Source organism: Fringilla coelebs, assembly GCF_963513975.1.
Source record: "Fringilla coelebs genome assembly, chromosome: 2".
NCBI lineage: Eukaryota > Metazoa > Chordata > Aves > Passeriformes > Fringillidae > Fringilla > Fringilla coelebs.
Genome location: NC_140029.1, coordinates 47,916,661 through 47,988,749, shown reverse-complemented (window position 1 = coordinate 47,988,749; position 72,089 = coordinate 47,916,661).

Genomic DNA, 72,089 nt, shown 5'->3' with positions numbered 1-72,089 from the left:
AGTTCTGCAAAGCACTGTGGTAGTTGGCGAAGTGGGGAACAAAGCTTGGGTGGAGGAGATAGCCCAGCAGCCTTCCAGCTGATCCGAAGGAACCAGTTTTGGTCTGACTGCGTCACTCAGACAGCCGTTCTGCTGTGGTCTGCCTTGCGTTGCAGGTATCCATCCAGAAATCTTTGCTGCTTCCCAAAGCTGCTGCTGCGAAGCTAAATACATTGGTTTCTGGCTTGGCAATGAAGACTCAAAGCAAAAAACACTGCATATCCCCAGTGGGTCACGCAGGTCATAAGGAGCATCTCTGCAGCCCAGCAGCGGGATCTCCCGTGGGAGGCACAGCTCTTTAGCACACCTGGGCTCAGTCCCTGAAATCTTGACCCACTGAGGTGCCCAGCAAATGCTCAAGTTACACAGTGTGGGACATGACGACAGTATTTGTGCTGTAGCTTTCTGCATTGCACTTAGATACTTTTCCAAATAGTATTTAGGACTTAGAGGAATCTTTATACTGAAGAAAACCTGATAACCAGTGGGACGCTTAAGCTTCTCCCCAGGGTACCAAGCATCAAACAGCCAAGAGATCCACGTGGAATTTTTTTTTTTTTTTGTGCTTAACCTTTAATAGTGCCCGGTAAGTTCTGGGCAGAAAGCAGACACCTAGCTTAGCTGGAATTCATGGTCTGGAAAGCACTAAGAAAAGCCTTGTTGCCATGTTCTACATCCCAAGCCCAGCATCACGTGGTCACGCTGTCGTGCAGTGGCACTGACAGCAGCGCAGGAAATAGCTTGGAGAAACGCCCTCATTCTGTTTCACTTGGAGCCCATTTGTTCTGAAACTTCCAGTGGCAAAATTATGGTGCAGTTTTAATAGGAGTATGTGTCTAAACTCATACTCATGTTTTTTCTGCAAATATGGGTTAGAAGATCTCATTTTTCTCCTCCCACACATGCACTCACTGCCAACTTCACAAACAATGACCTGTATTCATCTACACTGTAACTCTGTTGACATCACCAGGCTACAACAGAGATAAATTTGGTCCAGTAAGGCAAAGTGCTGTGAAATGGTTGTATTTTTCTCTTTTACCCAAGGAAAATGCATCTGGAAACATATCATACTTTCATGCTGACACACAGGAATGTCCTCACCATTATCAAGTGATTGATTTTCCTGTAGATTCATGAGAGGTTCTTTTTTTAACAGATGCTTAAATTGCAAATGATATGACGATATTTTATTGATATTTTTGCATTATATTTTATTTTCTATTGAAATACAAACAACATATAAGTTTGTTATTATTCTAATTATAAACAACTTTTTAGAATTAGCAGCTTGAATTCTTTTTCTTTTTCTTTTTTTTCCTTTTTTTATTTTTTCTTTTTCTTTTTCTTTTTCTTTTTCTTTTTCTTTTTCTTTTTCTTTTTCTTTTTCTTTTTCTTTTTCTTTTTCTTTTTCTTTTTCTTTTTCTTTTTCTTTTTCTTTTTCTTTTTCTTTTTCTTCCTTTTTCTTTCCAAATTGTTAGGTGTTTCTGGCCTTTTTTTTTTTGCTTTTCAGAACATTTGATTTCACTTCCAAAGAATCCATGACATAAAGATGAAGTATGCAAGGGCACCTAAGTGTTTCTGGAGACTGGTTGGCATTTGAAAAAGGGGCTTGGATCATTATATCAACAGGGTCTAGGAACCAGGAGGAACTCAAAAATGGTGTCACTCAGTGCAATATTGACATTGGTTAAATGAGAGGGGTGCACACAACCCTAAGTTAGGACCCTAAGTTTTGTGGTCCATGAAGAGGAAGCAGTAATGCCAAAGACCAGGATTTGCAGAACATAGCACACTGGACAGAGGTACAGCTAAACAACACAAAAGAAAAAGCTGTGAGAAAGATATATCTGAGATTGTGACTGTAACCCAGGGGAAAAAAAAAAAAGAAAAACCAAAAATTACAACACCCTGGAGACAGGGGCCTCTGCAATGAAGATCTAGAGCCAGAAGTTGCCTTTGGATTCAAATGACTGGATTACTGCTTAGATTACTGCTGCTTTCCCTTAAATGCAGTTGCTTAATAATAAAATGTCCTTTATTTAAAGGAATATGTACATCCTTTTCTATACAGTACAGTTAAAATGAAGAAAGAGACACTTCATTAGTACGGATTTAATTTTTTAATTTCAGATTTATAGCAGAATAATCAAAGGTGCTGTTCAAGAATAAAAAGCTTTGTGGCATAGTCTACCTAACACAAACAAAAAATCACGTGGCTAATAAAATCAGTTATCTGGATGATCCCAATGAAATCTGATCACCAGTGCCAGAGCTCCTGAAAATGTGAAATTCTGGTTTAAAATGTGTTGTATTTTCAAATTCAAATTTCAAATTCACCTGTAAAGTACTAATTACAAGTGGTATTTTAAAATGACCATATCTCAGGGGTTTGAGTTTTCTTTGTCTTCGGTATAACCAAAGCCAGATTATCTTCCAGAAAAATTGTGATAACAATATTTAAACACTTAAAAGGGATTTAATTAGTTAATACAGTCATCAGAGATTCTTGCCTGTAAGTTATCATGCTAATTTTACTACAAGGAATTTAATAGAAAATTTAATTTAAAATATAGCACAAGAATTCAAATTCCTGACCATATTTGAATTTAATGTATTTAATCTTTTTAATATTCTTTATACAAAGTTTGATATCAAATTACCTGTATCTCCTTCCAAAAATATCAGGGAGTCAAAGGCATGAAGAGTGTGGGAGCAGCAGGATTTTGTAGTAAATAAAGAATCATCCAATGAGTTTGGAAGTGAACCAGACCTTTCAACTATGTCCTGTGATGCTGAGTTCCATCTTCCTGCCCATTTAAAAAATACCACAAATAAATCCCATGCAGAGGACAGTTCTGCATGATGGGAATTCAGACCCTGGTACCAATCCTTCAAAACAGCACCTAGAATGCTGGAGAGAAGGGAAACCAACTGCCTCAAAGTGAAGCTATAATCTCTTTTGGGAGGACTTGTTCCCTGCCCAGATAACTTTTTGCAGCTCTTTGCTTTCTCACATGTGCAGCTGGCTGTGAGGTTCATTTTGTGGCAGGACTGCCCACATTAGTGGCTTGCTAGTTTGGGGAGCAAATGAAGCATAGATAGAGCCCATGCCCTCTAGACAAACTCAACTTCATGAAACTAAGCATGTCAAAAGGTTCAATTAAAAATGGAAATGGGGGTGATTGCCTGGTAGGATACACTTCCTCTGCCCATTTTCAAGTTTCATTTGTAGTGAGAAAAAAACATACCAGAAAAAGAACTCAAACTTTAGATTAGGGAGACTAGCAAATGCCTTTTGTCCATATGTACTGGAGATAATGTTGAAAAGAAGCCCACTGAAAAGAAGCCCAGGCAAGTAGAAAATGGAATCACCTAGAAACAAAGAGGCTGTTTTGAGACACTTCATAGGTGTCTCTCCAGTGCAAAATAGAGGGGAAGAATCACCTCCCTTGAACTTCTGGCAATGCTCAAATGCAGCCCATTTGTATTTGCAGACTTCTTTCTTTTCTTTTTTTTTTTTTTCTTTTTTTTTTTTTTTTTTTTTACAGGGGCAGCAGATTCCTAACAGGTGAAGATGATAGGTTTATCACCATATTGGATATCCCAAAAGGAGCCAGTAGATTCATACTAGTAATTGTATGACAGCGAACATTCTCTGTTTGGATGGTAGGATAGATTTTGTTTGAATTGTGTGGTATAAGCAATCAATGGGCTGAGCTGCCTATCACAGATTTATTTCCTGTCTAGGAAGCCAGTCTCAAGTAAGTTGTTGGTACTGGTCTATGAAAAATCAAATTTGCACATGACATTCAAGTCTATGCATGTGTAGAACATTCTTGGAAACACTAAATTGTATTCCTTGGAGACAAATTCAGCCTTTAGATGTACCTAATTCCAGCATGAAACCTGTTTAGTGACAAAGGAATCCTGGCTAACTCCCCAAAGTCTGTGTCATTTTTCTCGACAAAACAGATAACTCTCAATCTTTCATACCTTGTAAGACCAACACAAAAAGCCCTGAGTTGGATGATTTGAAACCTCAATAAACCTTTCAGATGCATAAAAGGCCACTTAGCTCCCCAGTGCTTCATCTTTGGATTGGCTCTTCAGGAGCTGGCATGGCAATGAGACTGCCAAAAGAAATCAGTGGGGAAGAAGACCTTGTCCGCATCATGGCTAGAAGCCTTCTCTGCCAGACAGGAATTTCAGCTTTCAAGAGAGAACCATGCTCTGAAAAAAGAGTAAGTGATGTCTTTTAAACTGGACAAAGACTATGGAAAACATAAACCTCTTTTTTGGGTAATAATCAGCATCTTCAGTAATCTTTCTGTTGCACTTTTTGGCTGGAAGTAAATGAAGGTGTTTCCACTTCCAGTGCTTTGCATGCCATCTCAAAGGGACGCTGAGTGATGCAATATACAAATCCCACTGTTACAGAGACAATAAATACTTGAAAGATAAATCTGCCACCTATCAATACCTTCGAGAAATGTCAGACTTGGAAGGAAAGCTCCAAAAGGAAAAAAAAAATACCCACATGCTGACAGATCGGGCTTTTATTGCCCATCTGCTGATGAGAAATGAGATGAAGGTGATAACTGCTTGAGAGATGGCTGCATATTGATCCCCTTCCTAAGGAAAGGAAGATGTAATGCATGATAGTTCCTTACCTTAATTTGCACTTTTTAGGTACTGGGAGTGTTAAGCAAGGTTTCCATATGAACTGAACTGCAGTTCTAGAACCTTGTGGCTCAATGACAAACACCTCTGTGTATACACTCAAGGATGGATTTAGACCACCTTGTTCAGTGCTGCAAACCTATCCAAGCCCATGGTGCCAGCTTCTGTACCACAATTTCTTGTATTCACAGTGCAGCTCAACAGCTTCCTGCTTGAGGGACAGCTCAGTCTGATGCTTTCTGAAACCCATGAAAAAGCTTTGGTGCTACCCTAGACTTTTCTGGAAGGTGCATTTCTTTGATAGTAAACTGATGTCAATCTTCTCCAACACTCCTCTTGATTTATTATTCAATCCATTCCAAGGACCTCAGCTGCATGACTTGGACATTGTCAAATGGCTGCCCTGTCAATAAGCCAGGAAGTTTGTCAAGCGTATCAGTAAACTACATTTTTGCCAGTCTTGGTTCTGTAAAAGTATTTTAATCTTCTGCTCAAAATCTGCTCATAAAATTTCTTCATGAAAACTATATTATCATGATTCAGAAAGGAAGTATTTATTTAAAAGATATTTCTTATCATGGTCTTAAGCTAGAATAGGTCAAAATTAGAATGAAATTGTTAATCAGACTCTATTTTACTAATACATATGGTCCCATTGATTTTAATGGAATTACACAACTTAGTGAAATAAGCTAATTCTCCCTGAGGTAAACCTTTTAATTTAAAGTAGATGGAAATCTTGATATGGGGAACTGTTGATTGAATTTGGAAGATGTATCTCTGATTCTGGACTAATTATTTTTCTCTAAGACTTTATATGTTTGTCTATATATATTTTACCCAACAGAGGAGAAAGAGTATCTCATTAGAAAAATGAAATGTCAGTATATTTTTATGTTTCTTCTCTTTCCTCTTTATTTGAAATAAATGATTGTTTTAATGTGTTGGTTTGGTTTTTTTAAACTGAAGTTAGAAAAAAAAATTAAATTAGTAGAAAGCTAAATCTTTGCTTGTCAAAATGTTTGCCTTGTTGTTTTGAATTCAGTTAAAGTTATATTCTTATCTGCTTTGTGTTATTTATTGTTTTATATATTTAATTTATAGGATCTGAAAACCTGGATGAAAATGGCAATCCCAGTGTGCTGCTTGCTAAATCCTGCTTTCAGTGGAGCAGGGAATATGTTTCATGGCCCCTCCCAACATCTATTATATGCAGAACTGTAAAGAGGGACATTCCAGAAGCGCAGGGTTATTCCTATGCCCGTGGATGTGAGTGTGTATGTGCACACTTGGCCTTTCACATGTGCACTTTGCCCTCACTTTGAGTCTGATGCGCAGTGAGGGAATTTTGATCCCATTTATTGACCTTTCTGAGGACTGAAGGGAAAGAGGGGAGTGGGAAGCATACACACCTGCAGTTTATTTCCTTTAAAGAGATGACTTGAAGTCGACAGAGATGAGATAGAAGAAGAATACTGCCCCTTGGCAGGAGCTCTGCTCACAATGCACACAATGCATGGCCTGGGAAGCTGGCTGGGAGCTGCTGCCATTGGAATGAAGAACAGTATTGCCAGGGGTCATGGAGCAGGGAGTGCAATCGATTAGAGGTATAACTCTTAAGATGGCAGCAGGGAAAATGTTCAGTGACCAAATCAATCTGCTAAATGACCTTTCCTCCAGATGTGTATAAAGTCATTCTTTTAAAGCTGAATTTGCATTCAGGTGCTTTAGCTTCTCTGGTTTTGAAGGCACTGGGAGAAGAGTGACTGTCTGTGGGAAGATAATTTAGAACAAAGGATTCACAAGAACGCTTCTTTTGCTTATTTTGCATGAAAAGTACCTGCCTGATATTTGAAAATATAACTACAAGGTAATCCAGAAACAAGGTGCAAGAAGCAGAACTTAGCTAATGTTTATTGGTGATAGGTAACTGATTATTATTTAAAGAGCATTCCAAGTCCACTGATGTCAGTGTTAGTTTTCAGGAGAAATGTAGCTGGGTCTTTGGTTAACATCATCCCCACTGTGTGGGGACCATTTAGACAATTGGATGCTACTTAAGGCAGGGGACTCCTAAGTAATTACACTGTTTATGACAGCTCCCATTTATGCCCACTATATAATGACATATTCTGAATTTCTCTGATGAGCTTCATGACAGTTTTAGTATGTAACAATTAAGACTAGGCTATTCTATCCATGTTAAAACAAGATGCCTCTTTGGCCTTAATTCCTTCTGTCTTTTCTTTGCTCTGTAGGGAGAAGAAAGTACACATTGCAGTGTGCTTAAATTTAATCCGTTCACTTATTCTTGTCACACATTTCTGTATACTGTCATTCAATCCTGAAAACAAAAATCAAGCAAAAAACAACTCTCTTTTGGCAATGAAATATTTTTCAACAACAGAAATCCTTTCTTCTTTAAATTCTGCTTATGCCATACTGAGACCTGATTTCTCCTAGTGTGGAGAAATTCACAGCTCTTTTATGATCTAAAGCAGGTCTGAACATAACATTCCAAAGATGAAAGCTGCATGAGCAGCAGCGTGGAGTTCCTGGCAGAAATCTCTGTCCTCAATACCCTCTGTCAGGAGAAATGTTTTCAGCTACAAGACCAATTTATGCTCATCCTAAGTGAGGAGTGAAAGTGCCTGTTCCCATATGAACTGCAGGATTCACTGCAGAAAGATTCACTGGTCATGTTGGTATTGTATATTTACTCTATAAAAGTTTCAAGCACAAAGACAAGTTACAGTGTTGAGTTCCAAATGTTCTTTGATGGATTAGTGCATATAAATGTCTTAATTCTGCCATGATTTTTTGATAGAATTCACTCTGCTAAAAGCTAGTAAATCAGACTCAGTGGAAAGTAGTATAAAACATATAATACAATGTTACATCACGGTTTTTGACATATTGCATGATTTCAAGATCACTTTGCAAGACAGATTTCAATTTCTTTTAAGACTGACTGCTGAATATATTCTTTGTTATGACAAGAGCACTAATGCTTGTGTCAAAGAAAGATACAAATGTGATGGAAAATGTCAGAAAAGATTTCCGTTCTTGTCCTGGGAAGTATAAAGATTACGCTACAGGATCTGCTGTGCTCAAATATAAAAATAGTATTTATTGAAATGCCTTGAACTTCCACATTTGTTTCTTTTTTTAATGATAAGAATTCTTTCACTAGAATAACAGCTAAATTAATCTTTGAATAGTATTTGTTGAAAATTTGATAGTTCTGATAATGATGGATTTCCCTCAGCATGAGTACCCAAATGCAGGAGAAATTTTGCTGCTCTCACATCCTGTTTTGTGGTATCCTACAGCTGACATCTCAGCAGCACAGTAAGTAGCTGATATAAGAAATTGTCAACATTTTGCTGTCTGTAGCAGCTATTTGCAGGCGCTACTCTCATATAACCTCTGAAATCAGCTATGATATACAGCATTAAATCTCCCTGTTGCTGTAGCCAGGAAAGAAAAATGTGCTCAAAGCTTTTTTTTTTTTGAAAGAGTAACACACTTCAACAATCAAAGGGTGAAACCAGCTAAAAAGTCACATAGAACTGTATTTAAAATCATTGGTTTGGGTGTATAGGGTGTGTGTGAGCGGGTTATGTATGGAAGAAATCCCCTTAACTAAAAGCATTAGAAAAATGGAATGAATGTAAAATTCAACAGTTTAATTGGATCCTGAGGAATTATCTTGGAACCTGCAAACTGGCTTCCAAGCCCTGCTAACTAACTTACCTTCATCAAATGCTTAAAGGCTTTCCTCACATTGTCAAAAGCATTTTAAGCAAGCACAGCACTCAGCTACATACCATGACAAATTTTGCCTGTAGGCTATTAAAATGGCTTTAAACTAGTGAGGCGTGCTCTGAAAAATATATATGTATACTTTGTACATATTTCATCCTGTGCTGGCTGCCTCCTACCAATCTGCTTTCTTTGTGGGTTTGGAGTTTTTGTTATTTTGTTTTGTTTTGTTAGGTGGGGTTTTTTTTTCTTTTAGCCTTTATATCTTTGGAGTCTAGCAGGGTTATTAATTAATGAACTTGTGTATTTTCTGTCTTTAGTTGCTGAAGAGTGAGGAACTGTCAATCAGCAGGGACCCTCCTGAATTAGGTGAATGCTAACATTTGGCAAGTGTCATCACAGTTGCTTGCCCATGCCCTTGTAATGCTCTAAGCCAGTGACCCTTCCCTCTTTGTCACACATTTCAGGTAGCACTCAGAGCTCATTGTGTGCAGCTGAGGTCAACTGCCAACCAACCAAGTGCTCTGTCCTGCTCACACAAAGCTTTCCCTGAAGGCAAGAGAAAAGAATAATAAAAGGGGGAAATGGCCTGCTGAGCAAAGACTCTGAGTCTTTTATAACAGGAGGTCGTTTTTGATTATAGGAAGGAACCTTCAGTGGCCATGGAAACCAAAATGCCACACAAAAGCCAGAGGGTGCTTGGGAGGTAAACAAGATAGATGAAAGGTGATGGTGCTTTTAATCTCCACAATCAATGTGTTTAGGTGGGTGACTTTAATTTAATCCATGTCTGATTAACCCACTCCCTTTGTTTACACCATTATAGAAGTTTTTCTCCTATAAAATTTTTAAACAAATGTTAAAAGATTCCAGGAGAGGGCTGGTCGCCACAGTGTTTTCATCCTATTCACCCCACTGATGTAATCATGGATGTTCTCATTATCCACATAAATGCCTAATCCTTCTTATTCCTGCTAAGCTTATCCTCAGTGCTATATTTTTGAATGAGAGAGTGAAAGTTCTTATACAAATACAAATTCTTGTGACTTTCTCTTTTAGACACCTAGCAGGATGAAACAACTGGAAACAATGGCTCTCAGTAAGGAAACCTTTTCCATCAAGAAGCCTTGGAGCAGTTTTGTGAAAACTGGTTTTGATTTGGGTGAGTTATGAGTCCTTGAAAGCTGCCCATCGCAGGAGCTTAGACGTTTTTAAATAGCAGCAGAGGTTTTAATGACAGCTGAATGTTCGGAAGGAAGTTGTGCCGTGCATGCGTGCGCGGCTAATTTACCTACTTACTGAAAAATATACTCAGGGGCAGTGCTCCCAATGAACCCTGCCACAGTCAGTTTGGCTTGGCTTACACGGCTGAAAACTCTCTCCGACGGCTGTGCAAAGTTTTCCACAATAATGAGCATTTTATGGATGAGATTTTCAAAAAGCCGGTCCCCCTATAGGAGAACGGATCCCATTCAGACAGAAAAGGGAAGGCAATTTAAAAAAAAGGCCCAGAGGAATTTGTGTTCCTACATCCCTTGGGGTTAAGGGGTACATTCAATAAAGACAGGTATTTGAGGAATTATCTGAGTCTCAGTGTCATTAGAGAATGAGCTTTGAAACCTCTCTGAATATTGCCCCGGTTTCTGAAATGAAAATAAAATGTTCACTCATTGAATTAGGCTTCCTAAACAATCTGGAGTAAGGGACAGATTCTTCAAAATAGCATTTGCAGGAGGAAATGTCTAAGCTTACTGACTTCAAGTTATCATAGCCCTTTCTAAAACTAAGATGTCTTTGCCATGGTATTCAACATCTGCCTATATCCAGCCAAACAAAGTCTTTTCTTGAGGGCAGCTATCTCAAGTCTTTAAAAAAGTAAAGCCAAGCTTAATGTGTTCTCTACAGCACAGGCAGAGGAGGCTCTGCAAGTGATGCTGCCCACTCTCTGTCTAATAACCCAGCAGCAGGAGTGCTTGGGAGTGAGAGACCTGGCACCATGCCTTCCCCAATGCTGGGGTGATTGAACCCCTTCTTCTTCTGCCCAGACAAGAAGATCAAGCCTGGGGAGAAGGACATTTCTGGAGCTGGAATGCTCCTCAAAAACAAGCAGGATGATTGAGACCCAGAAAGAAAAAAATGACTGTGAGCTCCTAACTCTGGAATCCTGTCAAAAAGAGATGGTCTGTCTGAGGAGATACTGCTTAGGTGAAGCAGGGAACAGTGTGTCCGGATGTCACAGCTGTAGAGTTTGACACTGAGGAAAAACACTGATGCTGTTAGTTGCCTTCTGCTAACAGTGAGCATTCACACACCCATTGAAGTATTTAAATTCTGATCTTCTGTTCAGTCTGGAGCTCGCTTCTTCCTCCACAGCTCCCTGGTGGGGTCTCCATCCACTAAACCGTGAGATATTCTGAGACAGCCATGAGAGACAGCCTAAGACAAAGACTTCTAAGCAAAGTGAGAAACATTTTACTTTTCATTGAATCCATGGCTATTTCTTATTGAAAAGACTGTATCCCAGAATCTTACACATGCTAAATTAGTGTAACTATCTCTCTTGCTCAACTGACATTTAAATCCTTTCCCTAGAATGGAGCAGCATAAACAAGCATGAAGTGAAATTTGCCTACACAAGCATCTTTCAGTAACTTTCACCCTGATAATAGAAATTCTAGTTTCTGTATCTGTGTGATATGAACTTAATAATGGATCAGGGATACAACCAATTCCTCTTTATTCTCTTCTACTTTGATTAACCACACTGAGAGATTATCTTCTGGCCTCCTTGTATAGCAAATCTCCACCATACAGCTGCGCAGTGCCAGGAGTTTGAATACTATGTATAAAATCAAAATTATAAATGGGGCCTTCAAGGGGACAAATCAGCAATTATGCACTGGAGCTGCTTTTAGGATTAGCTATCAAATGATCAATTGTTTTTCAGGGTCTTTGTTTGGAATAAGTTTTACAACTCATGTTCATGAATCTTTCCATGACTGAAGCTTTTCAGCACTTTCAAAATGCCGAATAATAAATTATTCTGTATCTAATATTTTGAAAGGCTCAAGGCCACTCTGTTGGCACAAGAATTGGTCTTGTGTGTGTAACACATGTATAAATGCAGTAGGAAGCAAAGAACTTTCCTTCCTCCTTTCTTTTATCAGCATAAAGGTTGCCTAGAGCTGCAATGATCCATGCTGTGAGGATTCGAATTTGAATCAAACTTGCTTTGACTTCATACAAGTTAGTAGGCATGTTTCAAGGAATAATAACCTCTGGTAAATATATTTTTTTGGCTTAACTATACCCAGGAAAAGTTTTTTGAGATTCTCTTCAGTGAGCAAAACTTGAGTTGGTCACCTAACCAACCCAAGAATTATTGTTGACCATGTATCGTGTCACACTGAAGCACTCACAGCACCATTCTCACAATGGAACACAGAAAAACTTGCTCATGCTATAATCCTTCCCTAATTTTGCTCCAGCAAAACTCGAGTTTAGTATGCCAGTCTATTTAATGAGGACCTTGTGATCACTAATACCGGTTGCATTTGTAGAATTCAGGCTTTTGACAAAGTACACTGAATCCAAGAGCCTGTGAAATATTTCTCAGATATTCCTACATGGCAGAAGAATAGAAAAGGAAAGAAAAAGGTTTTTTCAGGATTTTGGCAGATTTTAGAGGGTCTTCCACTCATCAGTCAGATTATTACATTCTCATTTTCACTCTTAAAATTTCTTTGGTCTCTTTAAGAAGGTAAAGAATGAACAGGAAAATCAAAGAAAGTAAGGGATGGAGATACACCATATAATGGGAGGTGCATCTCACTCTGTAAAGACAAAGTAATGTAATATGTCCTTTAGACAGCAGGTTATAGAACTACTCAAGAAATAGAAGATGACTGAATGGAAGGGAAAAGACTTTTTACTGACTTGAAGGGAGTGTCAACAATACCGAGTCTGCAGACTGAGAACATTGCTATGAGAGTGAGGAACTGAAGAGAAAGGTGATTAGGCGATATTAAAGATTTTGCTTGTGAACCTGGACTTTTGGGCTATTTGTGACTGTTTGCAGCTGTTTCCACTTGTCTCCTTTCACTGCTTTAGCAACAACATTCCACCTCTCCACATTCGATAATTTGAACACCTTAGAATGAATTCATTACTTATTACACGCTCCACTCTGCTGAATGAGTCCCTAAGTTGCAGTGGGATAAACCTAGAATTGTGAAAAAGACCATTTCTCTCTTCACTATATGATTGGGTTGTGGCAGGCACAGCATCTGAGTCCAGACAAATTGCTAGGGTCCTAGAAATAACAATCATGCTGCTTTCTGCTCAATAAAAGAAACATTATATGGCCAAATTAGGCAACCCAGTGACCACCATGAAATCTGTTGAAGCTTTTCCTTAGAGTTGATGAGGCTACTTAGTCAAACCTCTTTGGCTGTGCAATTGAGCTTTATCATACTCTTCTTCCAGCTAAAATTATAAATACCCTTATATTTATGGTAGTGCAACACCACCTACTAGGAGGCAAGGGTAAGAAAGCTGGCTCTTTTAAAAATTAATGAGCCTTGGAAGGAAATGAAGCTGAGAGAGTATGAAAGCATATGAATTTCTCCTATACAGAAGAACTAACATTCATTAAGCTGTAACTCTACACTGTTCAAAGCTCCGGTCCACTTCAGCAGTAGACTGGTATGAGTAAGGACTGTAGAGTTCAGGGAATGTATTTTTCTATTGCCTGGAAAAATATATTACTGCATCTGTGGATAACAAGATTGCAAAGACATTTGCTTGGTCACAGAGACATGTGCCTATCTGTACATTAGATGTAATAAAATTGATTTTGCAATAGTCTGAGAAGATAAGACGTCTATAACCAATGTTAAATTTGGGGGCTTTTGCAATGGTAGTAACTGTAAACCTAATCCTATTTTTACTCTGTCAGATGATGGGAGTTGCATAACTGAGTATGTTAAAAATGGCAGTCTGAAGGTTTTGATATAGTTAATATTAGAAGAGGTGAAGAATGTTCTTACGAATAAGTCTATTAAGCAAGGTTCCTTTTAATTGTTCTTTTGTTTCTCTTTTTACCTAAAAGTATTAAAAAATGTAATCCTTTAAAGATCTCTTTTGTGTGCAAGGACATGGAAATTACTGGAAACATATAGACTGGATTATTCACAGGTTTTTTTTCCCAGCTATGACCATATAATTTCGAACTTATATGTGAAGGGGGTGTGTTACTTATTCTTTCTCATCTACCAAGAAACAGTCTCAAAGAGCTCATGCTCCAGGTGAGAAAGCTAAAGAAGGGCATATTGACCTGGATTCTTCTTATTCTCTACATTTCAGACTTTTTCTCATATTCAGTCTTCTACTGAGGGTCATTTCTATACAAAACATTTCTATCAATATGCCTGTATCAAACAAAAGTCCGCAGTTATTGAACATACTGTAATCATAGTTACACAGCTGTGAATGTCATTCCTTAATACCATCTTGGAATAAGCTATACAAAGGCAACACAGATCGTACAGAAATGGCTGTGCCTAGGCTAATGAACCATTATACCTTCATCACCAAGTGTAAATAAAGAAATACAGCCTTACAACTCTGAAAGGAAATTGCTGTCAGATATGATGGATTGTATTTCCTGGCTCTATGGTTGGTGAATTTATATTTAGTCTTCATTTGATTACTGGTCACTATATTGTGTTTGTTGCATACTAAGTCACTGAGGAGTGATCAAATAATTTTCATGAAGACACAGATTCAGCATTAACAATGAAGACTTTTGAGAAGACATCCTTTCTTATGCTTTGAAAAAGTAGCTATGCAAAGGGTGAGCTACAAAAAATGGGGAAGATTAAGTCTGTATTGTTTCCAGATAGCCACTGTTGCCATTTTTAAAGAACACTATAAGATGCAAGTAGGGTTGATCAGATGGAATCCAGTACCTGAACAGTTCTTCTTCTCTCAAGAGTATGTGCAGGAGGTGTAGTCTCAAAATCAGAATAATGTTCAGGTGCTAGTCACAAGAGGGAGCTCAGTGCTTCAGTGCTTCAGAGCTATAATAGAAATAGATCCAGACTGAAAAGCAAAATTTGAATTGTTTGTAAAAGGATATAGAGTTGGGAAATTAATAGCAATTTTCACTGCTTGGACTATCTTACTTCAACTTAGATTTATCCTAGAACATCATTCTTTGGCATTAAAAAAGAATATTCTCACTCAGTTAATATTTAGCTCACTTTCTTTGCTTCTCATCTCTCTACTTTCTCATATTTCTATTTCCTTATGAAAAGTAAGATTAAAATGGAATGGAACCTGACAGTTCAGAACATCATTTTAAGGCCAAAAAAACTCTCCCAAGCTCGTAATAATTTATTTACTCTATTAGTCTTAGAAATGGACTGGACGCAATCTTATTATCATGGTTAAAAACATTCAGAACTGTAAGCTTAAAATATAATATTTGAAATTATATGATAAATAGAATGTAAACAAATCAAAATGTCATGTTTTAAAAAATTCCAGTTGTGCACCTAAGATATGCTGGTTTGATAGCCACACATTTTAGAACTACAGAACATCACAGGGTGGGGGGAGTGGGCAGGGCACAGCGTTGATCTGCACCCATGTGGACACTTACACCAACAGCCCAGGAAACAGAGAGTAGATGTGCTGTCACAGAGCCAACCTAGTTATTTAGGCAGTTAACATACTTGCCTGGAATATTTTTGTTTTTAAAAAAATGCCATTTTTGACCTGAGAAACCCTTGATTGATAAAATTGTACCCAAAAGTAAGGGTATTAAAGCTAGAAATCATGACAATTGACATGAAATTTTCAAGAAATCCAAACTTATTTTAATCTTTGGAGCTGAATAATTTTTAAATCATGTTAATTCCCCCTCACAAGTTATATAATGGGAAAAAAGTATGATCTGTGCATTCCAAAGTTTGTTGTTCCAGATAAACTAGGTTGATTCTTTAATAATGGCTCATTTCTTATTTGCCTCACCCACTCCTGGTGTTGCCTGGGTGATGTAGTTTTTCAGATCTTGTGGGCTTCTTCAAGTATTTACTTATCAGCGGTGCAAAGCTTATGGAAAGGATTGGCTTGCTGAATTGGATTTACAAAAGTTGTTCTTCCCCAGAACAGTGGAAAGTGACTGAAGTGGTCATATTCCTCCTTCTTGCTGTAGCTTCCTTTGTCTTCACATGTCTTAACCTTCACTACCTTTGACAGTCTCTCCTTTTCTCATGCTTTACATTTTCTGGCTCGTTTCCCACTCCTTCTTGGAAAACCTCATCTTTTCTTGGCCATCTGCTTTGAAAATGTCTGGTGAAGTGGGTAGTTTAAAAAGTACAGTCTGCACATTTCTGTCACCAGAAAAATATTTGTCATGGTCGCAAAATAGATGCAGAAGAAAATAACCTGTGCTACACCCTTTCTAGGAAGTTCTGGATCCTGTGGCACTTATAGTGCTTAAATCAAGTTTAGGTCTAAAAGTTTATGTACACTTTCAGACTATAGTCATGGACATCATGACAAAAGTACATGTTAAAATTCCATACTCTTATGCAGTTGTGCAACATAAATCAGCCTAATGATCCCTTCTGGCCTTACAAAGTTTTGCTCTTTTAATTTAAAAGGGCCACTGTGTCCCTTTGGTAAGCACCAAATCAAGTACTAGGGTGTTACTAAGGTAATTTATTAGGAAAAAACCTTATACATTAAATATGATAGCATATTTCTTAAAATGTTTATTTTAAATCAATCACTTTATGAATTAAGTTTGTTTTTCAATTTTAAAAAGTTGTTTTCTAAAGAGAAAGATCTGTATTTCTGGATAGGATAAGTTTGTGCTTGCAAATAGTTGAATCCTTGAATGAAAAAGACCCAACCTCAGTTGTGAATGCTATCAATGATTCTGTGATAGACTTGCACAAAGTGTGATTCAGAATTTATATTTACATGTATAAATAATGGATATATAATGTATAAAGAAAAAAAACTTGATTAAAAATTTCCACTTTTCTTTGTCAGAAGACACAATGATAAATAACCTGCTCTTCTTTTTTTTTTTTTCTTTTTTTTTTATCTGAAAGTACCTTTTATCCATTAAAAGCTGTCTTCAAAAGTTTTTGGCCAGACTATGTGAATGTCTGGCTTTAGAATTATTTCCTCCTTTGTTTCCCAAAAAAGCAAGGTGTGCATTATTATATTGTCTGAATAGCCTTCCATTTCTGTTTATCATCAGCCCCCCTAAAACTGTAAAACCTTGTTGGCCACCTTTTGGTATAATTCCTATGAGTTTAATCAGCAGTAACTAACTGTTTGGGAAGGAGAGCCTGTTAGGGTCCCATTTATGGACAAGGTACAGACAGATCTCTTTTCTTTCCCTTATGGATGTGCAAAAGTCAAGCTATCACTACTATCTGACCAAGAAGCACTTGCTTCAATAACCAGACAACCAACACATATGTCATTCAGCCATAACCAGTGATGTCCCTTCCTTTCCAGCAGGTCTGAAAGTCGAGGCTTTGAAAGTAAATAAGGATATTCCAGTGAATGGAACACAAGACACAAAAATGTAGGAAACCAGGCGTCACTAGTCGCTCTTTTCAGCAGCAGACAATTCACAGAACAGAGGAGACACCTTCTCATATGGCTATTAATTAAGTTCAAAAGAGGCTGAGTATCTTACCCTGAGAACAAAATTGGGGAAATCCTGCTTTTAACCATGTAGTTGCTTTTGCAATCAAGGCAACAAAGCAAGCTATAAATTAGCCCAGGACAATTTGAGATAATTCCAATACCCCTTACAGGCAATGCCTTGGCAGCCAGGGTCTGATGGCTATGAGACCCCTCAGCCACACTTTTCACCCAGAGACATCCCATCCCCAGAGGCTTCTAGCTGTATCCCACTGCTCTTCCCTGAGGAAACCTGAGGAGGCACAGATGGTCCAACTCTACAGCTGTAAAGGCACTAAGAACATCAAAGTCAAGACTTCATTTCCCTCCAGCACAGCAGGTTTTAAAACAACAACAACAAAAACCTCCTAAACTGTCTATAGCTCAGGAAGTAATCCCAGCACAAATTGGCAAGAACTCAGATAATTTCAAATTGGAAAATGTGCAATTAATTTGCTAAATGCAAGGTGACGTGTCTGAGAGGATGGTCTGTATTTGAAATCAAGGACAGTTGACTGAAAATTGTGCTTTCTACTAAGAAGGAAATAGTCATCCTTAATCTATGATTTAGAGCATGATTTTATTGTACTCTCATTCAAGTATGCAGTGCCTGATTGAAAAGGAAGCAAATCTAATTAATTAATATTGTCCTCTCATTATCGTGCATCTGCCCTGCACTTCCTGAATGACAATCCTAAACATCAGAAAAAAGACAGATCTCTTTAGAATCCAGGATCTTGTAGACAACAAAATAGAAAGAAAAGAAAAAAAAACCTCCACAACTGCCCGAACCGTATGCTATGGCTAGGAATGATCCACGGGCGTTTCAGCCGCCCCACGAACAGACGGGCCTTACATCGCGCTGCGCGTTTCGCCAAGCCGGGCGCTGGCCCAGGGCCAAGGGAAGCAGATCCCGGCGGCGTGAGCCCTCTGCTGAGAACACCCCACCGCCGCTCCCCCCGCCGGGCACCGCGCCTTCCTCTCGTGTGTGCTGCTCCTGTGCCTCGCAACTGCTACGCCTGCTATTTTCTTTATGACTTCAGCGTATTTGAAGGTTTGGCTGCAAGATGTATTTTCACACAGGGCTCGATACAAAGTCTAAAACCCGAGCTCAGAAAGGAAGTCTACATGATTTAAAGAAGCTAATTTGATCTCTAGATATAAATAACTGTGGAAAGACAAGGGGATCTACTCCTATGCGGTTTCGATAATTTCCGGCATGTGTGATGACCCCAAAAAATGTTATGCCAAAAGTGCATGTAGCTTTAGCTGGGTGACTTTAGTCAGTTGGGGGAAATTTATTCACAGATGCCTGACAGAAATATAGAGAAGCAAGATAAGAAAAATTAAGTCACTCGTGGAAGACAACAACCACAAATACCCCCACCTTTGTACTCTATACCATAGACTGGCACTCCAACCTTTCTAACTCTTCTAACTGCAATTTCCCTCTAGAAAGCTACCAATGACCAGTATATGGGTTCTTATGGATCTTTCTGCCTGAAGGACTAAGTTGGAGTTTGGCAGGGAAGGAGAGTGGTAGAGAGGGGAGATAAGAGGAAGGGAGGAAAATAAAAAAATATTGGATGTGTAAGCAGAGTCACAAGTGCATGAAGTGCAGGTACAGCGTCACAGAATCACACAAGCCCAGAAGTTTCTGCATTGTAAGGGACCCACAAGAATATTCAAGTCCAGCTCCTAGGCCTGCACAGGATGATCCCCATGTGCCTGAGGGTATTGTCCAAAAACTTCTTTAACTCAGACAGGCTTCATGCTGTGGCCACTTCCTTGTGGAGCTCATCCCAGTACTCAGCAACCCTCTGGTGAAGAACCTTGCGTCTAATACCCAGTCTAAAACCCTAAACCTTCCGTGACACAACTTCAGGCCATTCCCTCTGGTCCTGTCACTCGTAACAAGAGAGAAGAGATTAGTGTCTGTCCCTCCTCTTCCCTTCACAAGGAAGTTTTCTGTGGTCTTTTTAAAGTTAAGGATTGGTGAATGGAAGAAGGGATATCTGCTAGCCAGACGTGGTTTTCCTTTTCCTTTCTCTTTGGGTTTCCAGACTGTGTTTTGTTTTGTACTCTAAAGGTTATATTCCAGTCTTTGCAAAAATAAAATAAAAGTCAGCCTGCTGACAAATATGTTGTTTCAGATGTTTATCTTCCCAATTGTTGATGAAAACCCTTTCCAATTTGTTCATAGAATTCCATTAGAATTTTTTTTCATAAATTCAAACCACTTGTTTCAACAGATTTTCTCTCAGTGTTTCAAAAGGCTGCATAACACTGAATGAACAAAAATAGAGATGTTGTCTGTAGCAGAAAAAAATCTCGAGGCCATTAGGAGACTGCTGTGGCTGGATTCTTCTCTGTCCATGCTATTAGGATTTAGGGGTTTAAAAGAAAAAGTATATTTGTATTTTTCCATGGAAAAATATGCCAGTTATCTGACCTCAATGAACTCTTAATGTGCAGCACAGGTGCTAGAGATGGCTAAGAAGAGACAGTTGGAGAAACATATTGATTATTTTTACTGTACACTTTACACTGTCACTTGACTGATTAAACCAAAACACCTAACTCTTTCCAGCAGCTGGAAAAGAGGTTGATTTTTATCTCATCCTTAGCATTCCCATCAAGTGACAAACTATAAAATTTTTGCTTGCATACTCAAATTGAAAAAAAGGTCAGACAGAATCAATATTTTTTCACACACTAAAACTTTAAAAAACTGTCCAACTGGATATTTTCAGGCCTGCTGTTAATATATGGAATGAGTTCCATGGATGATACTATGATGTGCCAAAATACTTAAGCACATGTTTGATTTTTAAACTCTAAATAATCACATTTGCAACAGAATTTAAGCAGGCACGCCAAACTAAGGATGGAGCTGGAGACAGATAGCACTACTCCCATACCCCTCAATCATCACCTCTAGAAGTTTTGCTATTTGGATCCAGGTGGCCCAGCTATTTTGCAGGAATTTAGGTTTCGTGAGCATTTAACTCTAAGCTAGGATAAAAATGCACGAAAAAATTTAACTAAATCTTATGGTTAAGAAACAGCAAAAATCTGTTATTATGGAAAATAGGTAGGAAAAAAAATATGATATTTGCGAGCTTTAGGAGTTAACCTTCAGTTGCTTCAAGACCACCAAGTTTACAAAGAAGTCAGCAGTTAATATTTTCTGTGATATTTCACAACTAAATTATGATGTTAATTTTGTATTTGACCAAGTGTGTAGGAACTTCTAACTGCATTCAAAAGGAGCAAAATAGTTATCTGAACATAAAATGGAATCAGAGGAAAATTCTGCTGGACTCTGTTTTTCATGTAAAGCAGCAAGAATAGGTCTAAATATAGTCACCATGGAGGCTGAATGCCTCATTTCTCTAATGTAGTCATCCATCTGGCATTAGAGCCAAGTTAAAAATTATCAATATCTCTATTGCCATGAAAATCTAGACATTGTTTGAATGTATTTTTGTATTTCTATAGTTGACCTCAAAATATTTCAACATGGAGTACCATCTTTAGTGTGTATGGATACAATATCTAAATTTTGGAAAGAAGCAATGCAAAAACAATAGCTGTAATAGCAACCTCAATCTTGCAAGTTATTTTATGTGCAAAATGAAGGGACACAAAATAATGTTAAGTGGCTTTAAAGGCCTAATTTATTAAAAATGCTGTTGTATAATTACATAAGAGAACAACTGGTTTTGTTATGGTCCCTTAAATTCTGGAGCTTTAAAATTCGTTAATCACAATTGTGGGTGAATCTGTCCCAAAGATTTCTGTGTCACTTGTCACTAAGCATTTTCCCCTTGCCTTCACAGTTATGGAAAAAACCTAGTCAGTCTGTGTTCCTCATGCTAAAGGGTATTTGCTGAAAAATCATCACATGTGGTCAGTGCAGGTTTGTGAGTGCCAGATTTTGTTAGCAAAGTCCATCTACTAAATTTACCACCAAAGTTGAAATTGCCAGAGATCCTTTCCCTGATGGCGCTACTGACAGAGCCTTTGTCAAATCTGGAATGGGCAAACAAGTTTAAAGAAAAGAAGAACTGACTTAAACAACTGTGCAAAACTCAAAGTGTGTTTCCAATGAATCAGTACTTTGGTTTTGAAAAAAGCTGACATAAAGTTTCTTGTCTGGTTTTTGTTCTGTAGTCACTTTTAAAATTCCTGACCCAAGCCAGGCCAGTAAGTAGAAACAGAAAATGCTACAGACCTACCTTTCTTGTGGATTTTTTTTGCCAAAAAAACTCCAAAAAACAAAACAAAACAAAACAAAAAACCCAAACCCCCCATCCATACATGTGCGTATATATGTACTTAGATATCTCAAGAACATCTGATTTTGCAACTAACACCAAGTTTTGCAAATCCAAATTTAAACCAATTTAAACCCAACTTCCCACCTATCAAATAAACCTAAAAATAGTTATTGGTGTTGATAGCTTATGTCAGAAATCTGATGTGACTCCAGACTGGATTTATACAAGGATACACATTTCCTTAATGATTTAGGAGATAGAAATATCATCATAATTGTGTTATCATGGGAAACTTACTTTCACATAAATAGTCTGAAAGATATTTGTATTTTATATTGATAGCATCCTAATACAGATGGATTTGAAGGCTCAAACTTTTCTTTCTGAGTCACAGAAAAAACAGGAGGTAATGCTTTTTTCAGTTTTGTTTTGGAGCACAGTCGAAACATAATGGAAGTTCTAACTGCAACAGATATCTTTGAATCCAGTTATGATTTATTTTAAATTAAATATCAGAACAAACACAGGGTAGACAGTCTCTGTTTCAAAAAAAAGTAGGTCTGGAGAACCTTATGAAAATTACTCCCCAAGATTTAGCGAAAGCAAAGTTACATGTGAGTACTCAATGGTGAGAACAGGATTTAGACAGAACAAAAAATTAATATGACAGAAAGAGAATAGCGCTTTGTGTCATCCAGAAGCAGTGACATTGGCATTATGGCCAATAAATTAGGGTAAACTAGATAAATTAAGAAATATATACAGCAATTAAGATTAATGCAAACAAAATATAGGCAAAACCAAATGTGTTCAGCAGAGGTTAAGACAGTCTTCATCTCATGTAGTTGAAGTTAATCTATGTACTTGCAAGATCTTGTAGGTAGGACTAATAATGAGGCTGAATTCATCAAGTGGTGAAGTAGCTCAATAAACTTAAAGCACAGACATGTCATCGAATCTTAGAACTGTGGAATTGTTTGGGTAGGAGAAGACCTCTATGATCAAATCCTGTATGACTAACCCAACACTACAAAGTCTGCCACTAAATCATGTCCCCAAGTGCCACATCTATGCACCTTTCAGATGCCTCCAGGGATGGTAACTCCACCATTTTCCTGATCAATCTCTCCCAGCGCTTGGTAAGTCCTTCTGTGAATAACTTTTTTCCTAATATCCAATTGAAACCTCCTCTGACACAACTTGAGGCCACTTCCTCTCATCCTCTCACTTGTTGCAGGGGGAAGAGACTGCCTCCCACCTGGCTACAGCCTCCTTTCTGTGGAGTGATAAATTCTCCTCTGAGCATCCTTTTCTCCAGGCTAAACAGCCTCAGCTCCCTCAGCCGCTCCTCATAAGACTTGTGAACCAGACACTTCACCAGCTTTGATGCCCTTCTCTGGACCTGCACCTCCATGTTCTTCCTAAATATGGGGACCCAGAACTGGGTTTAAACAGAATTGGCTCCCATACTGAGCCCTGGGGAGTATTACTTGTGCCCAGCCACCAACTAGATGTTATTCCAGTCCTGCTCAACTGTTTTTAAGCCACGGCACTGCAGGGAGTGATGAATCCACTTTAAACTCCCCAGACTTAGGACAGAGAATAAAATTGCCCAGGAGCAAATGACTCCATAGACTTCTGATGAGGAGAGTTTGACTGCCTGAAGTTCTGACTTTTGCTTTAACTTTGTGTTTTGAATACTGAACACACATGGTGAAGATCAAGAGAATCTAAAATCTTTCTATTTCCTGAAAGTACTGAGCTCATCACTAAATAAGAGAATCAGCTTTCTTCTTGCTTATTTTCCCAATGGCCCCATTTTGCTCTGCAGAGTGGAAAACTTTCAGCTTAAGGATCTGTGGTGGTGAAGGTATTTTCCAAGGAGGTGGGAGCTGTGGGACTGTTTTTTTTCTGAAAATGAGGGAAAAGGTCTTACAAATCTGGTTCCCTAACTGTTAAACAACTAACTCTGCAGAAACCTGAGCACAACTTGTTCCTCTAGCCATATGCTTAAAAAGAAACTTTCCAGATGCATAATGAGGAGAATCTCATTCTTACCTCCAAGCCTGGTAGATTTCAAGCTGTAAATCCCAGGTGCATGTAGGCTTTTATCTCGATTGCAAAAAGATCTTTCTGTGCATATGAGAGAGACAAGATTCAAACATGCTTCATTCCTAAGTAGTGCTATTACATGGCTTAAGGCTTCCTTAAAGGTATAGGCATCTCTCAAGTCTAGAGTTTAATACAGGTGAGAACCTAACTCACAATTAACAATGTTGTTCTCACTGAACCCCAGATTCTGTTATGCTTAGCTGGGTATTGTCTGTATACTTCTGGAAAGTGTTTTATAAAGACCAAAACACAATAAACTTTCCATTATTATATGCCTGTTGCTCCACTTTGTCTGTGAGGGAGCTGCCTTTCTTGCCTTCTGCACACCTTTTAGACAGATGAAAATGAAAATAACCTGTTGTATTTTACTGCAGTTTAGTCCTCTAGTGGTTTCTCTTTTTCAGAAATCAATTGAACTTTCTCAGTAGGTTGGATTGCGAGGAGAAGTCCAGTCTGTGTGATTCCTTTCTTTTGAAACTGTCAGTTATATTCCTGGCTGTTAGACAACAGGAGGGTTTTGATGTCTTAAAATTAAGCACTCATAAGTGTTTCTGTGAGGTAAAGCCCAAAACAGTAGGCAATTTTAAACCTACAGATTTTGACCTGTAGTTAAAAACATAACTGAAAAATGTTTTATGACATTCTTGTGAGAAAAAAATACAAGGGGAAATTAATCCCATTTATATGTTTGGTGAAAAGCTGATTTGGAATTTATACAGTAAGTAAATAGGGTTTTTTCAGTGGGGTTTTTTTTGCTATTATACTACCACTTCTATTTTTGTCTTGTGCTTTAATGACCTCCCTTCAACAAATCTTATGAATGGAAAAGCACCGCCTGAGTATTTTTTTGGACATCTTACAGCACATGCTAGCAGGTATATGCTTGACACCTTTTAAAATCAAGAATGAGCAACTCCTCTAAACTCCTTCTATATCTCTGAGAAAGCAGATAATCTCCTCACAGATCACACATGAAAGTAGTTTTTTATGTTTAAAGGTACAGGTTGATTATTGTAACTTTTTTCTTTTTACTCCATTGAATTCTATGGATTTTACCAGATTTAGAGAGATTTAAAGCTGAAATAGTACAGTGTTAAATCCAGCACATTAAAAACTGTAAGCACATCTAATGCAGTGTTCATCCAAATATCTCTACTGTTACATTCTCCTACTCCTTGCCAGATTCTTTGTTTTTGTCTGCCTTCAATCTGGAAGCTTTTGGGGAAAGAAAATATCAATCTTTCTTTTTGTAAGGTTACATAAAACTGCACTTTTTACTGCAAGATAAATAATGAATTAAGTTTACTCATGCTGTTTGAACAAGTTTGAGGAGCTTTGCAAAAAGTGAGCTGACAATGCAGACTTAATAGTTTGATCAGTCAAAGCATATTCCCAACAATAGAATCAGGTTGATTCCCAGCAGTCATATGCCACTGAATGCTTTGTGAATTTGCATTATCAGTTGGAAATTGATCAAATGGCTTCCTCTTGAGCTTTAATCTTTTTCCTAATTGTCTGTGATGTATTTTTCAGGAAAGTTGACAGCTTTGGAAGGGTTTGAGTTGCTCTGTTAACATATTTGGTTTCTCATCTTGTGGCATAGACTGACTGGAAATCCAGGGATAGAGGGCTTTTGTGTAACTTCCAGACAGATTTAATTATTAGTAATTGCATAGCAAAACAAACAAAAATACTTTGTTTGTTTGGTTCATACTGGTGCCCCAAAACAAAATGCAAGCATAAGCTTTTGAGAGAAAAGGGGAGACTGAGAAGGAATCAGCACTACCTCCTTGCAGTAAAAATGGATTCTCTGGAGAGTCCCATGGGTCCCATGTGATCTGTGGTTGACATCTGCATTTGTACTAGTCACCTGAGTCCTCTTTAACATTAGGGAGGGGAAAAGAATCTTACTCTAATACAGACAGTTAAATTATGTGAAATTATTATCCTTTAGGAGTATGTACTTTACTCTTTGGCAATGAAAGCAACAGGGTGGCATTAGCTCAAGTAAAGGTACCTGCACTGATAAGCTGTACATCTAGGTTAGGTGTGTTCTTCTTTGATGGTTTTGTGTCTAATGGTAAATTAAATAATGTAAGGAATGGACCTGGCTACTGGAATTCAGTCATCCATAATATTTTTATTTAAACAGCCTATGGTGTGATTTTGGTCTGTTCCACTTAGGACTACACCAAATAATTTCTTGGCATAGTTTGGGAGCAGACATAGCCATTCCTAGCAGGTTATGTAAATGTAGGCACCCTGTCTTTGAAGGTAAAAGATTTTAGAAATACAAATGGAAAAAAACTGTACAAGTGAAGCTTAATTTTCTGCTATAGATGTATCTGGAACATCTAAATTTGAGACTAATAGTAGGGGACAGTAAGCCTTCATAATGCAATATGTCACATCTTTTCATCAATTTTTTTACTGCAGCATCTTAGTTTATCTGGTAATTGCAAATGTGTAGATAAACAAAATGAGGCTGAGAAGTCTTAGAGGATTTCCACAGTACACAGTGAGAATCACAGTAAAACACCTTCCTGAATAATGATACACTGGAAAAGCATAATATGGCATGCTGTACCTGTGAATGCATCAATTGCTCCAGTACAGCTTGTGTGTGAGGGTCCTGATATAAGCAAAATTATAAGAACAACCAACACATTTGGTGCAGTGTATTTGGTATCCCCTATCTGCCTCTTTTCCTTGTCCAGATAATAATATAGAAAATTCATGAGCCCCGTGGGATATATTTTAATTAAACAGCTACTGTAACATCCATCCTCTACTATGAAAAATTGTTTGACTTAGTAGACTTTAAGGACAGCTTATCATTCCCATTATAGCAAAACATATTTTAGACTAGGCTAAATTTTGTTCTGATATAACTAAGACTTTCATATGTAATATGGAATTATCTGCTTGGAAGCTAAATACATATGTAGACTTTGCATAGTCACCAGTACAGAGTAATCACACAGGTTCCCTCTCTATTCTAGATTTTTATATTTGTGCTATTATCAACAATGTGAACATACTGAATCTCTTTTGAAAGACAGAATGTCTAATACTTATTTTGGATTCTGGGTAAATTATTCCATGAAAATGACATCTGCAAAGCATATACTTTAAAAATGAAACTTATATCAAGCAAATTTCTTTAAATATATTAAATTCCTTATATGGAATAGACACTTTCTGATTCCAATGAAAAATTACAAAGTCAATGAGAAATGAGAACAGGCTGTATGCAATTTTCTGAGATATGTGAAACTGCTGAGCCAATTGGTAATTTCAATTCACATGCTTATTTCCCTATTAGTGTTGCTGTAAAATAAAGAATAAACAGGCTTTGCTGTGCCTGTTGCTTAATTAGCCATAACAAAACTTTCTCAAGTGTGGTACCCCAGAAATTGAAGGTATCAGGGTTGTAGGCAGTGGCCTGCCAACAATAATATGAAAAGATCCTGAAACTTGCCAAGACTTCTATTCAGCAAGGCTGGGGCTTCTCCAAGTTATCTGAACCACTTCCTGCAGATGCATTGGGCTTTTTTGTTCAAACAATTTTCAGAAATTATTTATTTATCATATTCTGGGTGTCTTCTCTTAACAGCATTGTCTTGAGGTTGTTTTTGGAAGAACTCAGATAATTTGATCTGGTTTCCATGTAGTGAGAATTTTATTTCAGGACTTCATGTTTTAGTAAATTCCTACAGTTGCACTGCACAGAATAAACCATATTCCACTGATGTTCCATGAGCACTTAACATGAAGAAACAGTTTGCCATAATCTCCTTCATTAACTTGATGCTGGACAGTGGTTTGGATGACCCAAGGGAAAGAGTCAGGTGCAGCTGAACTGATGCTGCTCAGTCAGTGATCTGCTGAGACCAGGTGGACAGAGAGCAGGTGGGATATGGTGGACTGGGAAGAAAGAGGGGCCACAGCCTTTTTTTTCTTGCTGACTAACTAGAGCGTCTGAGCTGGAAATGACAGGGCATCAGCTCTGTGCTGATGAAAGCCTGCAGTAAATTAGTAGCATTTGGGAGCAAAAAGGAAAGAGGAAGGAAATCATGCCACACCATCCCAGAAATGCTCTGCCTCCCAAGACTTTTCTTGGATATGTGCCACTGAAATGCCATTCTTTGCTTTGGAGAGGGGCTAAGTTAAACCCTGGTTTCTGCAGGAGCTACAGGGAGACCAGGCCAAAGGCATGCATGTGTGCCCATGGTTTTCATGGAGGCTCTTTTGTGAGGAGAGTTCTGAAACTGTGTCCCTTTGCAAAGCATAGATTTAGTAAATTTGTGTGTATGGATATGCAAATAACCTCCCTGCTTGGACTCCTGAGGTCCTCTGCCTTGGCTGCAAGCATGTCCTTTGACAGTTGTGCTATCTTAAACACACAAAGGAACACTAACCATAATAAAAACTTGGCTCAGAAGTGCTCCCTGTTTTCTTAAACACCTTTTTATGGTTGCATCTATTTTAAGGTCTGAACAATTTTATAGTTAACTCCTATAAGGTTAATGGAATCTTGTGGGGAACACCTAATTTATGCAGCAATGAAAAAGAGCAGAAACCTTCTTGACTAAGAGGTGCAGTTACTGCGGCATGCACAGTGACATCTCTATGGGCATTTGGATGAGAATTACAAATTTTCTTAAGGAAGGGAAAGGGTAGAAAATGTTGGTGAGAAAAATTGCATATCAAGCTATGATAATGCAGTGTGAGATCTCTCCAGGCAAGCACTGGCCAAGTGTCACTGTTCACAGAACCTTCCAGGTATGCTTTCCAAGTAGTCTAGCTTTTTCTAGTAGTTGTTACTCATCTGGTTAGGACTGTTTGCTCACTTATTGGAGACTAATATGTGTAATATGATAAAAGCCATGTCCAGGAAGCCTACCATCTGCTTTATCAACCAGTAATCTTGTCCACGACTTCCCTAGCAACCATCTCAATGCAGTTCATTCTCAGCTGGAAAGTTCCATTTGCCTTGTAGGACAACAGAAATGAGGATAGGAGACATTTTCCTTAGCTCTCTTTTCACTGTCAGCGGTCTTTGGGGAGACCGCCACTCATGAAAGCTATCCTTTGGCTAGAGTTTTTCACTGGAAGGACAGCAGATCCCATTACAAAGGCTCTTTTAGTGTAACTGGAATTCAGCTTGCATCCAGAGGCAGGATAGCCAGCATCACTCTTGGAGCACTCTCCCTGTCCATCCCCAGAGCCAGCCGCTGCACTTTGCGCCTGTACCAACCTCGCAGGTGGTCTGGTTTGGGAGCTGCAGGAAGAGTCCCTTGGGGAGTGGGGCGTGCTCACTCGTGGCCAAAGGAGTGTTGTGCTGAAGGGAAGGTGGGGACATAGGGAGAGTCTGGCAGAGAGCAGTGTTTGTGAAGAGAGCACTTGTGAAGTTGTGCCTTTATTGTTGCAAATCTATAGTTCTTTGTTCCTTTGGAAAGGCGGGGGCAAGTTGGGTGCCAAATGGAAACCCAAACTAGCGGTGTCTGGCTCCCAGCTTGCAATTCCTTTGCATAATTTTGTGTGAGCATGTATGGAAGCAAGGCAATGGATAATCAGGCTCCTCAGGTAGGCATGTATGCATCTTCCACTTTAGAAGCTGAAGGAAAAAAATGTGTGATGTGGTTGCTTTGAAGGTGGTTTATTTTGCTTTTTAGCTGCTTCTCTGAAACGTAGGAGTAGTGCCAAGTATTCTAAAACTGAGAATGAAGAAATACATCTTGTTCTGGGATATTTTTACTTGGCGATGAGGATAGAAACAAAGGATTTCAGAGGTGAAAAAAAGAATGAGAGGACACAAAAATGTATTAACCCTTCAGTTAGTTTTTTGGGGGTTTTTGTTATAAAAAGGAATAACTATTGAACTTTCTCAGTGCAATTAATTCAATGTGTGCTTTCTGCTGTGCATCTAAGAAGAAAATTAACTTACAAGTTTTTTTTTTGTCACTTTAGCATTGGCGATAATAAATAAATTTTAATTTTTAATCATTTTGCCATTTTTAAGTGAAAAAAAATTATTCCACTCTCCATTCTAAAGCTACTCCACACTTGCTTAAAAAAATTCTCAAATAAAAAATTCCATTCTAATCTATAATTCTAAAATTGTAATTTTTCAGAAGGTCTTCACTTGCATAAGTGCTCTCTTCTCTGTTCTTATTTTCCTTCTTTAAAAAGTCAATCTCCTCTTTTTTTTCCAGGTTTTTATTTTTCAATCCTTTTTGCAAGAGTCACATCCAAACTTTTGTGTTATCATCTTGTGGCAATGTTGCAGCCACAGTACTGCAGGCTGTTGAATTTGATTTTCATTATTCCTTTTACTGTCCTACTGGATATATGGCATGTGGATGTTTTAATATCACATTTCTTTCTAATCAAATTACGTCTCTTTCTATCCCCCAAAACATGAGTAACTAGTGCTTGCCAGGTAAATCAAATCAGTGAGTCTGGATGAGTTTTTCTCTTAACACTTCCCAGCAGACAGACTTTTGATAAGAACTGCAGCATGGGTTGATTGTGCCTTCAAAGGAAATATGTGGGTAAACCTGGGGAGCATGTAACTAAGGCTTGATTTCAAAAAGGCAGACACAGGAAATGGAGAATCAGGATCCCCCCTCCAGGCCACAGAATGCCTCTTGGCCAAGGAACTACAGATGCTTGCAGTAGGATGTGTCTTGATTCCTGAGTTCTGCTACCAAAGCAGTCCTTCTCTGTGTTTGGGACCCAGACCAGACCCCAGGCTGATACACCCTGTTTTGTTGCTCTTGAGTTCCTTGCCAAGTTTGACGCTGCTCTGCCAGTAATTAACAAAAGCTTTGGCCTAAAGCCTGAGTATGATTATCATAAGCATCTACTACAGTAAACATTTCACTAATGTCAGTGTTTCTTGCTCAGTTTAAGTCCCATATATTTTATTTCACATCTTAAAATAATTTCATGTCATCTACTGCAACTTTCAACCAGTGATCTCAAAAACTTGACAGACTTCAGAAAATGCGTGTCAGTTTCTGCAGTCCTTTGATTGCATCTTTTCAGTGAAATCTCATAGCCAATTCAATAGGATTTTCCTTGAGAAAGTGATGACTAAGAGTGGATTCTGTCAGAGATGACATTGCTACAGTCAAAACTGAGAGTGAGTCACCTTTGAGGAAAGGGCAAGGGCTGCATGCAAAGTGGCAGGGACAAAACTAGGAAGCAGAAGCTCTAGGATGGTGGATCCGTTGGCATCCAGAGACAGGTCTGAGAAGTGGTGAACAGCTGAGATCTCATTATGGAGGATGGGAAGCCTGTCTTTAGCAGAAGGGCATTTCTGTCTCTCCACAAAGATGACACCTGGGAATGCCCCTGACCAAAAGCTATTGGCAGTTCTGGTCAGCAACCTCCTGGAAGTCTGTCCCCACCACAGGCTGCCATCTCCTGAATACATCACATGTGAAATTACTGCTCCTCACTTGGTACAAATGTTCCTATGATATGTTAGACCTAGCACTAATTCTCTAAATCCCAAATAGATGGGAATTGAAGCAATTCTATCAAGTTCCACATGTTGCAAAAATAGTACTGCTTAAAAGTATTTAGTACTATTAGACTGGATTTCTCAAAAGAAGAAATATGTTCTGAATGTAAGATGGCTTTATGTTTTTAGCCTCCTAAATCCATCTTCTTGTTAGAAATTTCCTGACTTTTTTCCAGCCTCTGTTTCTTCAATAGAGCTGAACAGTCTGTTGTGGATATTTCTGTTAATGTTATTACATATATTTTCTGGTCCAGACAATCACTACCTATCCAATTGTATATCTTTAGGCAGCTGACTAAAAATGGAGCTCAAAAATGGTGTAAAATATGGTATTTCTATGTGTAGCAGGATGTGAATGTGAACCTAGCTCTTTCCCTCAGCCCTGGTGATTTACATGGAGTAACATCATAAACCTGTCTTTATGTGGGAGGCTCCATGAACATAGCATGAATCTGTCAAATTCCAGTCTCTCTGGTATACTTGGTGCCAGTTTAAATGCTTCTAGAGACTGAAAAAAAGAATTCTAAAAATAATCTCCCAGATATAAAAAAATAGACACCACAAAATGCAGCAATAAGCATTTCATAAGAATATTAGTGGATATCTGCTTTCTTCTTGGGTAGTATTTCACTTCCTACAGGTTTTTCCCTGATTATAAACCTGTCTGCTTTATCTACCATGGGGTCTGCATCAATATTGTCACCTGCAGCCTGCTGGCTCCTCATAGAACTGTCTCCACAGGAAAGAAACAATAAAACTTGTTTGATAAATAAAACTTTTATCTATGCCCTTAGTCAAATACAATTTGCCGAGACTTTGAAAATCTACATCTGTTCTGTATACAATTTGTATTGCCATTTGTTCCACAGATGTGTAACAAGACAAATACCTGTCCAGGCTTACATGTGATTCAGAAATGCATATGTTAATCATGCTGGTGGAAGGAGGTGAAGGAAAAGACAATAAATCAGCTTACAAATGGTTTCACTTGGAAAGGTCTAACAGAACAGGGTTATTTTTATCCTAGGATGCTTTTAATTTGAATCAAAAATGCTTTACCACATGTTCTGCCAGCAGTTCAAAAGAATTGGTAACAAACATTTAATCTTTTTTATTCTGGGATTGGCACTAAGCCCTCATCAAAAAGCATATGCAGTCAAACAGCTTATCTCCACCGAGCTGTTTTCCTTAATGTGTTCCTGATTATAATCCTATATATTGCTCACTGTGGCCGATTGAACAATATGGCAATAATTTCTTTACAGACCTTGCTGTTCTTTGAACTGCGAGTACAGAGGGCTAGGACGGAACCAGATCAATGGGATTTGAGTGCAGAGGAATCCAGCCAGATGCAATCTCTGGAGAATGCATTTCCAGCTGTTCTCCAGAAAGGAACCAGAGCAGACAGCTGGTAACTGTGCAGCCCCTTTCATGCAGCCCCACGGATCTGTGCTGCAAGGTGTAGTCCTTCTTATCTTTATTGCATTCTGCACCTCTGGGGAGGAATTCACCCAAATTCCACACAAAAGGTGTTTTTTAACAAAAGGGATTGGAGTAATAGCCTGTCCACCCCCTTCTCTCAAGATTTCATTAGACTCTCAAAAAGCTTCTGAAGGACTACTTGAACCAAACTTGGACAAATACTTCCATAAACTGAAAGCTGTAAAATGATGCTGAGAGGAAGTAAAAGTATTGGTGCTATAGTTTTAGCTATGTTTGTTTGTGGAAGGCTTTAGAATGCATAAAATCTGAAAAGTTCTGCCTTTTATTCTTAAAGTGCCTGCAGCCTTAGGAGTTACAAGATTTTCTGCCTCACTCTCCCTGTGTGAACACCTTGTCCACAAAGAACACGTATTGCTGTAATGTGATAGATACCAAGTAAATGAAAATGGTTATAGCTGAAATTATATTTATACCAAAACAACTGTTTGCATTTGTCAGCTTCCACTTAGTTCTGATGCAGTGATAGTTAACAAGGAGAAGAAAGTAGTTGACTAAGGATTTGGTACTCCTGTGCTTTTGGTAAAGTTTCCCCTTAGAGATCATATTCCTTCTTTCCTGATTGAAACACACACTTCCTTTACTGGGATGTGTTCCCATTGCCACATATCCCTCCCATACAGAGGACCCAAGCAAAACAGAGCATAGTGCTTAATCTTTAAAACAAGGCAGATCAGAGAGACACATTCCTCAGACTAACCCTGCATAATTCACAGGATAAGCTGGGTATTCTGGGGCTGTATATTTGTTTTAATGGAAAAGATGGCATTGTACAAAGTCTTTCTAGAAACTGTTCAGTTCCTCCAGAGGGTCTTTTGGCAGGTACTTCATCCCAAGTCTAGAAATCACAAAATGGAATATTTTCCAAGTGTATGTTGCTGATACAGGGACTGAAAGGGAGATAAACTCATTTTTGCCATCCCCAAAGGATCCAAATACTTTTTTTTTTATTATTCACTCACACTGAACACTGCTCTGAATTTCTGACTTGAAGGTCTCATAAAACCCATTTTTTCTGTACTTGGGTCTGTCTTTGCCAAACAACGTTGAGAACTTCACAGTACCCTACTCACATTCTTTCAAAAGCCTGGTGTCTGTAAAATCAAGGTGTGTAATAAGATCACTTTAAAAACAGTGTTACTTAATACATCATTGCATATATGAGTAATCAGTCAAATAATTAAAATTGCTGAGGATGTTCAGCTGGTCTGTGAGGCAGTTAAAGCTCACTGAGGCTCTCAAAGTAATAAAGATCATTGCTTTCAGAAGATAGTACTGCTCTTGTTTTTTTACTTTCGTGTCTTATGCCTCAACTTTTAGGATTATTAGCTGCAAGATGTCTTAATGTTCCCCTTTCAGACAGGTGGAAAACATGCCACTGTTTCTGTGTGGCTTTCTTACGGTGCCACCTTCTTAATATTGCCAGACGTCGTACTTTTCACTACTTCTGTCCATGTTCATTTTCCCCCCAGTTACAGCATTCTCTTCAGAAAGTGTAGCCAGAGACCAAACTACATTTTGTGATACAGGATATGTGTCTTTTGCTATAATTGCCTTTTATATACTCTCAAGTTACCAGTGATCTTCTTTCAATTTCAAGTAAGGAGATGGATAAACATTTTTTTTGGATGACTGTCGATCCCATTTCTTCTATTGAGTCCTCCAGAAAGGGTGCTGGTGATTGTCAGATTACTGTGTATGTCAGCCATTTTTAACTGAAAGAATATTCCCTTTAGGGTGGGTATTTCTGGTCTACTTTCTAGCTTTGAGAACAACTTTATAGGCAGTTTAAGCTACTAGAACACTCACATGAGCAAAAGCATGAATTTTGTTACACCATTGATCAAGGCCAAAGATTTGAGCAGATGAATAATTGCTCTTTGCTCTTTATTATAATCTATGTATATATAAATATAAATAAATATAAAACACTGGTTGCCAGTTTCAGCTGCACTGTTACATGAAGACCAAGTCAATAGTCCATTTGCAGCATCTTCTAAGAGTTTAACGTTGCTCCTCATGTCATGATATTTCAGGATCAGAGCTTCTTTGCTTCAGTTTCTCATGTCTGTTGAATAACTTGGGACTTTAACACTCCCAGGTAGCCAGTTTAGGCTGTTAGACTAAGAGTGTATACTTGAATCATAATTTCATATAATTTTGTATCAATTTCACATCTAGTAAAACATGCCTGCTGTTGAAAACCTCAACTCTGGTGTGACCTACCACTTAGTGTCTTACACACATATATCATTGTCTTCACATAGGGGCTACATTTCTGCCTGTTCAGGTTTATCTCAGCTGATCCATGTTTTCCAAAGGTTCTGGTTATGCAATACAGTTTTTTCTTCTCGTAGTTAAACATCATGTTTATAGTCTTTTGTATCCTCCCTACCAACAAAAATCTTATATTTTGCAGTCAAACCCCTCAGGGGCTGGAAAGAACCCAAATGGTAGTCTGCAGAAACAATATTTCTCAAAGGGACTGTTGAGTGTGAACAAATACCTTCTGTTTTTCTTAGGGCACCCTGTTGAAAGCTATTTGGCATTAGCCATGTTCCTGAATATGTCTCCACTCATAGGCAGGGGAAAGTTGTCACATTTCATTGATAGATAGATAGATAGATAGATAGATAGATAGATAGATAGATAGATAGATAGATAGATAAATAGATAATCTTCAGAACTTAAAACAGGCAGAGATTTGTCTCTTTTTTAATCTAAATGCCTAGCAAAGGAATATACACTAGTAGTTCTTTTTTGTTACTCCCAGAGCAATAAACATCATAGTCTGCTTTAGGGTAAGAGGATCTTTCATTTGTATATGAGCTGTTCATATTTTGGTTCATTCAGCAATTTTCCTATTCTTACTTCCTTGTCTTACAGAGGTTTGAAACCTCTCACTAAAGTGTCAGACCACGTGACATATCCCAAAATATCTTTGGGAAATTTCATTCTTAAGTTAAAGCTTTTGTTGCCAGTCAAATGCCAATTGTTTTGCTAATAATGATTTCTAGGTTCATAATATAGATCATCCTTTTTTTATTCTTTTCTGCTTTCCTCCATGTTCCTGTGACCTGTTTTCTATCAGGGAGTTGCCAGCTAATATTGAAAGCTTTTTATTCCCAGATTAGTCACAGATTGTTCTGTTGGTTTTTCCCTCCTCCTGCATCATCTCTTAGATGAGATACAAATTTCTGTGAATCTTAGGTTTCTAATTACCTTAGCTGACTGGAAACCATTCAGAACCATCTGTTTTAAAAAAAAAGATTGTTTTCTGAATTTCATTGTCTTTCAGTGTCTGACTGTCACTCGTATCGCAGAGACACAGAATGAGTGGTCTGGTTCAACTTGATCCACCTGTATCCCAATTTTCCAGAGACCTTCAGGTTTGACACAGGTTCTGACTGCTGCACTATGCCAACATTCACATGGTGCATTCTGAATAAGTTCTTATTTCTTTAACATGTGATACCCATATGATAATCAGTGAGCAGATTTACAAGGGATGTAACATTTAAGTTACAAGTGAAGTCCAAGTCAAACATCAAATTTCCATTTACTACTTACAGGAATTTTAGTTTCCTGGTTCTATATGTAGGTAGTTAAGTCAGGTACAACTGCAGTCAGTAAAGTAGGTAGGAACCCTTTTGTTACATGTTACTATTAAAAAAATGTACAACGTGTGAGCAACAACTGCAGTGAATGCACAAGACAGGACATCAGCACTTCCATTTCTACTAGAGACAGACTAATATTCCATTAAAGTCTCACTAAGTTTTACAAAGCATAATGGGCATGGCCAGCAAGGATGAGAACTTACAACTTCCTTTGTAGATGACCATTATAATCAACACAATAACAAGATATTTCCTTATTTTCTCTTTGACTTAGAAACAATGAATTCTTCTTTGATCAATGACATAACTTCATGAGGAAGAATGTGTTGGGGTCTTATCCTGGCTTGCCATGGCCCTTACTGCAGCAGCTGAGACCGTAATCTGAGAAACAAAAAGTAACAAGTTTTGAATCCCCTCAGGTAGAATTTTTTATTCCCATTTTCTCATTTTCCAGGCAAATATTTAACTGTTGGCGACTGCATCATCTTTCTGCTGTTTTCATTTTTAGGTGATTTCATGTTGTACGGCAAACTCAGTCTTCTCTCACATTTCCTGATGAGGTGGTTTGAAAGCAAAAAGACCATTTATTTAGATTAGATTCAGTCCAGGATTGAGCTGGATTCATCCCACTGAACCTAAGAATTTAACTGTGAAAGCTACTTTGCCCTAAACTCCATCTATATTCAATAAATCTCCCAGCAGAGAGTAGGATGGCAAGGCTCATATTTTTGGTATGTCTCTACTGAGTGGTTGAAAGTAGGTAGATAAATCCAGGCTTGAGGGGTGTCCTCTTAGACCTTCAAGGCACATGTTCAATTCTGAATTTAAGCGCTTGCTTAGATACACTTTTATTTGGAAAAGCACATAGAGCACACACTTCCAGTTAAACACCTAAAACTTAGGCATAGAATCCTGCAATAAATCATCTTTTCAAGGACTGCTGACTGTGACATATTTTTTAAAAGAGAAGTGGCTCCTGCACTTTTTTTCTGAAGCATTTTTGAACCTCCTCCTGATAAAAGGATCTTTCCTACTAAGCTAAACCTTATTAATTTTCATAGATTTTGATGTTGGATTTCTATCCTGTCTTTCTGGGTGGGAAAATTCCTGAAGTTTACAATTCTAATCACTTTAGTTTGGAAAGCTGATACTATGTATTTTATTCAAACTAAGGGTTATAATTGAAGAGATAATCTGGCTGCACTTGAAAATATAAACTCTAACAGTGATTATAGTAATTGCAGCAATATGAAAAACTCTTTCACTTTCTGTTCTTGTAATTGGGAAGACCAGCCTATGAATAGAAGCATATTAAATATTTGGCCTTGTTTGATCTTTCAGTGGAACTACTCAGTCATCTTACTAGTAAGCACCTAGTAATATCCATGTTATTTGGCTAATGAAAGTCTAGCAGTCATGTTTGGGGGTCTCTGAAACAAGTGATAGTTTTTCTAAGTGTAAAATAAGTACAAGATATAATAACTGCTGAGATTACAGTACATTCATAGAAGGAAACCTGAGCTAGGAGCCATCTATTCCCCAAATACAGAGAAAAATTATGCACCGATTTAGACAGAAGAAAAACCCCACTTTTGGCACTAGAAAAGCAGCCCCTTGTTTCCTAGGGTCCCTTCATTGCCTTCCCCTGTCCTAAAAATCCAGCTCGTCTCCTCCTTCTCTTTCCTCACTCCACAGCAATCTTCCTTCCACCCTGTATTAGCATCTCTGTAAAGGGCTTCCCCAGATCCTTTTTCCAAGCCAGCTTAGGCATTTTGTTTGCACAAAGAGACCAAAGTATTTCCCTAAGGAGAGAAATATTTAAGCAAATATCGACTTTAGAGGTATGATCACTACTTGGATTATGGTAGAAACCAAACATAGTTAGATACCTCTCTGATAGACAACCACTGAGCCTGAAATAATTTTACATATGAGGACAATTACCTTTTAATCTCTGCTATATCTAGAGATAGTCTCCACTGAAGTTTTCATGTTCACCTTGATGGAAATGGAACTAAATAAGATTAAAATGAAGCAGCTGAGGCAGAGAGGTTTATAACTGGCGCCAAAGCAAATCTATGGGACCAGATTTTTTCCACCTAGATTGTTTCAGTCTAAACAGACTGAAAAGCTTTTCCCCTAGTAAGAGAGAAGCCATTAAATAAGCAATTTTAATAGTTCAGTCACCCTCAATTTATTTGGTGTCCCTTTGAGATTATCAAGTGAAACAAAAATAGTACCTTTCTATATCTTTCTTTCTATAGTAAGTAATGAATACAGAACATACTTTCACACTTTCCAGATTTTGCTTCTTGCTGCTTAGCCTCATTTCCTTATTTTTAATGATAAATAAATTAACATTAATTTTTGGTGTTCACAGCACACCATACACATCAGCTGAAAAAGAAAAGAAAAACGGTAAGTAAATTTTTTAAATGGAAAGCAACATGTGCTGCCCCTTCTGTGAACTCAGCACTCATTTGGGAAATTGATTTGTCAAGATGTAAAAAAAAAAAATGCATCATTTCATCACATTTTTTGGAAAATATGGGTCCAGTCTTATAAGATGCAGAGAAGGCTCAGCTCCCTTAAAGCATTTCAATGGAAGCACTTAGCACCTCACAGTAACAGGCTGATTTTACATGTCGTTTTAATGATCCCCTTAATAGTTAATTCTGAAACCAGCAACACTGAGCATTGCAGCGCCCAGTGCCCTTTGTTGGGCCTGGCTCCGAGCCAGCTTTATGCTTTGCAGCTTATTTGTACCCAACAATCTCACCTTAAAAAGCATTTGTTTTCCCAGGATGCAGGTGTTGATATAGCTGCATTGTAGGTAAGATTCTTGGATCAGGTTATAAATCAGAGCATGGTGCTGACTGGGGAACAGAGTTCAGGCCTCGGGGCGGATCTGAACAGTCCCTCCCCTCCTCCTCTGCAGTGATCCTGTGCAACCCAAGAGTGGTCCAAGAAAAGCAGCTTGTACAGGCACTACAACGTCTGGAAAACCTTGCTAATATTGATTTTCAAGCAAGAGAAGTAGATATATTAGGCACGGCTTTCAACACTTTGCACAAGTTTTATACCAGTGCAACTGAACTTTACTGAAACTTTGCTGGCAAAAAACTGGTACTACAAAGCTCACAATGTGGCTCACTGCTGCTGCTACCCTTTTTTTGGCCATATGAGAAACTACTAACTTTGCTGCATTTTAGAATATGATCAATCATGACAGAATCGTTCATGAACTCCTGATCCCTCTTGTACTGCAATCTCAAAGACACAGGGTGTAGCAACCCATCCTTATTCTCCAATATTAATAATTAACATTTCTGAAAATGTATCATAGGGAGAAAATCTCTTGTTATCTGATAATATCTTTGATTTGTATTTATTTTGTACCTTGAGCCTCAACCTTCCTCCCTCTTGATATCTGTCCTGTGATTTCCATTAATCCCTTCTGCCAGATGTAAATGTTTTAAGTTCATAATTTTATTCTGCAATATTAAGATGAAAAGTGGTTTTTTAATCTTCATTATCTTAATTCTCACCTGTTTGCACATATTTCTCATGTGACACCTGTACACCAGCCAGATGCTGGAGTCCTATGCACTCCTTCCTTTAGTTATTCATCAACTGATTAATTTTCTGGAATTAATTTAAGTTAGAAAATGACAGCAAGACAACAATTATATGTATCATCTTCATCAAAGTGTGAGAAAAGACCAAATATGTGGCATTGGAAGAACAAACCCGATCCCTTTTTCCTGCCATTTCTCAAGTTGGATGATGGATTTTGTCTGGTGAGGAAAACAGTGGATCCTCTGGTATGCCTAGCAAATCCTGAAGTCAGTAACTGGCAGCTGCTCTTTCCTCAAGCTGCAGGTCTTGATGAGTTGCCTGCAGCCCTCTGGGCTCCTGGTACCCACACATCTACCAGAAGGCAAAGAAAACTCCACTTCCAGAAAGACTGAGATTCTGAAAACATGTTTTTTGAACTTTCTTACTGGGTGCTTTTCATCAAAACTGCATTTATCTGAAAACTGCTAACCTCTTCTATGTACCTAGAGCAAAGTACCACAGTGAGGAAGGGTAAAAGAGGTTAAGAACTCCAGGAAAATTCCATTATTTTCATTCATGGACTTTAGCACAAGCTGGCTAGCTCTTGTCATTCCAAGGGAAATTATCTTAGTTGTATCTGAGTAAAATCTGAGTAGATGCCTCAGAACTTGGTCCACAGTAACTCAGAATGCCCTGAAAGTTATTAGTCAAATGTTTTTGGGAAAGGTAGCAGGCAGAGACAGAGTATATTCTGTGGAATAATTGTATAATTTTGAGATCAAAGATTATTAGGAATTTCTAAGGATAGGTTTTCTGTGCTTCTGTGGTGAATGCTAGATTCAGAACTTTAGGGTGATATTTTCATAAATTGCTAGTAACTCAGATGAACATGTAAAAGAAGTCAAATTAATCCTTAAAAGTAGGATTTTTTCCCCCTTTATTCATAGTTTTCTGCAACAGGCAATCTATTCAGCAAAACAATATTGAAAAATTTAAAGGCAAACTGGGAGTGGAAATCCTGGACACAGGATGTAAAAGTGGAACTACATGAATATTTCAGAGGCATCTCCAACTTGTACATCCAGAATACCTCTACTACCCTTCTATGAGGAATGTGCAGTGAGGGATGACAGGTAATGTTTTATTTCAGAGTAGGTGGTGGTTGGTACAGGGCACTCAGGACATGGGATGGTGATGGCTGTGGTGTGAGTTGCACTGTTAGAACAAGGCTGTGGTGTGGCGTTTGGCCAGTGGCTGTAGTGAAAACTGAAAAGTGACAACTGTACCCTGCCAAACTCTGGAATTGTCCCACAGGCTTTTCGTTTTATTCCAAAGGTCATAACGTAGTGTATTCAGCCAAATCTGCTTCAAGAAAATCCCACTCTAGGAAAAACAGTTCTTGACAGAATAAGTGCTACACTGAATTTTTCATATTTTAAAATGAATTTTCTTTGTACAGAAATAGGTTTGCACAGTAATGTCTGCTTGAAAGAAGGTAAAATCCTGGCAAAAATGTGACGCAGCAAATGGATAAATCTTGTAGCTCAGCAATTTGTGTCAATGTTTTACATAGGAGGAAATCCTCTGTGACAGGTATCAGATAATGGAATAATTTCCCATAAGGGTGCTTACTGCATGAGGGCCTTACACTTTGCAGTGCCATGCAATGGAGCACATTAGCAGCACAGCACCAGTTTGACATCGAAGGCTGAGCCCTGCTTTCAGTTATTGCATCAGCAGGAGTTAAAGAAGCCTTGTTCTAAAAGTAAAGGCCAGAGAGGCAGGGTTGAGAATTAGCAAATACTGAAGAGTGAGGCTTTTTGCATAAGTTGGACCAGATTCCCTTTCCAGTGCTGTTTTTACATACTGAGTTACCCTTCTTATTTAGAAAAACACTCCTCACAAACCGCTGGTTTTGAGAATCAGTACTATTTTTCCATCTAGGTTCTTCCACTTCATTACCTAAGTGGCTCCATCACCCTAAGTACCTAATACCTCTCATTATCTTAGTGAGTCATTTAGGGATCGGCTATTTAATATCATGAATTCATCATGAATAAATATTAGAGCTAAAATCTACATTTGCTCTGGAAGATGGAAAGCTTTTTTTAATTTTTGAGGTCTAGGTTACTTAACAGCATTTGAAACCACTGGAAAGGTTTTATAAAGAACCCTGAGAGTGACATTAGCAGCAGCTTTCCAATGAGATAGAATATTTTGCCTAATAATAAACAATATCATTTATTGTTAAACCAAGAGGTGCTTCTGAGCAGAAGACAAATTTAGCTCTTATGTGGGTTTTCTTCTACATTGAACTTTTCAGCTTGGTAAGGAAAATTTTGTCCTCAAAGGTGAGGAAGAATTCAGTCATGTTTCATCCTAGAAAAATCCTTATGTGCCAGAAGAACAGGCAGGTTGGAGATACCAAAACAAGGTGAAATGTGCTTATTTTTCAATGCCCAGACTGTTTATTCAGCCGTACAAAATGGTATCACTTTCCCCTCATAGTAATTCTGATGGCTGCCAGCTAATGCTATGCTATGATGAGGGAGCTCTCATTGCCAAAATTTCTTTTGTTGGATCACAAGGGGACATTTTACCTTCTCGGAGACTCCAGTACCTGTGTCTGCACTGCCTTAGGGTTCTTCTGGTCATAATTTAACTTCTGTAATTTTTAATTGCTCACAGTCCACACTTGCATTTCTGAGTGTGCTTTCTGCAAGACACCCTAGATGGACACTTCTGCCTGCTCTGCCTTGAAAGATGACCCAAGCCCAAGGATGTGTCTGCAGGGACAAGCCATAACCACAACCAGGGTTGCTCAGCAAAGCCATTCACCCTGTACTAGGTGGTGACATGGGGATGTCAGATGGTCAGGGTCAGGCAAGCAAATTGTATAAGTATCTTGCTAATAGGGGCTTGTATTAAATATTTCAAGAAGTGATGGGATATGACAAAGTGCATTTGCAGTGGCTCATGCTTTGAATTGACTCTTACACTTTTATACTTTGCTAATGTGATGTAGTCCCTTCATCCTACAATTTTTTTCTAAAATTGAATCTCCTTTCAGTCTGAACTGGGACTGAAACCACTGGAAATGCTGCTTTAAATTAGAGAGTTTGGGTAAAGAAAAGGCCAATTGCAGTTATTTAGAAAATAGTTATCTAGATTGAAATTTGAAAGACAGACATCCATGGCTTTGCATATTGTCTTGCTATATGTCTTGCCACTTGCTCAGAACAGTAACTAAAAGGTAAAGAAATCGTTCCCATTGGCTGTGAGAAACACTGCAGAGCTCACACAGTGTGGTACTGTATAGGAGCACGAGGCATGCTGCATTCCAGCCTGAGCTCTCCTGATTCCCTTCTGGCTGTGTAAATACCTCTTTCAGACGACTCTGGTGCCTACTCTGTTCTTCTTCCTACCAAATCTAAGCTCCCTCTCTTGATCAGGAAGGAGCAGGGAAATTCAGAAAGCAACTTTAAAAAATTATCTACCTTGTTCCTCTAGCAGCCTACCTTTCAGGAAAGCTTCTCATCTGAATGTTACCATACCCTGCCTTCTCCTCCTCTTCCCCCAGAAGACTGTTGCTTTTTTTTTTGCTATATGAAGACCATTTCTTATAACTGCATTTCTGTTTTTACTTTTATGAACTTGTGGTGTTTCTTCTCTTTCTTCCTCTTCGATTTCTGTTTCTATTTCTATTTCTATTTCTATTTCTATTTCTATTTCTATTTCTATTTCTATTTCTATTTCTACTTCTATTTCTATTTCTATTATTTCTATTTCTATCTATTTCTATTTCTATTTCTATTTCTATTTCTATTTCTAGTGCCCTAATTCTTTTGGGCATTATTTCCTGCAAAGTCCTGACCATCAGTGTATCTGTTTCTTTAGATCTCCTGATGTTCCATTGACAATACTTGCAATCAGCCTCAACAAAATTCAATAAAGCATTGCCTTAAAAATGCAAAGTTCACTCAAGTTTTCTAGTGACCAATGGGTGATTAAGGGTCAAACACACCAGATTGTCTAATATCTTTTCCTCCCCTCAGTGCTTCCACCTATGAAAAAGCTGTGTACTCCACAGTATCTGCTCTGGCATGTCAGCTGGCCTCTCTCCATAGATGTCTTCTGTCTTGCTCATCAGCCCACATAGAACAGAGGTTTGTGCTATCATCTGGGAAGGAAGAAGGCAGGAAGTGAAAAGAGATACTGGGAAATTCTGAGATGTTCCCAATAGGCAACACCTCAGGTGGATCATGGTGGGAAAGCTGATGGGAGAGGGGAAGATGCATAGCCCAGCCATTTGTGCTGCTCAAGAGATAACTGGTTTTCTGTGCCTAAAAGGACTTAAGACTTCTTTTAGCCATTTTGTTACTAGCACTAATATTTTATAGCTTTCATCTCAATTTTAATACTCACAAGTAACACATTGGGGTGACTGTCACCTGATTTCTAGTCATTCTGTGTGAAAGGACCAGAATTTATTTCACCTGTCCTACTTAATCATTTTTGCAAGAGGGGTAAATACTCATAGGCCAAGAAAGAACCTGGACTTGAGGACTGAAGAAAAATAGCTGGTGAAAACTTAGTTTAAAGCCATGGGCAGGGTTTTCTCTTTCAAGTTTTATTAATGTGATGGTTTTCAAATCTATAATCCTACATCTGTGTATGTCAATGGAGAGTTTGGGAGTTCGGCAATGCATTTTTGGTGATTATGTATGGACTAGAGATGCCAAAAATAAGCACAGTGAACCTCTGTCCATATTATTTAATAAAAACATTTTCTATATCAGTGTGGTAAGGGATTTTCCTCTTTTGTATAAGAGGTAAAATTGCTGTTGCATGTTTCCAGGAAAATCCTGCAGTTTTATTTCTTAACCAGAATCCTTTAGAAACATTCCTCTAACCCAAATCAATTTCTTTCATACAGTTGCAAAGATTTGAAAGCAAATAAACACAAACATGGACTCAGCATTTTGAGAGTGCATGAAATACTCCTGCTGTCACTTAATTTCCCCAGAGTAAATGTATGTGGTTACCTATCCTTCTATTGGATAGGGAGTTAGGAAGCTGGCTCTCTTATGATCAGGAGCATGAGCCAAAGTATTCCTCCCAGTGAATGACATCTGAAGTGTTAACTGGAAAATTACCTCCTCTTAGGTACTGCAGAGCACCCCAGCCCTGCAGTACCCATGTTAAAGAAAGCAATTCATGTACCAAGCAGGCAGTAATCCCAGAGAGGATGCGATGCGCGACAGGGCTCTGGGAAGACGGGATGTTTTTTTCTGCACACTGTGCCTAACAATGCCGAAATGTTTTTTTCCCTGTCCGTTTGCTTTAACAATGTGCCATTCTGTACCTCATAAGCACTTAATTTATTCCAACTCTTTGGCCTGACCTGTAATCCCCCCTCTCCTTACCCATCTGACCCATCTGTGTTTCATTTCCCACTCATCAGCATCCAAAGAGCCAGGCCCAGGCCCTGTTTGGAGCCATTAGACAGAGATTGGCACTGCTCCCTCTTCCTGCACCACATCCTCCGCTGAAAAAAATGACCATCAGATCAGAGAACAGAGCCTGCTTTGTCCCCGGCAACCAAGATCTGGAAGCACTTTCAATCATTTGCACTCTATACCCACTCAAATGCATTAATGTGATCAACATTGGGCCTGTTGTGGGCATTTTTTCCAGCAAATAGCTCGCTAACATTCCAGGCATGTACTTCCCTGAAAACAAGACCGAGACAGGGCCCTGAATATTCAATTGGAAAATCACCAAGAGCAAGAGCTTAGCTTGGCACGGCTGGTGTTGATTCTTAATAAGTGACTTCCTAAAGCTGAGGCATGGGGCTTACAGCTTCAATGACTTGTTTGAAAAATATTTTGTAGGTGCCTCATACCACTTTATTTCCTGTGGTATGCGTCATATTGTGAGCTATTCTGAGCCAGGCTGTTTAAGCACACTAACATTTTTTTCCAAGATTGCGGTGTTTAACTAAAAATGTGCTTATACAAGATGAGCTCATAGCTATTAGTGCTGATGTAGTTTTAACTGCTTGGATACCAATACCCCAAGGCCTAAAACCTGCTGAAAAGGGGGGAAAACCTAAGCAAAAACCATCCTTCACAGTCATTGAAGGCTTTTTGTAGACAAGATAACTGGAAAAATATTTTAAAAGCTGGATTTTGTTTCTATAGGACATTTGGTGCGCAGGATGCCTTTCAATCTCATCGTAAAAGCTTGCTATTAAAAGACTGACTGATGGATATACCTGAAGAGATTTCAGAAATCTGCTGAAAAATCACTTCTTCAATGTTTTTTCATGTGCCACAAATATGACTTCCAGCAGAAGCAGTTTATGTGTGCTTCTCCAGTGCAGCTGGATGGACTAGGTACATCCTAATGTTTTATTCATTGGAATATGTCTTTCATTGACATGGCTACCATGACAAGGCAAGTTTGACTGTGCTGGAGGGGGTCAGCAGAGATTTTTGTCAAGGCAGGCCATTGTGGAGGAGGGTGTCTGGCTGTCACAGCACTATTGTTCAGAGACGTGCCCTTGTATGAGTCCCGTTCTTCAAGCTGAGAGAAGATGGCAGCATCTTGCACGACTCACTTGAAAAGCCAAGGGATGGGATTTTGGAGTTTACCTTGGTGCCTAAAGAGGACTATCAACAATGGGAGGTACCTTAAGGAAGCCTTGTTTCAAGGCCCATTTTAGAGGAATGGCACTTGCCTAGATTGGATCAAGTCATGTCAGGTGTAACAGTATTAAAAAAAACCATTAAAATTAAGGGGACAAATGTCTATATGAAGTTCTATGGCTCTTCATTTCTAAGCCAAAAGATGCATCCTGGAAATAATCTGCACCTAGAAGTTCCATGTAGAAGAGATAGAATGGAAATAAATACATGAAAGAAAATTGAAATAATTTACATTTTCCCAAAATATTATATATATGGAGCAAGGGGAATGAGAAAGGCAATGATGTGCAAATAACACATACCACGGTCACTTTTTCTAACCAACACCATTTAAGAGTCAGGGATTCAGCTGTAGAAGAACTTATATAAAAGGATATTTACATGTACACAATTTATTTGCATGCAGACTCCTTTTCTGCTTTTCAGTGAAAAATAACTGAGACAGGATTTAGAGCTCAAAATGTCAACAAGAATGTTTTACTATTTGCATTAAAAGATCTATTTAAAATTTTTGCTGATGAGCTTATTTTTGTTACAAGAAAACACATGTGAATTGAAGTTGCACCCTTTACTAACAAGGAATATGATAGTTCCTGAATCACTGAAAAAAGGTTCTGTGCAATTCTAGAATCTCTGCTTATCATTTTTTGTGGATTCCATGGTAATTTACGGCACTTTTTTAAAGTGGCAGTGCTTTTTGACAGGGTTCAAGTACTGTGTTTGTGCTTGCACAGCTGAGTCTTAACTATGCAGACACCTCACAGGAGACACAAACCCAGATTCTGTCAAAAATTTGTGCAAATCACTGATTATGCTAAACATCCCCCTCAGTTTTATAAAGAACTTCCCTTTGAAGTGGGTTAAGGTCTCAGTGGAGTATAGTATAGTTTCAGTTCCCCACAAAGCAAATTCCAAAGCTTCAAATCCCTTTTATAATACACTATGTTTATTACAAATCGTTTTACATTATAGAAAATTAGCTTCCCAATTTAGCAAAGTAATGGGAAGAGAAAGCATGTAATAGAATGTCATAGTAACAAACTCTGTGATCAATCACAGCATTTCAGAGCAAATGCAGAACTGCTAGTGGTGTCTGCTGCAGTGGTGCTGAAGTTTTGCCCTCGTGATGTTTGAGCTGATTTGAGTTTTCCCCCTTATTTGGCCCCATAACAGAGCTTTAATGTTTAACATGGGCATAAATTCACTGTAGCCCTCAAGTGAAGACTATATTTAAAAACTGAATAGAATGCTTGAATTTACTCTCCAGATTTTTCTTCCATGATCAAGTAAAGTTCCATGCAACTTTCCTTCCCTGCGTAGTGCACACAAAATCTCAGGAAACAGCAGGGCTTAATTAGGGCCCTATTTTATAGTTTCACCTGAAAAAATACATTTTAAAAATCACATGTGTTTGGCTGTGCAGATTTTTTAGCCAATAAATTCTTGTTAATTAATCACATTAACGGCACTCCTTAAAAGTTGAAACAAAATCACAAAACAAACCAAATATCCCATAAATATAACATATAAAGAACCATTCACCAATGCATAAACTACATGTCTAAAACATTTACAAATATTTATTCTATTTCATCTTTTTTTTTCTTTTTTTCTTTTTCTCTTTCTTTTTTCCTGCTCTCTTTTCTTCCCTCCTCCTCTCCCCCCCCCCCCCCCCCATTTACTTTCCCCTCTTTTTTTACTTTCTATTCTTCTTTCCTTCTTTTTTCCTTATTACAGGCACAATGACAAGACAACAACTGCTATCAGAGGCATTCAGTAGATAAAGCCAGCACTTTTTTGGGGGGGAAATATATGGTATTTGGCTAAATGATGTAACACGCTTCCCCTTCCCTCTTGACTTTAAAGGCCTGGTTTAGAATTTTAAACAGAAGTGACTGCAGTCACCCTCCCTCAGACAAAAAGTAAAATGTAAAGAGAAGTCCCATTCAACCATTGTTTTGTCCTAGGATACTGAAAGCATTAATCCTCAGTGCAAACTGTGGCACTGAATACTGCATTATGATCTGTGATTGTCTGATGTGGAGTTGATGACACAAAGACAGGATTATATTGAGTCAAACTTATAATATAAAAAATAAACAAGCAAACAGAAACAGTCTGGGTTTCTTAGATTATCACTTATGACATGGCTACTTGTTTAAAACCATCAGTGCATAGCCACAAAAACTTCACATCATGACAACTTATGAACTGGCAGACTCATAAATCATGGAATATGTATTTTATGTCAAAGTGTTTTGGATGAAGCTTGAGTGACAGTAAATACAACATGTAATTCTTCCCCTTACTGAGAAAATTATTCTTACTGTAAAATTATTCTCACCATGTTTTGTCTTCAGCTAAAATGCAGTTTCTTCTTGGTATAAATTTGCAGTTCTTTGAGATAGACTGAGAGACCATGCTGGCTTACCATACATTGTGAACATAAATAATATTGTATTATTATAAGTAGATTCACTTTTCTTTTCATTGTTATATTTAGAGGATTTATAATGCTTTTCTAATTATGAGCTTTGCATATAAAAATATCTCTGTGCAACTTCTAAATTAAAAAAATCTGAAAATGATCAGCCTAATTACTCTGGAAAACAAGGAAGAGAATTTTTATTTTGGATATGGGTACTATTCTGACTTATCCCCCATTTTTCTTTTTCAATTACTTTTGGATCATTTTAGTTTCCTCTTCAGATTCTCCTCAATGTTTTTCCATTCTCTCTTAGTATTATCACTTTTCTGACAACAGCCTGGCTCCAGGAAACCTGCGGGGTGTGCACAGCAAGGGTTCCTTTTGTGGTCTTCTGCAGCGGCACCTTTTTCAGACTCCGTATGTAAGGCATGATCCAACATCCAAAGTCATTACACAAAGGCAATTCCTTTTCCATTGTATTAATTAGTAAACATTTATGATTATTATTATTGTTTATTAGAATATTTTTTTAACTCACTTGAATACTTGTTTCAGTGGGACAGGCAGGAAACTGTTTTAACTTTTACCAATCAGAATGCGCCTGTTGGAAAACCAAGAAAAACCAAATCACTTGACTTTGATAAGGATTCTGCATACTGTCTTCCCCACAGACAGAGAACTTTTCCAAAGAAAGTAGGGGCTGACTACAAGCAATTGGCCTAGCTGCAGCCTGAGGGTGTTTATGTGAAAAAATGTGTCTCTGGTGGTAACAGTGCATGGGGCACAGAGCAGAATGGCTTGAATGCAGCTATGGATATTTACTGCCTGCCTTGGAAACCAGGCCAAATGGAGAGAAAACTGAACCAAGACTGGGTCTGTTGAAGCACCTGTTTACATAAGGGCTTCAGGTTGTTTGTGATTTGGTACAAATTATTTGGTATCTACGACTGATTTTTCAAGGTTTGCATGCTTACCAAAACTTTTTGATCTCCTTCTTTTATCTGTCTTCAGCTTTCACATCTGTTAAAACTGGGTCAGCACTCTGGATATGAGACAAAGCTTGAGTATGAAGTGGAACAAAGGTTTGTCTTGTCAAACAGAGCAGTGTAGAAATCCTGAACAAGCAGAGATGCAGGAAAGTAAGATAATCTGTGCTATGAAGGAAGCCACTGGAAATGGTGGAAGGCTCTAAGAGCTAGGTGTGGTTGGACTGATAGAATATATTTCCTCTCTTGTTGATTATCAAGGCATGGGATATGAATTTTATCCTTTGTTGTCCTTTATTACATCCCCTGTAGCACTAACACAGTCATTCAACTTTCTTCCTCAGCATCTCTATATCCTCCTGAATAACATACTGAGAACAATTGACTGGCACATCTATACACTGCCCTTTCTCTGGTGGTCCTAAGGATCACACTTTCTATTGCTTCATTTTTACATTTGTTGTGGTTTAACCCCAGCCATCAGTTACCTCTCACTTACTTGCCCAGCAGCAGGACCGAGGAAAAAATCAGAGGATAAAAGCTGGACAACCCATAGGTTGAGATAAAGACACTTGGGAAAGCAAAAGCTGTGTGTTAAAGCAAAGCAAAAGGAGGAATTAATTTACTGCTTCCCATGGGCGGACAGGTGTTCAGCCATCTCCAGGAGAGCTGGATGTTTGGGAAGACAAGAGCTGTCACTCCAAAAACACCTTCTTCTTCTCCTCCTTCTTCCCCCCACTTTATTTACTGGGCATGATGTTGTATTGTCTGGAATATCCCTTTGGTCAGTTGAGGTCACCTGTAGTGGCTGAGTTTCCTCCCAACATCCCATGCAACCCCAATTTCCTCATCAGTGTGGCAGTAGGAAGAGCTGCAGAGGCTGAGGCTCTGTGTAAGCCCTGCTCAGCAATAACAACACCAGTTCTGCATTATCAACCCTGTGCTCAGCACAAATCCAAAATACACCCACTCTACCCCAGCCAAATCTGGCACAACCTAGGCAGTGTGCAACAGTGCATAATCTAATGATAAATATGGCCTGGGCTTATGTTTCTGTAAAATAACTGGTTTGCATCATGGTGGACACACAGGCAAGGCTGACCAGGGATATTTTAGTGCACAGACACCTTTTCCATAGAGGTTCTTGGAAAGGGGGACAGGATACACATCAGGGACCAGGCCTCCTCCTGATCACAACTGGAGGACACTGAGGCAGAACAAAGGCTTCTGTCTCCTGGGGAAGATCAAGAACAGCCATGCTATTTGTTCTCAAAATCCCACATTTTCTCCATTTGATGACTTCTGGATGCAGGCACAATACGCCACTCATTCCAGACTTGCTGTGGTCCTACACCTTAGCACTTCTACCAATCCACTGCCATGTGCTGACTGTATTGCATTTTGAAAAGAATTAGCAGAAGGCAAACATTCTGATGATTAAAAATTAAGCACACTTTACCATTGTTGAAGGAAGAAGTATGGAACTGGCTTTTTTTATTTTGATGCTAGACTTTTCATCCCTGTGTTCTCTTTTACACAATTCTGTTCTCTTTTACACAATTCTGTGCTCTTCTGTTACACAATTCATTGGAGCAGTCAACTTTCTAGAAAAAGAGGAGTGCTAGTTATTTCATCTAAGTGTGTATATGTGATTATTTTAATAATAGTAATGAATAATTTATTGGCTTAGATCGAAAATTAGACTATTAAAATGGTAGTATATGAAATTATCCTGAATAAATGTTTCATTTTCTGTTACCAAAATATTTTTTTTTTGCTGTTGTCTTTAAGCTGTGCTATAGTCAGAATTGCCTTTGAATTGGTAGCACTAACAGGCCTGTTAAAATATTGAGTGTTGCAGACTGATCGGGTGTGACTCCACCAGGAAATATTATCTTCTGTAGCCTGACTGTACCCCAAATCCTCTTGATTGCTTAAGATTTTGCAGAGTTTAGGGAAACTGAATGATGTTGATGACATGCCACAAGATATCATAATGCAAAGCCAAGAGGAATTATCAAAGATTATGCAAGCTTGATTTTTTTAAACAGCATTTTCTCAAAAATGAAATGTCATTATATTGATCCTGGAATAGAAGCAACATTATTAACCCAAAATTTAAGATTTTCCCCTTGTCTACAGGTCCCAGAGTTTTATTAACAATTATGGTCTTGGAAAAACATTCCTGAAACAGTAAAGAATATTCTTTCTTGTTCTCTGTTTTCCTTTCTCAGATGTCTACTTATAACCTGCAGAGTGACAAAGCTACTAGTCAAGAGAATATGCAGGTGAGAAGCCATGTGCAGTTGGCAGCTGCGAAAATTTTAATTTCTTTTTTTAAAATCATGCCTGTGGAAGTACTTAGAAGACTATGTCATTATTAAAAAGGAAAAAAAGCTTGAAATTATCAGGAAAATAGGTTTCAAAATACTCTTTTTTTTTTTTTTTGTTTTTCCATGTTCTCATGAGAGAAAGGTTTTCAGCCATTTTGTCATCCAGGACAGAACAGAGATGTAAACTGCACATTGGCAGTATTTGGAGACTGAGTGCTTTTGGCAACAGCTTGCTTCCAAATGCATGATATTATGGGCTCCAGGAAACTGACAAGGGTCATCACACCAAGGAAAGGTAGAATATATCAGTAATTTTTTAGCAATCCTCTGCCATGCACTACTGCATACTGCACGTCAGCAGTGATGGGCAAAGGAGGGGGTGACTGCAAAGGAATTTTCTCTTTAGGGTCCATGAGGACAGGTTGGACAAACACTTATCAGGAATGACACTTCTTACGATCTCTTCCAGTTCTGGGATACTGAAAGTTACAATAATTTGAGGAGAAAAGCCTCTCAGAGCAGCCTATGAATATATATAACTAATGCCTTGAAGTTTAGTCATGTTAGTGTAGTGAAAACAGAGCATGGTTCAGGCTCATCTTTCATTTTGACAGCTGTAAAGTGTGACTTCTAAAAGTAAATTACAAGAGGGCAAATGTGAAGTAAAATTCATCAATAAGCTTATGCTTTAATTATTTTGTGGAGGAGAGTTTAATAGTAATATTAAGGAAATTGAGTAGCATTAGGAATTAAGAGCAACAAATTTTAAGTTTCATAATTGGAAGTGATGAATTCTGTTGAGTTTATCTTGAAAGTACATATCAAACTGGACATTGAAAAGTGGAAAAAAGGTAGATGTTTTTGAACTTTTAATCCCTATTTTGAGTTTAATAGCAGTATTTTCCCAAGGCAGTAAAATATTTTTGCCATACAAGGGCAGTTCCAATGGAAATCCTAAAATTTCTTGGGGTCAGATCTCATTCCTTTAGTAGCAAAAGACATCCCATTCCTGGGTTAATACACAATAAAAATTTGAAGTTATAGTTAGCTTATTGAAGTAGAACTTAAAAACCCCAACTATTCTTTTCACCCACTTATGTATATAAAATGTGTGGAGATATTAATAGTCAAATCCTCCTTAGAGAAAACAACCAGAGAAAATAAAATATAATGTTATATATTAACCCTTGAGACAAAGTGAGGGCATATCCTTGCTAAAGTAACTGTCCAAGTGATCTTTGTATGCTTTGTATACATAGCATAGCCTGTGGATGGCTTTATATGAATGTATAGTTTAAGTTGAATGAATCAATGGATGAATGTTAAATGTGGATCTATAAATCAAAATTTGAAATAAAATATTTTATGCTTCAGCTTTGTAATCAGGTACTTCAAGAAATTAAAAAGAATTCAGTTTATTTTGATGAGATCTTTTAAATTTTGTAACAAAGCAGGTTTTAGGAAATTAGGAATTTTGAATCAAGCAAAAAAGCAGAAAAAATAAACACATAAAGAAAAGTTTCAGTTTTTTATTTTGAACAAGTGCCTTTTAAGAGTTGTAACTAGAAGAATATTTTATGTTGAAATATATGATGATTGTAAAACATTTATTATATGAGCAATTGAATTACAATTCAAGCTTCAAGTTGCACTATCACTTGTAGATTAAAGCTGAGATCTGAACATCAGGCTGAGAAATGGTAATTGAGACATCTTTTCATAATTTGCTCCCTTCAAATTTTAATAATATAAAGATTTTCTCCTCTTACTCTTGTTTATCTATTTGGTTTCAAGATTAATCATGCTATTGTGATATAGTTGTTATTAGGTGTTTGACATTTCTAATGTCTTTAATATAGCAATTTTTATTAATTCTTCAGCTGATAAAATGTATTGTGTCTGCAGGATTAATAAATTTGAGACCTATAAAACAGTTTCAATAAATTTATTGGCATCTTTTCACTTCCAGTGTAAACAATCACCTGCAATTATTTCTTTAAAAATTCCTGTCCTATAAAAATTTCCATAGCTGGGCCTTTTTTATTCTAAGAGTTGTGGCAGCTGGACTCTTGTCAAACACCCAAAGACATCGGCCAGAACTAGGGCCAGGGATGCAACATGTAAAGTAACCTATTCTTCATATACATGAGAGTATGAGAGGACTAAAGGCTTGCAAAAGAATGGTTTAAACTGTGATATAAGATACTATAGAAATTACCTTCAAGCTACTTTAAGAAAAAATCATTATGTTTGGATCATCATATTCAGGTAGTATTTTTATAGCATGGTCTGCAGCTGTAAAAAAAAAAAAAAAAAAAACCAACAAAAAGGAGATGTGGGGAAATTTAAGTTGAGACATGGCCAGATTCTGACAGGTGCAAACTGGCATAGCTTTGTGGAAGACTGGCTCAGGAGTCTCTGGCTTGGGCAATGCATAATTGAACACACAGACATCATGACTATTTGATTTAACCTTGCTTAATGCATCTGAGCCTGCAGTATTGCTTAGGGGAACAAAATAAATGGCTTTGGATATAACCATTAGCTTTTTTCTTTCTGATTACTCCATTATGTTTGAGCTTTGACTGAGCTCATTTTTTTCTGCCCAGAAGCTTCAAACCATGAATTGGGAATGGCATCTCACTAAGGAAAGGAGTACAGATAAGTAAAAAGCACACGAATATATCAACATGTTATAACTTTCTTTGATAAAACTACATTAAAATGCCGGAAGATAATGTGATAATTAAACATTATCTGTTCAGAAATATCTAGAATAACTGAAGAAAATACCCTGGTTAGTCATTTCATGGAGATGACATAGCGGCACACCATCATACTGACAGAACCTGTATTACTTTTTTATAGCAGAGATGCCAGGCTCAGTTCTGACTTGCATTTTTGTAACCTTGGGGAAAATAATCTGGGATCTGCTAATACAGAGAGGAAAAAAAATGCATTTTCCAACATAGCAGATACTATGATTGTCTTTTGAAGAATTCTGCTCTTTTTTTTTTTTTTCTTTTTTTTTTTTTTTTTTCTTTTGGTTTTGGGTTTTTTTTGTTTTTCTTCCTCAGGAGAGTTATGGCAGAAATTGGGATATGCCTCAGATTCATTTGACAAAGCATTTTGTCAGTCTTTGACTAATAAAACACACATGAATTGGAAGGAACACATATTCCAGACAAGGCTTCTTCTAGTCTTGTCCTTTTTGGAGGTAAGGGAAGGCAAAAAGAAAGAAATACATTGTTTGGAAAATTTTACTTCAGAGATTGACATATAAGATCAGAATTTTCCTTTGTGTCCTTTGCTTTTTATCGTGGAAAAAAAAGGTTCATGAATTTATGAAATATAAAAGTTATATTCTGTGGAATCTGGACAATTGGCCTTGGACAGGCTCAAAAAGAAAAGAATTACAGAAGAATTAAAAGCAGAAGAGAAATATTAATCTTTTACTTATCATAAATGGAAGCTTATGTTTCATTTCCATTACATATGAACTAGCAACTTCCAAATTTTCTTTCTGAAAAGCAGAGAGATGATGGCTTAAGCTAGTTGAAATTTTATAGTTGTTTGTGCTGAGAAAGTTGACTCCTTAATCTAAACTTTTGATGACAGCTTTTGCTCCTCCTAACCAATAGGAAATTTGAAGTCTCAATTGTCAATGCCCAATTTCATTTTCCTCTTTTTACTGATGAATTAAAAAAAAAATAAAGACAAAACCTCCAAAAATAATAGGTTGTCTCCCATTCTTCTTTGTTATATTCATGTTCACCAGACAATGGTGTAATCACAAGCACCTTCCCCAGGGAATATTATGGAACATATGCTGAGTTTTATTAATACAAAGTGGCGATAAAATTAGCACAAATAATCACACAACAAATTAAGAATGGGAAAATGAAAATATAGAAAGTTAAACATAGAAAGTAAGTCCTCATTACATTAAATGGGCATCAGGAATAAAGCAAACTTATAGTTTCTCAAAACAAAATGTGCCTTTCTCCCATCTCCCTACAATCAACATACACTGACGATAAATTCATCTTTCTCTGAAATTTTCCCTAGAATGGTCTTCGTAATATTACCAAACTGGATATAAAACAGAGCAATAGTACATGGCAAGAAAATAACAGATGTACTTAACTTAGGTCAACTTGTAGCTCTATCTTTCCCTTTTAAATAGAAGATAGGCAATCAAGAAGGAAATTACTTCCTGCTTTCTTTTTTTTCTTTTTTTTTGAAATAGATGAATTTTCACTGGGAATTTGATAAAAATAATGTAAAGAATGACTGGCTATTTTTCCTCCCTGCACACAAAATAATGCATTAGAGGTAAAATGCTCCATTTACTGTGGCAGCAGTTTGGAGATTTTTGATACAGCCAGGAAACTGTGACTTGAGTTTCTCCTAGAACATTTGCTTTGGCTTTTTGTGATTAATGTTATTAAGGAACCCTTCAAAATGGCTATTTTACACCTTAGTTGGGAAGATGCCTGATTCTTAAGACTTTTCCAGACTCAAAGGAGGAGGACAAATGGAAGCTATCAATCATGCAGATTGACCTTACAAATATTGATAGCAAGGACCTGGGTGTGAAGATGGCCAGGGAAAAGAAAGAAAATTGCATAGATAGACAGGCATCTGCGTGGGACAGGTGAAAAAGGGAAGGGTGGGTGAACCTATTCTTTGCATATTTATCCCATCAATTCATGCTGCATCTACAGTGTTTTTAGGTATTAATGTTCTCCACCAGTAGCCAGATGATTTTTCTTCCTCAAGAGTCTTTTAAGAAATTACAGTGTTCTTGAAGCCAGCTTCCCTTCAGTCACTGGGAATTAATTTGATTCACCTGAGACCTCTTCCAACCTCCTGAAGCTCCCATAAATTATTACTCTCTCATGCTGATCATAATAATGGAAACCTGCATCTTTAGTTGTAAACCAACAACAATAATAGCATCAAAATAGTGGATTTGCTGCACATTTGTATCCACATATGTTCCAGTCTCCCTGCTTTTTCCAGGCATTTTTTCTCCCTAGACTTTTAAGTCTCCCCTTGAAGTGGGCTCCTTTCTGCAAATTTCTTGTAATTATGGCTCATCTTTCTATGGATTGTGAAAAGATAGAAGAGACTTTTTGCTGCATAATCCCTTAAGGATCTGTCCACACTTAAATCATGGACAGTCCTGTCTGAAGGGTGTGACTTCTCTACAGACTTAAGTAGAACTTGAAAATTCCTATTCATAAACCCTTAACACAACCAAATGAGAATTGTACCTGACTTGGACATTGAATGCAATTTCTCTGGGTTTATTTGGTTTTGGTTTTGCTTGGTTTTTCTTTTTTTTTTTTTTTTTTTTTTTTTTTTTGCAAGTGTTCTGGATTTTTTTTTTTTGGCAATTGCTCTGGATTGTTTTGCAATTGCTCTGGATTTTTTTCAACTATCACAGCAGACATCCTGTCAAAGTAAAATTTTTTCAAACTAGATCTGTGCCATGCTGGTGAAGGATAGGGGCAGTGTGCAAAACCATGCATCTTGCAGGCCAGGACCTAGCCCTAATTTCTTGGTTTCCTTGGCTGAGTTGTGGATACTGAAACTTTGCACTGAGTTTTCTTTAATTAAATCCGTCATTCACATATTCCAGGCATCTAATGACCTGTGGGGAAGAACGAGTTCTATTATTTGAATCCGTTCTGTTACTAGGCTTAGACTACTAGTGATTACTTTCCAAAGTAGGTGTCCAAAATTAAAATCAATTAAAGACATTTTGGAAGGCAAGTATGGCCTTACACTAAAGGACAATAGTCAACCTCTAACTGTGGGACATTGAAATAAAACTCTCCCAGGACAAAGAATAACTTGTAACAGGCCATTCTGAGGTTTTTTGCTTCTAGCATGGAAGCAACTGGTACCAAACATTGTTGATGATGGAGAGTTCATATACCTGTCTGCTCCTCCAGTGTGAAACATTTTTTATCTCTGGGAAGGAAAAATTGCATAGCCACTTATATCTAAAAATTACTTAATCTTTATCTAGAATTGAATATTCCAGACTTTGTTGGGATTCACTTAAATGTTTTGGTGGTTGGCATGGATTGGTTAAGCCTCTGTCAAGCAATAAACAGATACCATTATAACCCAGATGGTTAAGACCCAGTCTGCAACAACAAATAGCATCAATCATTATATTAAATTCTACATAGAAATATCACTGGATAGATCAGTACCTATGGTTCTGTATCATTCTGTGTAAATATTTTCAGTGATGTTGAAACTAGTTTTTATTAGTATCGAGAATTTGGCTAGTGTGCAGGACACGTGGCTGAGTGTTCCTTGCAACAGCTTTGGACTTGCATGAGAAGGGGCTGATGTTTGTTGATTGGGAGGGTTGAGCTTAAGAGAAAAGCATGAATTTGTAGGTAACTGGAATGTTGTAACATCTATTTGTTTCAAGAGTTTGGAGGCCAAGGAATATCCTGGTTTGGCTCTGCTAAAATAGAGGAATGGGTGGGAAATCATTCTGAAGCAGTGACCACAAGGTTTTCTTTTCTTGCGCATTTGCCAACACATGGCTCCTGCCAGGAGAAAAAAAAAAAAAAAAAGCTGATGTAATTTGCCTCTGTAGTTGATTACTAATTGGTTTTCATAGAATTACAGGCTGTACCACCTCAGGTTATGTCTCTTCCTGGCTGAGTGTGTGCCCTCACTAGCCTAAGTGAGTTCCACATGTGCACCAGCACAATATAAATACATATACACAGTACACACATCAAACACACGCATCTTCATGCACATGCACAGACAGATAAATTATATAGACACCAAATAAATACCCCACCACTCTTACAGAAGTGTGTGAGGTCCTCTACTGAGCAAATTCAAGTACATGCCTCCAGTGGGAGCAGACACACTCCATGAAGGTTGGCAATAAAGATGGCCTGAGGGAAAAGACAAAAATATGCTGTGATAAGTATGAAAAGATTAAATTTACATTTAGCTACAAAAAACTGACTGTAGACCAATACATGAATACTTTTGTGAAGGACTAGGTTGCAATTCTTGCTGTATGACACCAATAATCTGGTTATTGAATTATGAGCAAAGTCTAAGGAATTGTTTCTGAGAGTTAAAGCCCTTTGTGACACTCACTTGGCTCAAATACTTTTGACATACTCTGACAGAGGATCAGATCTCTCTGAGTGCAGGCATTCACCTGAATGAGAGTGGGCTGCCAGGTGTGTTTTTTCAGCAAGAAAAGTCTTGTTCTTAAAGAAAGAAATTAGCTTCCATACAGTTCATCTAAATATCAGAGTAACTTCCTGCCTCACTTGGATCCATGCCTCCAGAATTTCTTCTAATTTAAATTTAGGAAGAAGAAAACAGATATGTTTGCCAGAGTAGTTAACTCACTCTCTATTAACTCTCTGAGGTGAAAAACTCACCACTGTCCATAGAAAAGTTGGGTAATTCCTTTTTTTCTATGTTTGTTCACATAATTGAGAGAATAGTGTTTCTTAACAGCAGAAGTCCTTTTATTTTCCAGGAGGCAAATTAAAATTTTCTTTTTCATTTCATATGTATTTTCTGATTAGAAAAGCTAATGGATGTGCCCTGATATGATTTTAGTTTAGACATATAAAAGGACCAAGTTTAGAAAGCTCCCATAAGAAATTAATTCTTGTGTTCTGTGTAGTTTAGCACTTTTCCTATATGATTTCAAGTCTGAGAACATACTGCACATGAGTGACTACACCCTGTTTTTTCAAAGTCAGGTACACCTGATCAATATATTTGTAAAAAAGACTTCATAATAATTTTCCACTGAGTTTTGTGTAAAGATAAGTGACTACAGTGTACAAACCAATAACTAACGTATCTTCTCTTGTAATCTGAGCACCTGATATTAATATATTTTGCATTAAAGGCCATCAGTGAGAGATTTTTCTTTTTTTTTTCTCCTCCATCATCATGTAAATTCCATTGTATATCACTAATTTTCAAATTTCCCATCTATACAACAACTTTCTTATACAATCTGGACATGGAAAGGGATAAAGAAAGACAGCAACCACTTGTTTACAAGTTGAGGTTGGATATTATACATCTAAACTCAAAGCACACGCAGAAGTACTTGTCTAGGTCCACTGACATCAATGAGAACAGGACTAGATTTGGAAAGAAAAATTAGGCTCAGGAATGAACTATTAAATCTAGGATGAGTACTAAAATCTACAACTTTGGAAAGAAGGTGGAAAGAAAAAAATTGGTTAGCAGAGATCAGTGTGTAAAGCAGTGAAACAGAAAATGCATGGTGTCATCCAACTCACCTTGTTTCAGTTCAGTAAGATTTCACAAAGCTGACTGAATAATTCTAAAACTGAAACAAGAACATTTTCTTGAAGCGACTTCAATATCACAGAACACCCCAGGAGGTCTGTAAACTTGCTAACATATTAAGAAATGCATAGCTTTTAAAAGAGCAGTTCTCAAATCAGCTCCCAGGTGGAATATGAAAAAAAAGTTCCTAAGGTTTCAAAATAACACTGTTGCATTGAAAGCTGATGTTGCTCAGTTCATTTAGAAAATACTATAAACTACTTTACTATGGGAAATTGGAAAAGGAATCTTTCATTAATAGGAAAGATTGGCCTGTGCACTGCAAATAAAGTGATGCTTACATAATTTTGAAAGATCTTTCAGAGTCAATATCTTTCTGCTGTAGACACCATAATAAACTTTCCATTTTTAATAAAATGCCATAAATAATTAAAATGCCATAATTAAGTAATTGCATTGTGTGGAAAATGCTTGCACTTTGGACTGATACACAATTTGATATTTGGTAATTCCTGAGGTTTTTTGTTAAAAATAAAAGCTTCCACACTTAAATAGCTCCAAGAGGTACATGTCAGCATGTCAGATTTAGTCTGAGACCAAATTCTGTGAGGTTTATAAAGCCTAAAATTTTAGGGTAGCTAAAGAATTTGTTTAATTGCAAAAAACCCTCCTCATGTTCATTTAAGCCTGATTAGTTTCATACTAGGATACAATATGAATATTCCTTTTCAAGGTTCAGTTGTTAAAAGAGAGTTAAAATAAATTATATTTATCTTTAAAACTTACCTTTGTCAAAACCCATTCAAGAATAGGTCAAATAGATTTCCTCACCATCTCCTCCACTGCCTGATTGGTTGCTGTTTTCTTTGCATGAACACTGTTGAATTGACTTCCATTGTTCCACGGCCAGGACAAGAGGTGAAACACACAGACTTCAGTGCCCACCTTGGTTTTGTTCTGAGCCCATCATTTCAGAAGGTTTGGCTCTTAGTTATGCCTTTCATGTTACATTTGAGATGAGAGTGGAAACGCAGATCCTTGAAGACCTTGCTGCCCCATGAGATTTTGTCAGAGATCCTGCACAGAAGCGCGTACGATGAGGTGTGGGTTTGTGGAGTGCATCCTGGACAACTAGCACAGCCCATCTGACACAACTGGAAATAACATCAGTTTATATCCAGTGCTGTAGAAATGCAGAGGTATGTATTTTATATCAGACTGTGTTAAAATTAAATATTGAAGTTTAGATATGTAATGTAAATATAAGTTATGCACAAGTATTTCCAGATACGTTAATCCAGTTTGGATTTTGCAGCGTTTTCTGGGTTTTTTTAAATGCATGAAAATGAAGAGTTTACAAGATAAAAATATGTAAATTCCTAACGAAATTGAAATTATTACTTTTATCTGACTGAAGCAGCTCGTCTTAATTGGCAACAACAAAACAGAACTCTGGAAGTGTCTGAACAAATCTGGTTGGGAGAAAGGAGGGAGAAAATTTCAGAGAGGATGAAAGAGGCATGTGTACCTGGATGCAAACAGTAATGGCCCTTATATTTAAGCTTCATTAAGGGAGATTCAAGATTCATTACAACTATTTTTCATAGAGCTTTTAAGAGACCATCCTTTGTGCACCATCACGTAACAGTTAATGAATAAATAAATTAACAAGATACATCAGAAATTGATTTAAAACTACCTTTATGGCCAGTCTAAATTCTTTTTTATTGCCTTAATTTGATCTAATGTATCAGACTTTCTGTACATTTAGGAAAATACACAGAGTAGCCTTGTTCACTTGTCTTGAGCAGAAAAACAATTACAAAAGGTTTTTCTAATTCAAATCAATAGACATCTAGGGTTTCTTGTTTTTTAAGCTTTTGTACTGTTTACCAAAATCAAGAGAACAGAATTTGTCTTGAAATTTTGATATACACCTCACAATACAAGGGCTGCAGCTCATAAAGAAATCCTGATTGAAAGATTTATCTTCTGGAAGAAATCCACGTGGATAAAGTGGCTAGATAAGAGAGGATGGAATAGCATACAGTAGAAATAGGTTCTTATGCTTTTTGCAAATGGCATTCTTTTGTTCATTGTGTAAAATATTCCAATAGAAAGGTTCAGTGTACATATTAAGTGATGAGATTTAGAAGCACCAGATATGAAGCCCACACACACTACCTCTGTCTCAGAAATCAAGTTTAATAGAGTGTAACATAATAATAATAATATAAAGCTTGCATTTTGGATCCTCTGAGAAACACCTGGACAGCAGTCAATTGGGAATATGTGCAGAAAAATAACAGGCTTGCCTCTGTGGGTTGTTGTCCCAACAGGTAGCACAGTACAAAGTATGTTTGGTGCATAAGATAAACAGCATTGTGTCCCCTTGCTTTTTTTATACTTGCAGCAATAGTTTGTTTACTATTAATTAAAGAGCAGTTTGGCTTTTGAGCAAAGAAGCCCAAACAATTAATCTAATAATATTATTTCTTCCTACAAATCTTACTCACGGTCATGAAAGCATTTCTTTTGTTGAAATATATCCTGGAGTTGATTCAGGAAGATGCTGAGGTTTGCATTGAAATGTGCAGAGAAATGCTTTCCAGGAGGGTGCAATAATAATCACAATTAGATCAAGCTGAACACGGCTATCTTATGCATAAATTCCTTTATTACTTCATCTCTCTTATTACCAATATATCTAAAAAGTATTTCCACTTTTTTTCAGTTTGACCTGTATTTCACACATTCATAAAGCTAGCCACAGCAGTTCTGATAATTCTTTTTACAGTCTGTGAAAGATTTCTCTTTTGAAAGTTGGAGCAAACATAAATTTGGTTAGCACAGGAAGGATAGGAAGAGTTTTCATGGTCTATAATTGTGGTCATCTGTATCCAGCCACTGGGAAACCTCTAATTTTCTAGCTTATGTAATTGAATTTTTAACGGGTGTACAGTGAAAAGTCTTTTTTTTTTCCCTTTCTTTCTTATTATGAGAGAAACAAATTAGAATTATAATGTATGAAGACTCCAACATTTAAATAAGGAAATAGTGGTCTATTCTTGACATTTCCTTTTCTGAAAACAAACAAACAAACCCCAAAAATACTGAGCAAAATCAGACACACATGCACGCAACGAAGCCTGGACGAAAGACTTGAATGCTTTACAAATAAATTACTTCCTATAATCAAAATTGCCTTGCTAATTAGTCAAGGAATTTGGGTTTAGCAGGAATACTAAAGATTTTAAAAGTCAATCGTATACATGTTTCATTTTAAACTTTCTATTTTTTTCCCCTTTCAGTAACAGCATATGAGCAGTTAGTGACTAGCAAGTATCTGAGAAACAGAAAAGTAATAGCAATCTCGGCTGGGAATACTGCTATGGAAAAGAAGTGACCCAGGTACATTGTTTTGTCTTAAACTACTCTTTGTTGATGAGTCTCATTTTAAACAAAGGAGAAAGAAAAGTTATTTGTGGTAGGATCTATAAAGTATTAGGATCTCTTTGGATGCTCACACAGCAGTGAATTATGCTTCAGGAACTCTGAAAATTGAAGTCAACCACAGTTAAAGAAAAATGGTAGTTTTGGGAGTTAGTTCTTGGTCAGAGCTACATATAAACAAATGTTCTAGAACAAGCAATTCCAATAAGAAATTATTTTACTTCTGATGTTAAGAATGAAACAACAATTGCCAAACCTCATTCTTCGAAGAAAATATAAACAGCCTGTTCACTATAATGTGAAATTCACTGTAATGGGTATTGAAGGATAGGAGGTGTTTTTCCAGGCTTTATTATAAACTAATTTTACAGTACCCAGACCTACTGTCCCTTAAACTGTGTGTAATGGGTCTCATCAAAAGCAAGGGGCCCTCCCAGGACTCCTAAGGGCCTTCTCCATTGATCTTTCAGGTCTCTGTCTTTTCAGAGTCGGGCTGTTATGAGATGCTCTCTGTTGCAGCAGTAATGTACAGAATGAGCCTCATGGGCATCAGTTAAAGTGTGATTTAAGCTGTGGGATGTAAAATATGTCTGTAAATATGTCTGTACTCTACTTCAAGCACAGTCTGGTTCAATATGAACTTTTGCAATTAGTAAACCTCAGTCAACCTGACTGGGAGAGGCATGGCACAGATGTATTGCCTACCCCCTCTCTGTGTCCTGCCATTCCTACGTGTACTCCACACCCAGCTTACCCTTTGACATTAGTAGAGGGGACCAATGGGATCTTGTTTTGGTCCATAAGTGTTTGGACTTGTGCAGAAAGAAAAGGACCATCTCCTTATATGATTTTGCAAATTTTCATAGTGAAGCTGCATTCAGTGAAGCCAGAAGGCTCCTTTCCAACAAACCACAGAATGATGCCACAAGGGTGAATGAGATTACTGAGCACATAGACCCATGAACTGGTCTCTCATAAATGGTGTAGGGAACAAAAGAGCAATAACTGTCGAGACCTAGCTTACAGCAGAGAAACTCTGATAAGAAAAAGTTATTTGAACCATAGAGTATAAAATGTCACAGTATTCAATTTCAATATGTCAAATATAGGCACATTATCTTCCTGCAAATAAGGCAAATGTGTCCAGATGCTTATCTCTATTTCGCTATGCACTGATATGATGTCTCCTGCAATTCACATGGGGATTGATCTGAAGTCTGCTAAAATCAAAATGAGTCTTTGTATAGTATTCATTGATTCATGAATCAGACCTCCAAAGAACAACAGTGAGCTGAATTTTTTAAGCTCTGAACTCTGTCTCATTTTGGACAAACATTCAAAAGCAAGAATGTTTCTCACAATTGGACCAAAGCCTGCCTATTTGTGATTTCTAGAAATTATTCTAAGTTCCTGAAAGAAATGGTTTGGGATTCAGCTTGTTTTCCTTCTGCCTGGACTGACCTGTATCACAGAGTCTGTCATTATTCTGCCTTTTATAGCATTTCTGTTTACAGTTTATCAAAGGTCCAATTCAAATTATCCTGGGTTCACTGGAAAATATCTCAAGCATTTGATAAACTTGACCCTGTGGGAATATCTGTCAATTCTTTTGAATAACGAACTGAAAAATTACCAGTACCATTTGCATCCTCAGGCTAATTTGCCTGCTATTATAGATGAGAAAGTTTCTGCCATTGTGTTGATCAGGAAACAAAGGAACTAGGAATAGTAAATGCACAAAAAGGAATAGAAATAACAAGGTAATTATTAAAATATAGAAATGGAAAATAGCATGCTTTGACCTAGAGAATTAATATAATTATGAGACACTCTTAAAGGCAAAATATTATTAAAAGCAATCAGGTATAAATGGGAACTTTTCATTAGGTCCTCAGAGATACTTTAGAATCTAATTCAACTGCCCTGTATTCTTTACCTATATATTTGCCTAAGATGTGCAATTTATAGTGTATAGTATAGTATATATTATACTATAGCATAGTAGGGTATATATAGGGTATATATAGGGTATTTATAGGGTATATATAGTATAGTAGGGTAATTGGGCTCCCCAAAGCCCAGAACTCTACCTTAAGCAGTCTCACTGATTCTGAGGTAACCCTCCTACAAAAAATGAAGTTTAATTAGCTTCAACTGTTCCAAAGTCCTCTAAAAAGCTTACAGATCTATACAGTTTGTGTTCATTGCATGCTTCCTAAGCTTTCTTCTGTGATGAAGAAGGAAGGAAGGCTGAGGATCAGATCCATGATACTCCTCAAGGCTCTGATGTGATCTCCACCTCATCCCACACAGACCATTCTAAGTGCTGGACATTTGGATTAAATATTTCCCATTGTGTGCATTTCAAAATGCACATTGACACCTATTTCTCATCAATCAGCTGCTAAAACCCATATCCCTTTCTTCTTTTCCATTTCATCCTGCTTAGCTGCCGTTGGGAAGATGATTTTTAACAGATGCCTAACTTTCACTGCTACGGTTAGAGGGAATCCTGGAAATATAGTAAGGTCCAAGATCTGACAGCAGGACCCTTGAGACAGCTATCAAAATGTCTATATGCTTTGAAGGAGCTCATCTGTGTGCATCTGTTACTTGAGATAATAATTTGGGGGAAAAAACCCACAAAAAAACCAAAAACCAAAAAACAAAAAAACAAACCAAAAAAAACCCCCACACCAGAAATTTTTTCTCTTCAGAAAAGTATTAAGATACAAAATTGGTCAGTCATAAGGAAGAAAAGCATTGAGAATTTGCAAAACTCTTAGCTGCAGTCTCTTCTGCAGAAAGACAAATGAAACAATCTGAAAAAGACTGAATAAATGCTACCTGTTCTAATAGAATTAATAATACATTTAGTGGTATTAACTAATACCATGGGGAGGACAAGGACCTGTTGCAGAGACTATGGAGCACCTCTCCTAAGAGGATAGGCTGAGAGAACTGGGATTGTTCCATTTGGAAAAGAGGCAGCTCTGGGGTGACAGAAATTAGATCATGAAGGTCCTTGTTAGTTTATTACTTGGGTTAGTAGGGTAAAATCCAGCAGGAAGTAATTTGGAAATTCCCTGAGCAAAAGCTGAGTGAGAAAGGAGCAAAACCTGCAGAACAACTTCATAAAAGCAGACTATAAGTGAGGAGGTCACTGTGACTTAAGATGGAGAAATCTATTTAATACAGGACCTATCTTGTATATTCTTATATATCTTGTGTATCAAGATATATAAAAATGCACAGCTGGAGACCAGGAAGACATTGCATCTGCACATGTACCACCTTGTATGATAGATCTGTGGAAGCCATCAGCATTACCATCCTGCTTGGTTGGTCTCTTGCTTGGTCTCACACTGGCTACTGCCAGAGGCAAGATGTGAGAGTTTGCTTCCCTAGGACACGGCCTAATGGCTGTTCCCTGAGAGAAGCAGAAAAGACAGTTTAACAAAATCAAGATTAAGTTTTTGCTTATTTTCTTAAGGAAAAAACTGCTGTTGAAATGAAAACATATAATCAAATTTTCATTGAAGGAATTGACAATTCAGGAACATTAATGGAGTGTTTTATTCAGGCAGCAGCAAAAGGAAGTAGTTTTAAAGGCATAACTGTAAAACTCACCTATTGTACAATCTGACTGAAAGCAAAAGGTAAGGTTCTGTCTTCCTATGCCTCTGACAAACATGCCTGTGTTTGAGATTGTGCTGCTTCTGCTGACTGTGGTTACTGATGGGACTCCAGCAATATTATATGTTATGCACCAAATGTGGGACTTTTCCACTGGTCTATCAGAATTTCTCTGATTTCCAGTCTATTATAAAATAAGCTGCATTGATCAGCACTGCATACCTGTTGCTTATTTTACTGTCCTGAAGGAGATTTAAAAAAATAAACAGAAGGAAAGAAAAAAATCTGCTACTTTATCTTTGAAGTGGCTAGGCTGCAAGGGGAAGTAGTTAATTCCCCATGGGTAGGCACAAACATTCCCTCACTTGTGACATGTGTAAAGGTTGCTGTTTGGAGCAGACTCTTTTCAGGACCCATTTCTTCTGGGCACTTACATTTCTAAACCCCTCAAGAGGGCCGTACTTCTCAAAAAAGAGAGTGGAAGCTCTGGTGTTCTGGGCTAAGATTACACCAGCATTTTTGTGAACAAACTTTGGATCAATCCAGAGTTGGAAGTGAGCATGAAAAGTGTCAGTAACTCTTTTATAAGTCTTTTTGTGGTGAATCTGATTGACCCGCATTACGATGTACAATAGCATGAAAGAGTGTTAGCAATCAGTGCTAATGAATACATGTACCTACCTGATTCATATCCTGGGCATTACTCCTCACTAATGCCTTTGTTTTGCATTCATTAAAATTCCCATCATGACACAAAATGCTGAACATTTACTATAACAAAAACAAAAGCAAACAAAAAAATGAGACACATTTATTGCAAATTTCAGTCAAAAAAGATATAAATAAGGAAATACCATAACACTGGGACATTGTCCCAGTCCTACTTTACTTTAGTTCATTAATTGTTTTTAGAAAAGATATTTACTGGGAGACCTCAGGCAAATACTCAGAGAGAACTTGCAGCATAATCCTTCTCTGTCGTCCCCCCCTCTCCTCCCCCACCTGCAAAGGAGATTGGTTATTCCTTTCTTTTTTTTATCCCTTTAGAGTCTAGGAAGGACTTAGAGAAATTGTCTTCGTAGTTTAGATTTATGTTAGCTTTTCATCAATTTCCTACAGCATTTTTACTGAGAAGGAAGGGAGAAAAAGGGTTCATTTGGGGAAGGCACTGTGATATCACAAAAAGGGTTGGGGAATGGGAAATAGGCTTGTGCAGTGACAAGACAAAAAGGCTTCTCAGCATGTAAGCGTGTCAGACACCACCACAAAGAAGGCTAATAAACTGTGTTTCTGCACTTTTCTTTTTCTCTGCCACTTACTACCAAGAAGATGTTCTTGATGTGATTATTTGTAGAAGGTCAGGAATGGAGAAACCCAGTGTATAAAGAAAGGTGGATGGCCAGCTGTGCTCGGAAGGATGATTGTGCAGCAACAGGTCTCTCACAAGCCTGGATGTCCAACTACAGGTATACTTTTCCAACCTGATAGGGAAAAAAATGGATTTTTTTTTTTTCTCACTGAAAAATTAAAAAAAAGAGGAGAACTCGTTCTACTCTTCTGCTCGATGCTGTGAAAACATTGGCACTAGAGATAACATGTTCAGGGTAAAGTTAAACACAGAGTTTTTTGTTCAGATATCATGAGGTTTATTTGCTGATGTGAAGTCTATCATACTCAGCCCTCCAGGGCTGTAGATAAAAAAATTATTATTATGAAAGTTAATCTGAGGAATCCTCACGGGTGTAAGTATAGAAGCTGACACCTTCCAAGGCAGCAGCTATTGCAGAGGTGCACAAAAGCAGGTATAAATTTACTAAAGAAAACACGAATATTAAGCAAAGAGTCTTAAAGCATGAAGGAGCTGTTTCCTCAGCATGGACTCTAAAACTGGACTTAGGTGTCCCTTCAGGAATTTAGATGGTGGTGTCCTTCAGGGACCACTTCTATTTCTTATCTTCAGTACTGAAATAGACAAAGGCATTGAGGGCACCCTCAGAAAATTTTCAGGTGACACCAAGCTGAGTGGTGCAGATGACACACCTGAAGGGTGGGATGATATCCAGAGGGACCTGGACAAGCTTGAGAACACTGGGAATGTCATGAGGTTTAATAAGAGCAAGTGCAAGGTTCTGCACTTGGACTGGGGCAATCCCCACTATTGATACAAGCTGGGGAATGAACAGTTCTTCCAAGAATGGCCTGGGGGTGCTGGTGGGTGAGAGGCTGGACATGGCCCAGCCATGGGCACTCAAAGCCCAGAAAGCCAAATGTGTCCTGGGCTGCATCCAAAGCCCCGTGGGCAGCAGGCACAGGGAGGGGATTCTGCCCCTCTGCTCTGCTCTGACCCCACTGCAGGGCTGCATCAGCTCTGGGGTCCCAGCACAGCAAGGACATGGACCTGATGGAGAGAGTATGGAACACCTCTCCTATGAGGAAATGCTGAGAGGATTGGGATTGTTCACCCTGCAGAAGAGAAGGCTTCAGGCTGACCTAATTGCAGCCCTCCAGTACCTGAAGGGAGCCTATAGAAAAGATGGAGAGAGCATGACAGGACATGGGGGAATGGATCCAAACTGAAAAAACGTGGGTTTAGATCAGATATAAGGAAGGAATTATCTCCTGTGAGGGCGGTGAGGCATTGCAACAAGTTGCCAAAGAAGCTGTGGATGTCCTGCACTTGTAAGTGTTCAAGGTCTGGTTGGATGGGGCCCTGAGCAACCTGGTTAAGTGGAAAATGGCCACTTATGGAAGGGAGTTTAGAACTACATGATCCTTAAGGTCCCTGACAATATACACCATTCTGTGATTCTATGAGGTAAATGTGGTTTCTTTTGCAGACTACAGATGTGAAATCCAAAAATTCTGCTTTACATATAGAAAGTTCCACAGTTTAACTAAAACCAGAATGTTTTTCATCCGGGCTGTACTGGAATCTCCTCAATTACTTACCTGTATGCAGTCTCTTAACTCATGAGATGAGAGTCCTCTGACTGAGACTTCTTCTATAGTGATTATTCCCATTCAGTCTACATAATCAATTCTACTCAAATCTCATTTTCCAGACAGTTCACTTCCATTAAAAGCAACTTGTATTTGTTTCTTTGGAGGGAGGGGGAGTTAGATTTTCCCTGTAATTCATACAATCAGCCCTCTGATTCTAGCAATGTATGAGGCTCATGCAGCCCAGTAAGATATTCTGGTTTGTATAATCGTATTTGGCTGTGTCATTACATGTTGTTCAGTATTTCAGCTGTGCTTTTATACTTCTCTCATGGTGGTATGAATATTTGCTGCCCATTCTAGTTGTTCAGATTCCCCCATTTCATAGATGGGGAAAGTGAAGTGCAGAAAGCAAAGCTTTAATTTACTGAGAGAAGGGAAATGAACAGAAGATTTGTGTCAGATTTCCTAAAGCACAGTAGTGGTCACCTACGACTGAATGCAACCTAATTCCAGATAAACACCTAACAATATGTGTTATTATGTACCTTTTCTGGAGGTACAAATATTGGATTCTGTTGTTTCAGCAGTAGACAGAGTGTTGGTGTCAAATCATGGCTGTGCTTCAGGCTTTGCCATCATTCTGTGCAACTGGAGTTTCTTTGATGCTGCAAAAAAAGGAAATTAAACAGAAACTCCAAACCAAGAAACCCCAAACAAACAAACAAAAAGTTTCTTTCCTGCAGAAGAGCAAAAATAGACTGCGGCCAATCCCCACTAATTACCCTTGTTGAAAGCTTGGCTTTTTAAAGATGCTTAAAAAAATAACTTTGCTGAGGGCAAGCTCTATCACACTTCTGAGTGACGATGGGGAAGCCCAGATTTAGGCATGCTGTATTTTGGACCTCACCCAAATGATCTGTTCCTCATCCTTACTTACTTCACTTCATGAGATGACTCAACTCATTAAGCATTTCAGACTCAACTTAGGTCCAAGAGAAAGTGTTTCCATCCTGCCAAGGAGTTCTGAGATGGGGTTCTAGAATCCATCACACTACTAAACAGGGACTTCCTCCCACTCAATTCTGAGTAATAATTTGGAAGTGAGACTTTGGTATTCCCTCTGAATGACTGTGCTGTGGTTCAGGATGAATCACTTGTGCAGTAGGTAAATTATGGAGAGGGCAAACTGCTGCAATTGATTCTCATTTTGTAGCTGGGGTCGATTTTTTTCATTCAGTTCATTTGCTTCATCAGCATCAATTCAGCCTTCCAAAAACCCACACCCTTTTCAAAAATTATTGCAGGAAGAGGAGGCTGAGCAAGCATGGCAACTCATTTCCCTCTGGGTGAATTGCCTCATATCATCCTCCAGGGAAGGCTCCCATAAAGGAAACTAGAGATCTTATAATTTTTTATTGCTTAGTGATAAAGCCACTGCACCTGCTGTGTGACAG